The sequence below is a fragment of the Mya arenaria genome, chromosome 17, assembly GCF_026914265.1.
Source record: "Mya arenaria isolate MELC-2E11 chromosome 17, ASM2691426v1".
NCBI lineage: Eukaryota > Metazoa > Mollusca > Bivalvia > Myida > Myidae > Mya > Mya arenaria.
The window spans coordinates 15,378,217-15,450,305 of record NC_069138.1 but is presented as its reverse complement, the minus strand read 5'-3'; the positions used below and the strand labels follow the sequence as shown (position 1 = coordinate 15,450,305).

Genomic DNA, 72,089 nt, shown 5'->3' with positions numbered 1-72,089 from the left:
ATCCTTACTATACTCGGGTCTATAGAATGTGCTCACTTCTATTCTACGGGGACTTCCCACAAATCTACAGGTGTTCCATTGCGCCTTGTTACGCACAATCATCCCCTGTGAATGAGGTTCCTCACATTACATTGGTTTTTTTACCAAGACATGAAACAATGACAGTGTAAAGCGCGTACCCTGTGGGAAATGTGGATGCCGGCGGGATGGTCCGCAGCCACCTGTTCCACGAGACATGCCATGAAACTGACGTTCTCGAACATTGGTACGGCCACAGTAACAATGTCATGATGAAGCTGGAAATACGTGTGGCACTATTGTGCTCTTTAGTTCGGGCACAACTTTATGTGAATTTATCTTTTCACATCAGTTCGTTTGTGTCGACGTGGATACGTATTTATTATATGCTTTCCGGTAGATTGATAGAGATTTATCAGAAATGAAATTGATATTCGATTTGATAATCTTCAATGTTTTTGAAATTAAAGCCCGCTTTTGGTACCAAACCATGCGTCAGCAGTAGGCGCACAGGACTTGGACACAATTTCAACGACGTTGTTTCCGAAATGGCATTACCGGCGCATAAAATTTAAGAGTTCTTCTAAAATAAATGACTTAAAATGTAGGCATTTACAACCTTCGCGGCATTCACACAATTTGTGACATTCACAAGACTGGAGATATTCGCAACTTTCACGACATTTGCAATATTCAAAACATTCGTCCATGTCACTCTCCCCGCAGATACGTTTATAGCAGGTATCTTGCAATGTTCATGTACAAATAATTCAAAACATTAACAACTAATAATATGATTACTCTGGCTTCCTAACGCAGTTTTTTGTCAAGTTTCTGTTTCATACGGTAACAAATTCGTTCAATTTGATACGGTGTTATTATCGGTAGAAAAGAATAATGCGTTGATTCGCTCAGTTTAAACCTCTTTTTTCAACATATATATCAGTTTAAGAAAAAAAAACATTATTAAAAGCAAGATATGCATGCACGTGATAAATTGGAACGGATTAAAGCAAAAGAGCTCATAATATAACAAGATAAATTAAAAAAGATAGTCAAAATATAACTCTTTTACGGTACTGTAATTTCCGTTAGGAACAGCGTGAATGGTTTGGCACCTCCATTCACGAGCACGACGAACCGAGGAACTTCTCTGATAACGGGAGGCTGTTGTTGTTTTTTATATTTCTGTGTCCGCAGAAACTGAATCCGGAAAAGTCGTAACATCAGACCACAACTGCCCCCCTTGATGATCACATGATATTTTTGGGAACAAGGCTTACAGATACCCTAAAAAGTCAAAAGTAGGTTTAAACTTGCAGGTCTGAAGCTAGACAGGGACACATAAAGGCAGCTGCTGAGGTAAAAAAGCCCACAAAGCAAACTTAAATATTCGAATCTGACGATAATGGGCGACTTCAATTTGCATATTCACGATCAAAGCAGTGCTACTTTGAATTTCAATAGTTCCCTTTGTGTCATGGGTCTACAATAACACGTTGACTTCGTTACACACACTGGTGGAAACATCTTAGACTTTATCATCACAGACTTAACAAATGGCGTCGATGTTCTTAAATGTGAGAAAGGACCGTTTCTATCTGACCACTGTGTGGTTGAGGTCACTATAAATGTGAAAAAAGAAACCATCACGAGTAAAATTGTAACTTCGCGCAATTGGAAAGATGATTTTTCTAGTTACTGAGCTCAAATATCCATTGACTGTAATAATGTTGATACATTCGTTTATTATTTTTGAATCTGAAATGGGTAGAATTATCGATAAGCATGCACCGCAAAAAGAGAAAACTAAAATATGTAAAGCGCCAAAATGGTGGTTTAATGAAAACATTCTGCATCTTAAAAGGACTTTCAGAAAATCAGAAAGACTGTGGAAAACATATAAACAACCAGATCAGTTTCAAGCATTTAAAGAAGCACGAAACAAATATCATTATGAGATAGATTGTGAAAAGCGGTTAACGATAAGTGAAAAAGTCTCAAATGCCAAAGGTGATTCGAAAGCACTCTATCGTTTAGTTTCAGAATTGACAGGCAAAAAAGCTGAAAATCCAATGCCGGTTGGTACTAGTGGTTGTGATATTGCGGATAATTTTGCCGACCATTTTATGAATAAAATCTCGAAGATTCTACCGACACTCGAGATTTTTCCAAATTTTAAACTACAGCTAAAAAATGTCCCGTGTATCGAATAGTTTCAAGACCTAACTGAGTCGGAAGTTAAAGTGCTTATCAGTCAACTTAACACCAAATCGGGTGAATTGGACGTATTGCCTACCCACATATCAAAGTATTATTTAAACGAACTACTGCCCATCATCACGGAACTAGTAAACATGTCTTTACGGCAAGGAGTTTTTAACTCTAGATGGAAACAAGCTATTGTTAGGCCACTTTTAAAGAAAGTTGATCTTGAACTTGAATTTAATAATTATAGAACAATGAGTAACTTATCATTTCTCTCCAAGTTGAATGAAAAGGCTGTTTTAACCAGATTTAATAGTCATGTGGAAAATAATGATCTTCTTTCAAAGAACCAGTCGGCCTACAGACGCTTTCACTCCTGCGAGACGGCTTTACTTACACTTGTTAATGACCTGTTGGATGGCATGGAGAATCAAGAGGTAACAGCGCTTATTGCTATCGATCTTAGTGCAGCCTTCGATACCGTGGACCATGACATTCTACTTGATATACTTCACAGTCGGTACGGAGTCAACGATTTAGCTCTGAGATGGGTCGATTCATACCTACGACCTCGTAGCTGCCGCGTTGTCGGCACCGCCAACACCGCAACACTGTCAACTCCGTGTATATTGGAATGCAAAGTGCCACCAGGCATTTGTCTTGGTCCCTGGCTCTATCTCACATATGCTGGAACATTATTTGATGTTATCCCACCATTAATATCGGTCTATAGATTCGCAGATGACCACACTGAAAACAAAAGTTTCCGGCCAACTTCTGTTACCGATGAACTTAATGTTATCAAAGAACTTTAACAATGTGCAGTGACAATAAACAATAGGATGAATGGAAACAAACTAAAAATGAACACCACAAAAACTAAATTTATTATGTTTGGCAGTAGAGCACAGTTAAATCCGTATTGGGGAGTAACTGGACACTGTGATATATAACCTGGGATGGAGAGTAACCATACGCTTGGTTGGGGAATAACTGGAACCTGGATTGGTGAATAACTTCACCCTGTGGAAGGAAATAACTTGAAACTGTGTTGGTGAATAATTGGAACCTGGGTTGGGGAATAAATTTATTTTGTAATAGGGAATAATTTGAACCTGGGTTGGGGAGAAACTGGACGCTGGGTTGGGGAATATCTGGAACTTGGATTACGGAATTACTTGACCGTTTGATTGGGAATAACATTTAGCTGGTTCGGGGAATAACTTGAGCCTGTGATAGGGAATAACTGGATCCTTAGGTGGGGAATATCTTGACGCTTAAATATGGAATAATTCCAACCTTGGTTGGGGAATATCTGGACCCTGTGATCGCGGGAAAATCTGTAACCGTGGATACGGAATCACTGAGACATGAGTTTGGGAATAACTGGAACCTGCGAAAGGGAATAATTTAACCATGTGATAGGGAAAAACAATACGCACTTCGGCATGGGGCCGACTGTGAGCACATCTACGACCGCAACCATACACACTACGGCATGGGTTCCACTAAGAGCACATTCACGACCATAACCAAACTCATTACGGTATGGGTCCCATTTTGAGCACATGTACGACGGCATCAATTAACATGGGCCAAATTTGAGCATATACGATAAAAACTGATACCTGAGTTGGGAATTTCTGATCTTTGTGATAGAGAATAACAGGACGCTGTGATAGGGAATAACTTGAACCTTGGTAAGGGAATAAATGGAACCATAGTTTTTGGAATAACGGGACCCTGTGATAGGGAAACTTGAACATCGGTTGGGGACTAACTGGACCCTGTGATACGGAATAACTGGCACATGGGTAAGGGAATAACTTGAACCTGGGTTGGGAATTAACTGGAACCTGTCATCAGAAGTAACAGGACCCTGTGATAGGGAATAACTATAAAAGTTGGGGAATAACTGGAGCAAAGGATGGGTAATGACTGGATCCAGTGATGGGGAATAACTGGATCCCGTCAGAGGGAATAACAAAATATGGTTCTTGGGAATAACATGCACGAGTGATGGGGATTAACTGGATAACTTGATAACTGGATAGGTAATAACTTGATCCTGTGATGGGAAATAACTGGAACCTGTGAACGGGAATAACTTGAACCAATGTTGGGGAATAACTTGAACCTTGGTAAGGGAATAAATGGAACCATTGTTTTTGGAATAACGGGACCCAGTGATAGGGAAACTTGAACATCGGTTGGGGACTAACTGGACCATGTGATACGGAATAACTGGCACCTGGGTAAGGGAATAACTGGAACTTGAGATGGGGATTAACTGGAACCAGTGTTTTGGAATAACTGGACCTTTTAATAGAAAATTACTTGAACCTAAGTTTTAGGAGTAAGTGGACCCTGTGATAGGGAGTCGATGGGTTCTGTCATAGGGAATTAGTAGAACCTTACCTGTGGTAAAGTGTTACTGGACCACGAAAGGCAATAACTGGAACATGAGTTAAGGGATTACTGGACCCTGTGATAGGAAAAAACTGGAGCCTTGGTTGGGAAATAACTGGACCCTGTGATAAGGATTAACTGGATCCCGGATTGTTAAATAACTGGACCCTGTTATTTGGAATAACTGGAACCTTGGTTGGAGAAAAACTTAATGTTATTGCGAATGACATGAACCTAAGTTTGGAAATAACTTGACCCTTCGATAGGGACAAGTAAAAGGAACCTGGGTTAGGGAATAACTTGAACCTGTGATAGAGAATAACTGTACCCTTTGAGAATAACTGGACCCTGTGATAAAGAATAACTGGAACCTGGGTTTAGGATTAGTTAAACATGTGATAGGGAATAACTCGACCTTGATAGAGAAATAACTTTAACCTTGATTGGAGAATTACTGGACCCTGTTTTTTGCGAATAACTGGAACCTGGATTGGAGAATAACTGGGAACTGAGAAGGAATTCTGGTTGGAAAATAACTGAACCCTGTGATAGGGAATAACTGAAACATGGGTTTGGTAAATAACTTGAACCTTGATTGGGGAATTACTGGACACTGTTTAGTGCGAATAACTGGAACATGGGTTGGGTAGTAGCTGGACTCTTTGATAAGAAATGACTGGAACCAGTGTCGGGGAATAACTGCAATCTGTGATAGGGAATAACTGAAACTGAACTGGGGAATGACTGGAATTTTGGTTTGGAAATTACTGGACACTATGTCAGGGAATAACTGGAACGAATGACTTCAATTTAGTTGGTCCTTTGAGAGCGACTGACTGGAATCGGGGTTGAGGAGTAACTGGACTACTGGACTATGACAGGGAGTAACCGGTCCCTGTGATCGGTAATAACTGGACCCTTGGTTATGAAATATCTGGACCCCATGATAAGGTGTAACTGAACCCTGTGACTGGTAATAACTGGAACCTGTGACTGGGAATAAGTTGGCCCTGTATTTGGGAATAACTGGAACCCGGGTTGTGGAATAATAAATTGAACCTAGGTTGGGGATTAACTAAAACTTTTGAATAATAACCGGAACCTTGCTCGGGAATAACTAGAAAGTGGGTTGGGGAATAACTGGAACCTGTATTGGAGAATAACTGGGAACTGCGAAGGAATTCTGGTTGGAAAATAACTGAACCCTGTGATAGGGAATAACTGAAGCACAGGTTGGATAATAACTTGAACCTTGGTTGGTAATAACTGGACCCTTTGATAGGGAATAACTGGAACCCGCGTTAGGTAATATCTATACCCTGTGATAGGGAGTAACTAGATCCTGTGTTTGGGATTAACTCGACCCTGTGATAGGATGTAACTAAAACTGTGTTGGAAAATATCTAGACCATGTGACAGGGATTAAATGGAACCAGGGTTGTGAAATTAATCGACATTTTGAAAAGAAATAACTGGAAACAAGGTTGGAAAATGACTAAAACCTGGGCTGGTTTTAACTGGATCCTGTGATAGGGAGTCACTAAAACATTTGATGGGGAATAAAAGAACGCAATCATCGCGAATGACCAGAACCTAAAATGGGGAAAACTGAATCCTCTGAAAGGGAATATCTGTACCCTGTAGTGGGGAGCAACTGGAACCTGTAATCAGGAATAACTAAAACCTTGGTTGGGGAATAACTGGAACCTGTAATAGGGAATACTTGAACCCTCTGATAGGTAATAACTGGCAAAGGGGTTATTGAACATGGAGAAGAAATGAATCATGTGATAGGGATTGACTTGAATCCGTCATAGGGAATATCTGTAAAATGGTATTAAAAAACCTGAACACTGTGATGGGGAATATCTGGATCTTGGATTGGGAAATAACATGCCCCTGGGATGGGGAATATCGTGAACCTTAATAGAGAATAACTGGGATAGCGATTAACTGGAACCTGTGATGGTGATTAACTGTTACCTATGATGGTAAATAGCTGGACACTGTAGTCACCAATAACTGGACCCTGTGATAACTGTATACAACAGAACCCTTGGATGGTGAATAATTTGAACATGTGATAGCTAAAAACTGGTACCTTGGTCGGGGAAAACCTGGACTCTGTGGTAGGGAATAACTGGAACCTGAACCTGGAAATACCAGTAACCTGAACTAGGGAATAACTTGAACCTGGGTTAGGGACATACTGGACCCTGTGATATGGAATACTTGCAACCTGAGTGGAGCAATAACGCCTTAATATGAAGTAACTTGTACCTCGGTGGCAGAATAATTTGACCTTATGATATGGAATATTTGAACTTTGGTTTAAGAATACTTGGACCCTGTGATAGGTAAAAACTGGAAACTGTGATAGGGAATAACTGAAGCCTTGTCAGGAAATTAATGGGACCTGGGTTGGGAAAACAACTAGAGCCTGTGATAGGGAATAACTGGAAACTGTGATAGGGAATAACTTGAACCTGAGATGGGACATATTTGGAAAATGAGTTGGGGAATAACTGGAACCACGGTTTAGGAATTACTTAACACTGTGATATGGAATAACAGAAACCTAGGGTGAGGAATTATTTGACGTCTTGATATTGAATAACTTGTGGAAATAAGAGTGAGTTGTGCACACGAACTGGCTTTAACCCCTAGTCAATTTACATTTTACTGACCGTTCTAAGGCAATACCTAACAATCGTTGATAAAAAAACCTATATATATATATATATATATATATATAGTATGTATGCACTGTGCTGTTTACGGAGTTTTGTGCTGATCTTGCATGTTTCTTGCTTGTGATTTTTTTTGTGTGTTCTATGTCATTGCGTTTACCCAGTAACCATATACCGGGTTATTAAAGCTTAAACTTTTTGCCACTGAGCCTGTTTCTGTAGTTTTTCACATAAGTATTGTGGCAGAAATACTTGACACTCTGATGGGGAATATTTGGACCCTGTGAAAGGAAATAACGGGAACCTGCGTTGTGGAATAACTGGACCTAGTGATTGGAATTAACCGAAACCTGGGTTGTGGAATAACTAGAACGCCGCATTGGGGAATAACTGGAATCTGGGTTGGAGAATAACTGGAGCATGTGATAGGAAAAAAACCTAAAAACTGAGTCCTTTGATAGGGTATATCTGGAACTTGTGTTTGGGAATAGTTAGAACCTGTACGTGGGTATAACAGGAACATGGGCTGGTGACTTACCCGAACCTGTTCTGATGAAAACTGGAACCTGTGATAGAAAATAACTCAACCTGGGCTGGTGAATAACTGGAATATGGGTTGGGCAATAACTTGACCCTATAATGGGGAATTCCTGGAACCACTGATGGGGAATAGCTACCCTTTAATATGGAATTAATTGACCCCTGCTTTGGGAGTAACATAACCCTGTGATAGGGAATTACTGTACCCTTGGTTGGGGAATAAAAGCACCCAGTTATAGGAAATAACTGGAACATGGGTAGGGGAATAACTAGAGCCCCGGTTGGGAAATAGCCAGACCCTGTATAAGGGAATAACTGAAACAAGCGATAGTGAATAACTGGAAACTGGGTTTGGGAATAACTAGGGAATAACTGGAACCTGCGTTGGGGAATAAGTAGACCTTTTGATAGGGAATAACTAGCACCTGAGATTGGGGAATAACTGGAATATAGGATCGGAAATAACTTGAAGTCGGTAGGGGCATATCTAGAACCTGGGTTGGGAAATGACTTGAATCTGGGTTCGGGAATAACTGGACACTGTGATTGTGTATAACTTGAACCGGGGATGGGAAATTACTGGACCTTTGGTTGGGGATTAATTGGACAATGTGATGGGACATACGTTGAACCTGGGTTGGCGATAAATTGGCCTTTGTGATAGGAAATAACTAAACCTTGGTTGAGGAATAACTTTAACCTTGGTAGGAAGATATCCTGTATAAAGGAATAAATGGAACCTGCGATAGGATATAAAATGTACCTTGGTTTGGGAATAACTGGACCCTGTAATAGGGAATAACTGGAAACTGGGTTTGGAAATATTTGACCCTGAGATGGGGAATTACTGGAACCGGGCATGGGGATTAACTGGAAATTGGGTTGGGAAATGACTCGAACATGTGATTGGGCGTAAACTTTAAACTGTGGTTGGAAAAACTAGACTCTCGTATGGAGAATAACTGTACGCTAGGATTGGGAATTACAGGACTTTTTTATATTTTGGACCCAATTTTGCGGGACGTCCTTCCGGTAGTCATTGCGTTGAGGAGAAATCCAACCACTTAATTATAATAACTTAACACAGGGGTCGAAAACTGAATCCTGGATTTTGAAACAACTTCCCTGATATTGGGATGTGGCATAACTGAACCTTTAACTGATAAAACTGAACACTGGCGTGGGGATAAACTGAACTCTGTAATGGGGAATAACTGGAACCAAAATGGGAATAACTGGACATTTGGATTGGGAATAATTATATTATGGGATATGGAATAACTGAATACTGGGATTGGGAAGAACTGGAAACTTTGATGTGGAATAACTCTTCACTTGGGTGTGGAATAACTGGAACCTTGGATGGAGAATAACTGGAACCTTGGATGGGAAATAACTGGACCCTTGGATTGGAAATAACTGGAACCTGAGTTTGGGAATATGTATAAACTGTAATGGGGAATAACTGGAAACCGGGTTTGGGAGGAACTGGACCTTGTGATAGTAAAAATTTGGAACTTTGGGTAATGAATAAAAAACTGGGACTTGAGTTGGGGAATAACTGGACCTTGTGATAGTGAATAAGTGGACCCTAAGATAGTGAAAAACTGGAACGTGTGTTGGGAATTAACTGAAACATGGATGGGGGAATAACTGGAACCAGGGTTAAGGAATAACTGCAGGTTATATTAGGGAATAACTGGAACCTGGGTTGGGGAATAATTGGAGCCTTTGATAGAGTATATCTTGAACCTATATTAGGGAATAACTGGAACGTGTGTTTGGAAATAACTGGGATAGGGAATAACAGGAACCTTGGTTGGGGAATAACTGGAGCCTGGGTTTGGGAATTATCGGACCCTGTGGCAGAGAATATATGGAACCTTGGTTAGAGAATAACTGGCACCTATGTTAGGAAATATCTTGAAACTGGGAGGGAGAATAACTGGAACCTGGGTTGAGGAATAACTGAACCCTTAGATAGAGATTAACTGGGACATGTGTTGGGGGAATAATTTCAGCCTATATTAGGGAAGAAATCGACCCTGTGATCGGGAGTAACTGGCCATGTGATAGAGAATAACTAAAACCTGGGTTGTAGAATATCTGGAGCCTGTAATAAGATATCTGGATATTGGGCTGGGGTATAGCTAAAAGCTGGGTTTGGGAAAATCTGGACCCTATGATAAGGAATATCTCGAGGGGTGAAAGCGAAAAGGTTCTATCTGCACATTTTACAGGAGAATCAAAAAAGTCCTTTTGTATATGCTGTATTCAATTTAAGAATACTTTGTCAACTAAAGGAAAATCACCTGTTTTAAATGATACCTGTTTTTTTTAAATTTAATTTATGAAATGAAATAAAGATATTTTAGAAAAATGCACATATAACTTTTTCCTCGTTGACCTCTTTAAGTACTGACAAAGATTGCAACTATTCATAATCTTATTAAACGACTGCGGTCTGGCAAGTAAGCCAAATATTTTTTAAATTGTAATTGTGCTCACTGTTTCTTTTAGCACTTAAACTTATATATAAAACAATTTCAGTCCAATAACTGTTGCTTTATAACAATAATTGTCTGATTCAATTCACTATGAGAACTACGTATGAAGGTAAAAGTACAGTCACGTTTAATAAAACAACACTAATTTCTATTCAAGTATCTTTTATGATATATTTACAAAAATGGAAATAACAATTTTTAGATAAAGAATAACGTAACAAAGAAAGAATATCCATTGTATAAAACTCAGTAACACAGGTCATCATTTGACCAAAATGCATTTATAAATTGTTTAATTCGATAGCAATAATATTATAACTGGATAAATATCAACAAATCAAGATTATTTCGGGTAATTGACCAACCCAAAAAGTTAACTGATTTCATGGAAGCGGCTGTAGAAAAATTAATTTTGACCAACACAACAAATGTACACTTTGTCATATATAATTACATGTTAATAATTGTACATAAATACAGAACTGCATACATGTGATAATTAGCATTCAAATACAAAAGATACAAAATAATTATGAGTCAATGATAAGAATTAGTGGAATAGATAAAAGCGTAATTTGCTGTACAATTAAAGTGTGTGATTTATCTGTAAGTCAATAAAACTCATTTTCAAAATACATGTCTTCCAAACATACAAATTCATTTAATGCACTTGAAATACTTTAATTAAATTGACGTATTTAAAATAACTCCAACCTTAAGATATTCGTCCTTAAGTATTTCAAATTATTTTTGGCCATTTGTTGCCCTACCACTACCAGGACAGTTAACACTGGACCAAAGCTGTACTGTTTCCCGGCATTTCCCTACCCTACAAATAAATAATATCAAGTTACTTAAGAATAAAAGACTCGCTCATACAATCAAGAAAATCTATGAAAAGATAGATTGCTGTGGTGGTGAATGTAATAATTATTGATTAAAGAAACCCATTAAAAGCTTTTATGTGCAATTTTTGTAGAACCATTAAGCTTTTCATCAGCTTCATCAACTTCATCAGAAATACTGAAATTGGGATACTTAATGTCATATCCTGAAGCCTCAGCTGTACTGTTTCTATCCCTATCACTACAACTCAATTTCCTTATAGACCCATCATATTCTTAGACCCTGGTGGACCCATTCTTTTTTCATAATCACTTATTATTTTCCTCCTGGCTTCATTCCTGCCAGTACTGTCTCAATGACGGCAAACTAATTCTCTTCGTGTCTTGACCCTACCTGTCCCCTACTACTTCTATCTTTATAATCATCAACAATTTCCTTGCTTCCCATCCCTACTACTCCTATCACCATAATCATCAACTATATTGATGACTGTCAAATCCCTACTACTTCTGTCACCATACTCATCAATTTATTTGCTTGCTGTCCAATCCATACTACACCTATCACCATATTCATCAACTATTTGCCTTGATGTCCCATCTCTTTTACTCCCTTCACCGTATTCAACAATTATTTTCCTTGCTGTCTTATCCCTACTACACCTATCACCATATTCATCAACCATTTGCTTTGCTGTCCAATCCCTAATTCTCCTGTCACCATAATCATTAACTATGTTCATAGCTGTCCCATCCCTACTACTCCTACCACCATAATCATCATAATCATATCACCATAATCATCAACTGCTTTCCTTCCTTTCCCATCCATACTACTCATATCACCATAATCATCAACTATATTCCTTGATGTCCCATCCCTACTACTCCTACCACCATAATAATCAACAATGTTCCTTGCATTCCCATCCTTACTACTCATAATGCCATAATCTTCAACTTTTTCCTTGCTGTCATGTCTCTACTGCACTACCACAATAATCATCAACTTTTTTGATCACTGTTCAATCCCTACTACTTCTAACACCATAATCATTAACAATTTTCCATGCTGTCCCATCCCTGCTACTCATATCACCATAATCATTAACTATTTTCCTTGCTGTTCCATTCTTAATACACGTATCACCATAGTAATCATCTATTTTCCTTGCTGTCCAATCCCTACTACTCCTATGGCCATAGTCATGAACTTTTTTTCTTGCTGTCCCGCCCCATCTTCTTTCAACTATTTTCCTTTCTTTCCCATTTCTTCTTCTTCTATCATCATAATCGTCAACTATTTTCCTTGTTGTACCATTCTTTCTACTCCTATCACCATAATCATCAACTATTGTCCCTGCTGTCACATCCCTACAACTCCTACCACCATAATCATAAACTATTTTGATTACTGTCAAATCCCTACTTTTTCTAACACAATAATCATTAACGTTTTTCCTTGTTGTCGTATCCCTACTACACCTTTCACCATAGTCATCAACTATTTTCCTTGCTGTCCCGTCTCTTTTACTTCTAGCATCATACTCATCAACTAGTTTGCTTGCCATCCCATCCCCACTTCTCATATCAACATAATCATCAACTAAATTGTTTTTTAATCACTGCTCAATCTATACTACACCCATCACCATACTCATCAACTATTTTCCTAAATGCCCCATCCCTACTTCTCCTTTCACCAAAATTATCAACTATTTCTCTTGCTGTCCCATCCCTTTTACACATATCACCATAGTCATCAACTATTTTCCTTCCTGTGCCATCCCTACTACTCCTACCACCATAGTCATCAACTAATTTTCTTGCTGTCCCTCTCCTTCTACTCCTATCACCATAGTCATCATTTATTTTCCTTCCTGTCCAGTCTCTTCTCCTTCTGGCATCATAATTAATAACTATTTGGCTTGCTATCCCATCCACACTAACATATCACCATAATCATCAACTACACTGCATTTTAATAAATGTCACATCCTTAATACTCCTATCACCATACTCTTCACCATAGTCAACTATTTTCCTTGCTGTACCATCCCTTCTACTTCCGTCACCATTAGTCAACAACTCCTTGCTGTTCCATAGTACTAGTCATATCACCGTAATCATCATCTAATTTTCTTGCCCTCCAGTCCCTACTACTCCTATCACCATAATCATCAACATTTTCTTTGCTGTCCCATCACTACGACTCCTATAACCATAATCATCAAAAAAAATTCTTGCTGTCCAATCCCTTCTACACATATCACCATACTCATCAACTTCCTTGCTGTGCCATCCCTACTACTCCTACCACCATAATCATCAACTATTTTACTGACTGTTCCATCCCTACTACTTCTATCATCGTATTCATCGACTATTTTCCTTGCTGGAAAATCACTACTACTCCTACCACTATTTGATCACTGTCAAATACCTACTACTCCTAGCACCATAATCATCAACTTTTTTGCTGACTGTCTAATACCTACTACTCCTATCACCATAGTCATCAAACAGTTTCCTTGCTGTCCAATCCCTACTACTTCTACCGTCATAATCATCAACTATTTTCCTTGCTGCCCCATCCCTACTACTCCTATCACCATAATCACCAACTATGTTTTCTTGCTGTCCAATCCATACTACACCTATAACCATATTCATCAACTATTTGCCTTGATGTCCCATCTCTTTTACTCCCTTCACCGTAAATCAACAATTATTTTCCTTGTTGTCACATCCCTACTTCTTCTTTCATCATAATCACCAACAATTTTCCTTGCTGACAAATACCTACTATTCTTATCACCATAATTATCATCTTTTTTACTTGCTGTACTATCCATTCTACTTCCGTCACCATAATCATCAACTATTTTCCTTGCTGTCCCATCCCGACTGCTCCTGTCACAAAGTTATAAACAATTTATTTGCTGTCCCATCACTACTACTGCTAACGCTATAATCATCATATTTTTTGTTGTTCCTCCCCTACTACTCTTATCACCATAACCATCTACTATTGTCCATGCTGTCCCATCCCTACTACTCCTATCATCATAATCATCAACTATTTCCTTTGCTGTCATTTAAGGAATGAATTACGGGTTTGATGTCATTATCGGGGTATGAACCCAGTTGGGCTGGTCAATGTGTTTGGAGTCCGAAGGACTCCACGCATACTTTGACAAGCCCAATTGCGTTCATATCCCCGATAAAAACATCAACCCCGCAATTCATTACTTATATTTACACCAATAGTTTATTATTTTATTCAATAATTGTTTAAAAAAATATTTCTTTTCATTTAAGAAAACCTTTCAGTAAACCGTTATTACCCATTCTGTAAATAGAACGACCCGACTTTAACCGGAAGCATTCATTCAAATGACGTCACAATAACGCGGGAAAAGATCAACCACTTGGAATTACTTTTAAACGTAAAATTCAAACAATTTTGTCAACTATACATATACAATTTAAAAAATAACACTTTCTAAAATGCTCATTTGTATTTTACGGGACCTGCTGACACAATACAAACAATAGCAATATCATTAGTTTTCATGTATATTGTTATGCTTTGAATTGCGATCCAAAGATGTTGCATTTATCGATTGATAAACGCAATTGCCGAAATGCAGTTCATTTTAGGAATAGAAGTTGAGGTGTAAATATATCCATACTACTCCTACCACCATATTCATAAACTATTTTGATCACTTTCAAATCTCTACTACTCCTATCACTATAGTCATCAACTATTTTCTTTGCTCTACCATCCCTTTCACTCCTATCACTATAATCATCAACTATTTCTCTTACTGTCAAATCCCTACTACTTCAATCATAATAATAATTAAATATTTTCCTAGCTGTCCAATCCCTACTACTCCTATCACCGTTATCATCAACTATGTTCCTTGCTCTCCCGTCCCTACTACTCCTATCACCATAATCAGCAATAAATTACCTTGCTGTCCCATCCCTTCTACACATATTCCCTAGTCATCAACTAATTTCTTTGCTGTGCCATCCCTACTACTCCTATCACCATTATCATCAACTAATTTCCTGACTGCTCCATTCCTACTACTTCATTTATCATAATTATGAACTATTTTCCTGGCTGTCCCATCCCTACTACTGCTATCACCATAATCATCAACTATTTTCCTAGCTGTACAATCCCTTCTACTCCTATCACCATAATCATCAAATATTTTTCTTGCTGTCCCATCCCTACTACTCTCATCATTATAGTCATCAACTGTTCTCCTTTCTCTCTCATCCGTTCTACTTCTATCGTCATAATCAGCAGCTATTTTCTTTGCTGTCCGACGCCTACTCCTCCCATCACCATAGCCATTAACTATTTTCCTTTCTGTCCCATCCCTACTGCTTCTATGATTAAAATCATCATTCTTGCTACTCCTGTCACCATAATCATCAACTATTTTCCTTGCTGTCCCATACCTACTACTAATATCACCATAATCATCAACTATTGTCCTTGCTGTCCATTCACTACTACTTCTATGAACATAATCATCAACTGGTTGTCCGGTTAGCTCAAGATTTAACCCACTCGCTTCTCACCAAGGCGACCTAGGTTCGGTTCCCGGTCTGGGCGCATGTGAGTTTGGTACGTGGTCGACAAGCCGGACAAGTAAAATTAGATAAGTTTCTACTAATCATCAACTATTTTCTTAGCTGTTCCATGTCTACTTCTCTTATCACCAAAGACATCAACTCTTTTCCGTGCTGTCCCATCCCTACCTTCTTCTACTATCATAATCATCAACTATTTTCCTTCCTGTCCCATCCCTACAACTCCTATCACCATAATCATCAACTATTTTTGTTGCTGTCAAATCCCTACTACTTCAATCATCATAATTATGAACTATTTTCCTGGCTGTCCCATCCCTACTACTGCTATCACCATAATCATCAACTATTTTCCTAGCTGTCCAATCCCTTCTACACCTATCACCATAATCATCAAATATTTTCTTGCTGTCCCATCCCTACTACTCTCATCATTATAGTCATCAATTGTTCTCCTTTCTGCCCCATCCCTACTACTTCTATCATCATAATCATTAACTATTTTCATTGCTGTCCCATTTTTTCTACTACTATCACAATAATCATCAACTAAATTTCCTGCTGTCACACTCCTATCACCATAATCGATAACTATTTTCCTTGCTGTCCCATCCCTTCTACTCCTATCACCATAATCATCAACTATTCTCCTTCTCTATCCCATCCTTATTACTCCTTTCACCATTATCATTAACTTTTTCCTAGCTGCCCCGTCCCTACTACTATCACCATATTCATTAACTTTTTTCCTTGCTGTGCCATCCCTACTGCTCCGATCCCCACAGTCACCAACTGTTTTCCTTGCTGTCCCATCCATATTACTCCTATCATCATAATCATCAACTATTTTGCTTGCTGTCCCATCCCCACTACTCCTATCACCATTATCATCAACTATTATCCTTCTCTATCCCATCCCTACAACTCCTATCACCATAATTATTAACTATTTTCCTAGCTGTCTGATCCCTACTCTTCCTTTCACCATAATCATTAACTATTTTCTTACTGTCCCATCCCTTCTACTCCTATCACCATAATCATCAACTACACTGTATTTTAATCTCTGTCACTGGAACCGTCTTTGGGAATATCTGGACCTTGTGATTAGAAATAATGGCACTTTGGTTTAGAAAAAACAAGGATCCTGTGATAGGGAATAACTTGACTCTGTGATAGTGTAAAACTGGATGTTTGAATGGTGCTTAACTGGACGGAAAAAACTTGAAACTGGATTGTGGGATAACTGAAATTTTTGTTGGAGAATTACTGGAGCCTGTGATAGGGAAAAACTGGCTAGAACCTGGGTTTGGGGATAACTGGATCATGTGATAATGAATAACTGGACCTAGGTTGGGAAAAAATAGAACCTGTGAAAGGGAATAGCTGGAACCTGGATTGTGGAATTACCTAACCATTTGATAGGGAATAACTGAATCCAGGGTTGGTGTATCACTAGAACCGGGTCTTTGGGTGTGATGGGAAATAACTTTAAACTGGTTTCAGGAATACTTGTCCCCGTGATAGGAAATAACTGAAACCTGGGAAAGAGTAAAACTGAAACCTGGGTAGGGGAATAACTGAACATTGCTTATATGAAATAGCTGGAACCTGCGTTTGGGAATAACTGAAACCAAGGTTGGTTTATAACTGAACAATTTGATAGGGATTAACTGGAACACGGGAATAACTGGAACACGGGCTGGGGAATAACTGAAACCCGGGTTGGGTAATAACAGTACCCTGTGATAAAAAATAACTGGACCCTGTGATAAGAAATAACTGGACACTGTGATAGGGAAGAACTGAAACCTGGGTTGGGGAATAACTGAACCCTTTGATTAGGAATAACTGGACCCTTTGATAGGGAATAACTTGAACCTGGGATTGGGAATAACTTGAACATGTGATTGGGGGTAAAACTGGACACCTTAAAAGGAAATGAGTGGAGACTGTGATGGAACTGGAACCTGATTTGGTAAATATACCTGTCATAGGGATTACCTGGATCCTTAAATGAGGAAAAACTTGAGGCTTTAATAGGGAATAACTCGAACCTTGGTTGGGGAATAAATTGACCACTTTATCGGGAATAAACAGGACCCTGTGATGGACAATAACTGGAACCTGTACTAAGGAATAAAAAGACCGTTTGATAGGTAATAACTGGGTCTTGGGTTCGGCTTTATGTTTAAACATTTTACTACTGAGCTTGTTTCTGTAGCTTTTCGCATAAATATTGATATTTAAGCAGATTAATGAGTGCCTTGTACAAGCCGTTAAATGTTAATTTTGTTATAATTTCAAAAAATGATTTTTTCTTGAAGATAAATTTTCTTGATGAATTCTTTAGATAATTCAAACCTTTTAAAATCACCATCAACATCCGTCATCATAAAACGGCCCGAGTTTGGACGTCGTCACCGTTGATTTGCGTTGCAGTTTAAAGTCTCATCAACTACGCTGTCCTACGCCAACCGGAACGTCACATCCTCGTCACTGTAGTAGTCGGTCAAGATAAAAAAATGCAATCGTGTGAGAGTGCAGCTTTAAACGTTATAAAAAATTAAAGATTTGGCGTTTTTTGTCTATTCAGTAACATTATTTTAATTTCTTTAGATAATTCAATCCTTTTGAAAGCAACATCAATGTCCGTCAACATTAAACGGCCCGAGTTTATACGTCGTCCCCGTTGATTTGTGTTCAATTTCAAATGTCGTAAACTACGTCATCCTTCACCAACCGGAACGTCCCATCCTCATCACTGTAGTAGAGATTCATGTTCTACAAAAAATGTTTATATCGAAAGGTTCCACTATTGCACAAATCAAGAAAAGAAACATTCCTTCGTTCATTGTGTGAGAGTGCAGCTTTAAAGATTGTACAACAAGTATATATTTGGCGTTTCTTGTCTATTCAGTAACATTTATTTAGTTTCTTTAGATTATTCAAAACCTTATCAAAACAATTTTTCAGTCGGCAATCATTTCATCGCCAAGGAAAGATTTACATCAATATAATATAAATTGTTGACAATTTAATTACTGTCAATAAACATAGGTTCTTGGCAACTTACCTACGAACTCTTCGAAGCCATTCAGCGTCTGGGAAACAACATAAGAGACAATGTCCATCATCAGCGTTTGGTCATCGCACCTGTTTATTTGCGTTACTATTTGAAATCTCGTAAACTACGTTGTCCTGCGCCAACCGGAACGTCACATCATCGCGACTGTATTACTCGGTCATGCTAGAAAAGAAAGGAGTATATCGAAATGGCACATTTCAAGATAAATATTTTTTGCAATCGAGTGAGGGTGCAGCTTTAAACGTTCTAAAACAATTACAGATTTGGCATTTCTTGTCTATTCAGTAACATTTTTTTTTTAGTTTTTTTAGATAATTCAAACCTTTTGAAAGCACCATCAATATCCGTAATCATAAAACGGCCCGAGTTTGGACATCGTGCCCGTTGATTTGCGTTCCCATTTGAATTCTCGTTAACTACGTCGTCCTGCGACAACTGGAACATCACATCCTCGTCACTGTATTAGTCGGTTATGCTAGACAAGAAAGGAGTATATCGAAATGACACATTTCAAGATAAATATTTTTTGCAATTTTGTGAGAGTGCAGCTTTAAAGGATGTAAAAAAATACATATTTGGCATTTCTTCTCTATTCAGTAACATTTTTTTAGTTTCTTTAGATAATTCAAATCGTATGAAAGCACCATCGATGTCCGTCATCATTAAACGACCCGAGTTTGTAAACGTTTAAACGTTGTAAATTATTACGGATTTGGCATTTCTTTTCTATTCAGTGACATTTTTTTTTAGTTTCTTTAGATAATTCAAATCTTTTGAAAGCACCATCATCATTAAACGGCCCGAGTTTGAAAGCACCATCAATGTCCGTCATCATTAAACGGCCCGAGTTTGTACGTCGTCCCCGTTGATTTGTGTTCAATTTCAAATCTCATAAACTACGACATCCTGCGCCAAACGGAACGTCTTATCCTCATCACTGTAGTAGTGGTTCATGTTATACAAGAAATGATTATATGGAAAGGTTCCACAAATGGCACATATCAAGAAAAGAAAATATCCTTCGTTCACTGAGTGAGAGTGCAGCTTTAAATATTGTACAACAATTATATATTAGGCGTTTCTTGTCTATTCAGTAACATTAATTTAGTTTCTTTAGATTATTCAAAACAAATTTTCAGTCGGCAATCATTTCATCGCCAAGGAAAGATTTACATCAATATAATATAAATTGTGTGCTTTTCCTTTGACCATTTATTTACTGTCAATAAACGTAGGTTCTTGGCAGCTTATCTACGAACTCTTCGAAGCCATTCAGCGTCTGGGAAACAAAATAAAAGAGGATCCGCAATATCCGTCATCAGCGTTTGGTCATCGCACCCGTTGATTTGAGTTGCAATTTGAAATCTCTTAAAATACGTCGTCCTGCGCCAACCGGAACATCACATCCTCGTCACATTTCAAGATAAATATTTTTTGCAATCGTGTGAGAGTGCAGCTTTAAACGTTGTAAAAAATTACATATTTGGCATTTCTTGTCTATCCAGTAACATTTTTTTAGTTTCTTCAGATAATTCAAACCATTTGAAAGCACCATCAATATCCGTGATCATAAAACGGCCCGACTATTAGTCGGTTATGCTAGACAAGAAAGGAAGTATATCGAAATGACACATTTCAAGATAAATAATTTTTGCAATCGTGTGAGAGTGCAGCTTCAAAGGATGTAAAAAATACATATTTGGCATTTCTTGTCTATTCAGTAACATTTTTTTAGTTTCTTTAGATAGTTCAAACCCTTTGAAAGCACCATCAATGTCCGTCATCGTACACGTCGTCCCGGTTGATTTGTGTTCAATTTCAAATCTCGTAAACTACGACATCCTGCGCCAAACGGAACGTCATATCCTCATCACTGTAGTAGTGGTTCATGTTATACAAGAAATGTTTATATCGAAAGGCACATATCAAGGAAAGAAAAATTCCTTTGTTCACTGTGTGAGAGTGCAGCTTTAAAGATTGTACAACAATTATATATGTTGCGTTTCTTGTCTATTCAGTAACATATTTTTAGTTTCTTTAGATAATTCAAATCGTTTGAAAGCACCATCGATGTCCGTCATCATTAAACGACCCAAGTTTTTACGTCGTCCCCGTTGATTTGTGTTCAATTTAAATCTCGTAAACTACGACATCCTGCGCCAAACGGAATGTCATATCCTCATCTCTGTAGTAGTGGTTTTTCGTTAACAACGTCGTCCTACGCCAACCGGAACATCACATCCTCGTCACTGTAGTAGTCCGTCATGCTAGACAACAAAGGAGTATAATCGAAATGACACAATTCAAGATAAATATTTTTTGCAATCGTGTGAGAGTGCAGATTTAAGGATGTAAATTATTGCGGATTTGGCATTTCTTGTCTATTCAGTAACATTTTATTTTAGTTTCTTTAGATAATTCAAACCTTTTGAAAGCACCATCATCATTAAACGGCCCGAGTTTGTACCTCGTCCCCGTTGATTTGTGTTCAATTTCAAATCTCGTAAACTACGACATCCTGTGCCAAAGGAACGTCATATCCTCATCACTGTAGTAGTGGTTCATGTTATACAATAAATGTTTATATCGAAAGGTTCCACAAATGGCACATATCAAGAAAAGAAAAATTCCTTCGTTAACTGTGTGAGAGTGCAGCTTTAAAGATTGTACAACAATTTGTTTTAGTTTCTTTAGATAATTCAAACCGTTTGAAAGCACCATCCGTAATCATAAAACGGCCCGAATTTGGACGTCGTGCACGTTGATTTGCGTTCCCATTTGAATTCTCGTTAACTATGTTGTCCTGCGCCAACTGGAACATCACATCCTCGTCACTGTATTGGTCGGTTATGCTAGACAAGAAAGGAGTATATCGAAATGACACATTTCAAAATAAATATTTTTTGCAATCGTGTGAGAGTTCAGCTTTAAAGGATGTAAAAAATACCTATTTGGCATTTCTTGTCTATTCAGTAACATTCTTTTAGTTTCTTTAGATAGTTCAAACCTTTTGAAAGCACCATCAAAGTCCGTCATCATTAAACTGCCCGAGTTTGTACGTCGTCCCCGTTGATTTGTTTTCAATTTCAAATCTCGTAAACTACGACATCCTGCGCCAAACGGAACGTCATATCCTCATCACTGTAGTAGTGGTTTATGTTATACAAGAAATGTTTATATCGAAATGTTCAACAAATGGCACATATCAAGAAAAGAAAAATTCCTTCGTTCACTGTGTGAGAGTGCAGCTTTAAAGATTGTACAACAATAATATATTTGGCGTTTCTTGTCTATTCAGTAACATTTATTTAGTTTCTTTAGATTATTCAAAACAATTTTTCAGTCGGCAATCATTTCATCGCCAAGGAAAGATTTACATCAATATAATATAAATTGTGTGCTTTTCCTTTGACCATTAAATTACTGTCAATAAACGTAGGTTCTTGGCAGCTTATCTACGAACTCTTCGAAGCCATTCAGCGTCTGGGAAACAAATTAAAAAAGGATCCGCAATGTCCGTCATCAGCGTTTGGTTATCACACCCGTTGATTTGCGTTGCAATTTGAAATCTCTTAAAATACGTCGTCCTGCGCCAACCGGAAAGTCACTTCCTTGTCACTGTATTACTCGGTCATGCTAGACAAAAAAGGAATATATCGAAATGGCACATTTCAAGATAAATATTTTTTGCAATCGTGTGAGAGTGCAGCTTTAAACGTTGTTAAAAATTACTGATTTGGCAATTCTTGTCTATTCAGTAATATTTTTTTAGTTTTTATTGATAATTCAAACCGTTTGAAAGCACCATCAATATCCGTAATCATAAAACTGCCCGAGTTTGGACATCGTCCCCGTTGATTTGCGTTCCGATTTGAATTCTCGTTAACTACGTCGTCCTGCGCCAATTGGAACATCACATCCTCGTCACTATATTAGTCGGTCATGCTAGACAAGAAAGGAGTATATCGAAATGACACATTTCAAGATAAATAATTTTCGCAATCGTGTGAGGGTGCAGCTTTAAAGAATGTAAAAAATACATATTTGACATTTCTTGTCTATTCAGTAACATTTTTTTTAGTTTTTTAGATAATTCAAATCGTTTGAAAGCACCATCGATGTCCGTCATCATTAAACGACCCGAGTTTGTAAACGTTTAAACGTTGTAAATTATTACGGATTTGGCATTTCTTGTCTATTCAGTGACATTTTTTTTTAGTTTCTTTAGATAATTCAAATCTTTTGAAAGCACCATCATCATTAAACGGCCCGAGTTTGAAAGCACCATCAATGTCCGTCATCATTTAACGGCCCGAGTTTGTACGTCGTCCCCGTTGATTTGTGTTCAATTTCAATTCTCGTTAACTACGTCGTCCTGCGCCAACAGGAACATCAAATCCTCGTCACTTTAGTAGTCGGTCATGCTAGAAAAGAAAGGAGTATAATCGAAATGGTATATTTCAAGATAAATAATTTTTGCAATCGTGTGAGAGTGCAGCTTTAAACGTTGTAAATTATTACGGATTTGGCATTTCTTTTCTATTCAGTAACATTTTTTTAGTTTCTTTAGATAGTTCAAACATTTTCAAAGCACCATCATCATTAAACGGCCCGAGTGTGTACGTCGTCCCCGTTGATTTGTGTTCAATTTCAAATCTCGTAAACTACGACATCCTGCGCCAAAGGGTTCGTCATATCCTCATCACTGTAGTAGTGGTTCATGTTATACAAGAAATGTTTATATCGAAAGGCACATATCAAGATAAGAAAAATTCCTTTGTTAACTGTGTGAGAGTGCAGCTTTAAAGATTGTACAACAATTATATATTTGGCGTTTCTTGTCTATTCAGTAATATTTATTAAGTTTCTTTAGATTATTCAAAACCTTATCAAAACAATTTTTCAGTCGGCAAATTTTTCCATCGCCAAGGAAAGATTTACATCAATATAATATAAATTGTGTGCTTTTCCTTTGACCATTTAATTACTGTCAATAAACATAGGTTCTTGGCAGCTTACCTACGAACTCTTTGAAGCAATTCAGCGTCTGGGAAACAATATTTGAAACAATGTCCGTCATCAGCGTTTGGTCATCGCACCCGTTGATTTGCGTTGCTATTTGAAATCTCGTAAAATGCGTCGTCCTACGCCAACCGAAACATCACATCCTCGTCACTGTAGTAGTCGGTCATGCTATAGACAACAATGGAGTATAATCGAAATGGCACATTTCAAGATAAATAATTTTTGCAATCGTGTGAGAGTGCAGCTTTAAGGATGTAAATTATTACGGATTTGGCATTTCTTGTCTATTCAGTAACATTTTTTGTAGTTTCTTTAGATAGTTTAAACCTATTGAAAGCACCATCATCATTAAATGGCCCGAGTTTGTACGTCGTCCCCGTTGATTTGTGTTCAATTTCAAATCTCGTAAACTACGACATCCTGCGCCAAACGGAACGTCATATCCTCATCACTGTAGTAGTGGTTCATGTTATACAAGAAATGTTTATATCGAAAGGTTCCACAAATGGCACATATCAAGAAAAGAAAAATTCCTTCGTTCACTGTGTGAGAGTGTAGATTTAACGATTGTACAACAATTAGTTTTAGTTTCTTTAAACCTTTTGAAAGCACCATCAATATCCGTAATCATAAAACGGCCCGACTTTTGACGTCGTCCCCGTTGATTTGCGTTCCCATTTGAAATCTCGTTAACTACGTCGTCCTGCGCCAACTGGAACATCACATCCTCGTCATTGTAAAAGTCGGTTATGCTAGACAAGAAAGGAGTATTTCGAAATAACACATTTCAAGATAAAATATTTTTTGCAATCTTGTGAGAGTGCAGCTTTAAATGATGTTAAAAATACATATTTGGCATTTCTTGTCTATTCAGTAGCATTTTTTTAAGTTTCTTTAGATAATTCAAACCTTTTGAAAACACCATCAATGTCCGTCATCATTAAACGACCCGAGATTGTACTTCGTCCCCGTTGATTTGTGTTCAATTTCAAATCTCGTAATCTACGACATTCTGCGCCAAACGGAACGTCATATCCTCATCTCTGTAGTAGTGGTTTTTCGTTAACTACGTCGTCCTACGCCAACCGGAACATCACATCCTCGTCACTGTAGTAGTCGGTCATGCTAGACAACAAAGGAGTATAATCGAAATGACACATTTCAAGATAAATATATTATGCAATAGTGTGAGAGTGCAGCATTTAACGTTGTAAAATATTACAGATTTGGCATTTCTTGTAACATTTTTTTTTAGTTTCTTTAGATAATTCAAACCTTTTGAAAACACCATCAATATCCGTAATCATAAAACGGCCCAACTATGGACGTCGTCCCCGTTGAGTTGCGTTCCCATTTGAATTCTAGTTAACTACGTCGTCCTGCGCCAACTGGAACATTACATCCTCGTCACTGTAGTAGTCGGTTATGCTAGACAAGAAAGGAGTATATCGAAATGACACATTTCAAGATAAATATTATTTGCAATCGTGTGAGAGTGCAGCTTTAAAGGATGTAAATTATTACGGATTTGAAAATTCCTTCGTTCACTGTGTGAGAGTGAAGCTTTAAAATTTGTACAACAATTATATATTTGGCGTTTCTTGTCTATTCAGTAACATTTATTTAGTTTCTTTAGATTATTCAAAGCAAATTTTCAGTCGGCAATCATTTCATCGCCAAGGAAAGATTTACATCAATATAACAGAAATTGTGTGCTTTTCTTTTGATCATTTAATTACTGTCAATAAACATAGGTTCTTGGCAGCTTACCTACGAACTCATCGAAGCCACTCAGCGTCTGGGAAACAACATTAGCGACAATGTCCGTCATCAGCGTATGGTCATCGCACCCGTTGATTTGCGTTGCTATTTGAAATCTCGTAAAATACGTCGTCCTGCGCCAACCGGAAGATCACATCCTCGTCACTGTAGTAGTCGGCCTTGCTCGACAACAAAGGAGTATAATCAAAAAGGCACATTTCAAGATCAATAATTTTTGCAATCATGTGAGCGTGCAGCTTTAAACGTTTTAAATTGTTACGGATTTGGCATTTCTTGTCTATTCAGTAACATTTTTTTAGTTTCTTTAGATAGTTCAAACCTTTTGAAAGCACCATCATCATTAAACGGCCCGAGTTTGTACGTCGTCCCCGTTGATTTGTGTTCAATTTCAAATCTCGTAAACTACGACATCCTGCGCCAAACGGAACGTCATATCCTCATCACTGTAGTAGTGGTTCATGTTATACAAGAAATGTTTATAACGAAAGGTTCCACAAATGGCACATAATCAAGAAAAAAATTTCCTTCGTTCACTGTGTGAGAGTGCAGCTTTAAAGAATGTACAACAATTATATATTTGGCCTTTCTTGTCTATTCAGTAACATTTATTTAGTTTCTTTAGATTATTCAAAACCTTATCAAAACAATTTTTCAGTCGGCCATCATTTAATCGCCAAGAAAAGATTTACATCAATATAACATAAATTGTGTGCTTTTCCTTTGTCCATTTAATTACTGTCAATAAACGTAGGTTCTTGGCAGCTTACCTACGAACTCATCGAAGCCATTCAGCGTCTGGGAAACAATATTTGAGACAATGTCCGTCATCAGCGTTTGGTCATCGCACCCGCTGATTTGCGTTGCTATTTGAAATCTCGTAAAATGCGTCGTCCTACGCCAACCGAAACATCACATTCTCGTCACTGTAGTAGTCGGTCATGCTAGACAACAAAGGAGTATAATCGAAATGGCACATTTCAAGATAAATAATTTTTGCCATCGTGTGAGAGTGCAGCTTTAAACGTTGTAAAGTATTACGGATTTGGCATTTCTTTTCTATTCAGTAACATTTATTTAGTTTCTTTAGATAGTTTAATCCTTTTGAAAGCACCATCATCATTAAACGGCCCGAGTTTGTACGTCGTCCCCGTTGATTTGTGTTCAATTTCAAATCTCGTAAACTACGACATCCTGCGCCAAACGGAACGTCAAATCCTCATCACTGTAGTAGTGGTTCATGTTATACAAGAAATGTTTATATCGAAAGGCACATATCAAGGAAAGAAAAATTCCTATGTTCACTGTGTGAGAGTGCAGCTTTAAAGATTGTACAACAATTATATATGTGGCGTTTCTTGTCTATTCAGTAACAAATTTTTTAGTTTCTTTAGATAGTTCAAACCTTTTGAAAGCACCATCAATGTCCGTCATCATTAAACGGCCCGAGTTTGTACCTCGTCCCCGTTGATTTGTGTTCAATTTCAAATCTCGTAAACTACGACATCCTGTGCCAAAGGGAACGTCATATCCTCATCACTGTAGTAGTGGTTCATGTTATACAATAAATGTTTATATAGAAAGGTTCCACAAATGGCACATATCAAGAAAAGAAAAATTCCTTCGTTCACTGTGTGAGAGTGCAGCTTTAAAGATTGTACAACAATTATATATTTGGCGTTTCTTGTCTATTCAGTAACATTTATTTAGTTTCTTTAGTTTATTCAAAACAATTTTTCAGTCGGCAATCATTTCATCGCCAAGGAAAGATTTACATCAATATAATATAAATTGTGTGCTTTTCCTTTGACCATTAAATTACTGTCAATAAACGTAGGTTCTTGGCAGCTTATCTACGAACTCTTCGAAGCCATTCAGCGTCTGGGAAACAAAATAAAAAAGGATCCGCAATGTCCGTCATCAGCGTTTGGTTATCACACCCGTTGATTTGCGTTGCAATTTGAAATCTCTTAAAATACGTCGTCCTGCGCCAACCGGAAAGTCACATCCTTGTCACTTTATTACTCGGTCATGCTAGACAAGAAAGGAATATATCGAAATGGCACATTTCAAGATAAATATTTTTTGCAATCGTGTGAGAGTGCAGCTTTAAACGTTGTAAAAAATTACTGATTTGGCATTTCTTGTCTATTCAGTAATATTTTTTTAGTTTCTTCAGATAATTCAAACCGTTTGAAAGCACCATCAATATCCGTAATCATAAAACTGCCCGAGTTTGGACATCGTCCCCGTTGATTTGCGTTCCGATTTGAATTATCGTTAACTACGTCGTCCTGCGCCAATTGGAACATCACATCCTCGTCACTATATTAGTCGGACATGCTAGACAAGAAAGGAGTACATCGAAATGACACATTTCAAGATAAATAATTTTCGCAATCGTGTGAGGGTGCAGCTTTAAAAAATGTAAAAAATACATATTTGACATTTCTTGTCTATTCAGTAACATTTTTTTTAGGTTTTAAGATAATTCAAATCGTTTGAAAGCACCATCGATGTCCGTCATCATTAAACGACCCGAGTTTGTAAACGTTTAAACGTTGTAAATTATTACGGATTTGGCATTTCTTGTCTATTCAGTGACATTTTTTTTAGTTTCTTTAGATAATTCAAATCTTTTGAAAGCACCATCATCATTAAACGGCCCGAGTTTGAAAGCACCATCAATGTCCGTCATCATTAAACGGCCCGAGTTTGTACGTCGTCCCCGTTGATTTGTGTTCAATTTCAAATCTCATAAACTACGACATCCTGCGCCAAACGGAACGTCTTATCCGCATCACTGTAGTAGTGGTTCATGTTATACAAGAAATGTTTATATGGAAAGGTTCCACAAATGGCACATATCAAGAAAAGAAAATTTCCTTCGTTCACTGTGTGAGAGTGCAGCTTTAAAGAATGTACAACAATTATATATTTGGCCTTTCTTGTCTATTCAGTAACATTTATTTAGTTTCATTAGATTATTCAAAACCTTATCAAAACAATTTTTCAGTCGACAATCATTTAATCGCCAAGAAAAGATTAACATCAATATAATATAAATTGTGTGCTTTTCCTTTGTCCATTTAATTACTGTCAATAATCGTAGGTTCTTGGCAGCTTACCTACGAACTCTTCGAAGCCATTCAGCGTCTGGGAAATAAAATAAAAGAGGATCCGCAATGTCCGTCATCAGCGTTTGGTCATCGCACCCGTTGATTTGCGTTGCAATTTGAAATATCTTAAAATACGTCGTCCTGCGCCAACCAGAACGTCACATCTTCGTCACTGTATTACTCGGTCATGCTTTAGACAATAAAGGAATATATCGAAATGGCACATTTGAAGATAAATATTTTTTGCAATCGTGTGAGAGTGCAGCTTTAAACGTTGTAAAAAATTACTGATTTGGCATTTCTTGTCTATTCAGTAATATTTTTTTAGTTTCTTTAGATAATTCAAACCGTTTGAAAGCACCATCAATATCCGTAATCATAAAACTGCCCGAGTTTGGACATCGTCCCCGTTGATTTGCGTTCCCATTTGAATTCTCGTTAACTACGTCGTCCTGCGCCAATTGGAACATCACATCCTCGTCACTGTATTAGTCGGTCATGCTAGACAAGGAAGGAGTATATCGAAATGACACATTTCAATATAAATAATTTTTGCAATCGTCTGAGAGTGCAGCTTTAAAGGATGTAAAAAATACATATTTGACATTTCTTGTCTATTCAGTCACATTTTTTTTAGTTTCTTTAAATAATTCAAATCGTTTGAAAGCACCATCGATGTCCGTCATCATTAAACGGCCCGAGTTTGTACGTCGTCCCCGTAGATTTGTGTTCAATTTAAATCTCGTAAACTACGACATCCTGCGCCAAACGGAACATCATATCCTCTTCTCTGTAGTGGTGTTTTTCGTTAACTACGTCGTCCTACGCCAACAGGAACATCAAATCCTCGTCACTGTATTACTCGGTCATGCTAGAAAAGAAAGGAGTATAATCGAAATGGCACATTTCAAGATAAATAATTTTTGCAATCGTGTGAGAGTGCAGCTTTAAACGTTGTAAATTATTACGGATTTGGCATTTCTTGTCTATTCAGTAACATTTTTTTAGTTTCTTTAGATAGTTCAAACATTTTGAAAGCACCATCATCATTAAACGGCCCGAGTGTGTACGTCGTCCCCGTTGATTTGTGTTCAATTTCAAATCTCTTAAACTACGACATCCTGCGCCAAAGGGTTCGTCATATCCTCATCACTGTAGTAGTGGTTCATGTTATACAAGAAATGTTTATATCGAAAGGCACATATCAAGATAAGAAAAATTCCTTTGTTAACTGTGTGAGAGTGCAGGTTTATAGATTGTACAACAATTATATATTTGGCGTTTCTTGTCTATTCAGTAATATTTATTAAGTTTCTTTAGATTATTCAAAACCTTATCAAAACAATTTTTCCGTCGGCAAATTTTTCCATCGCCAAGGAAAGATTTACATCAATATAATATAAATTGTGTGCTTTTCCTTTGACCATTTAATGACTGTCAATAAACATAGGTTCTTGGCAGCTTACCTACGAACTCTTTGAAGCAATTCAGCGTCTGGGAAACAATATTTGAAACAATGTCCGTCATCAGCGTTTGGTCATCGCACCCGTTGATTTGCGTTGCTATTTGAAATCTCGTAAAATGCGTCGTCCTACGCCAACCGAAACATCACATCCTCGTCACTGTAGTAGACGGTCATGCTAGACAACAAAGGAGTATAATCGAAATGGCACATTTCAAGATAAATAATTTTTGCAATCGTGTGTGAGTGCAGCTTTAAACGTTGTAAAGTATTACGGATTTGGCATTTCTTTTCTATTCAGTAACATTTTTTTTAGTTTCTTTAGATAGTTTAAACCTATTGAAAGCACCATCATCATTAAACGGCCCGAGTGTGTACGTCGTCCCCGTTGATTTGTGTTCAATTTCAAATCTCGTAAACTACGACATCCTGCGCCAAACGGAACGTCATATCCTCATCACTGTAGTAGTGGTTCATGTTATACAAGAAATGTTTATATCGAAAGGTTTCACAAATGGCACATATCAAGAAAAGAAAAATTCCTTCGTTCACTGTGTGAGAGTGCAGATTTAAAGATTGTACAACAATTAGTTTTAGTTTCTTTAGATAATTCAAACCTTTTGAAAGCACCATCAATATCCGTAATCATAAAACGGCCCGACTTTTGACGTCGTCCCCGTTGATTTGCGTTCCCATTTGAATTCTCGTTAACTACGTCGTCCTGCGCCAACTGGAACATCACATCCTCGTCACTGTATAAGTCGGTTATGCCAGACAAGAAAGGAGTATTTCGAAATGACACATTTCAAGATAAACATTTTTTGCAATCTTGTGAGAGTGCAGCATTAAATGATGTTAAAAATACATATTTGGCATTTCTTGTCTATTCAGTAGCATTTTTTAAAGTTTCTTTAGATAACTCAAACCTTTTGAAAACACCATCAATATCCGTCATCATTAAACGGCCCGAGTTTGTACGTCGTCCCCGTTGATTTGTGTTCAATTTCGTAAACTACGACTTCTTGCGCCAAACGGAACGTCATATCCTCATCACTGTAGTAGTGGTTCATGTTATACAAGAAATGTTTATATGGAAAGGTTCCACAAATGGCACATATCAAGAAAAGAAAATTTCCTTCGTTCACTGTGTGAGAGTGAAGCTTTAAAGATTGTACAACAATTATATATTTGGCGTTTCTTGTCTATTCAGTAAGATTTATTTAGTTTCTTTAGATTATTTAAAGCAAATTTTCAGTCGGCAATCATTTCATCGCCAAGGAAAGATTTACATCAATATAATATAAATTGTGTGCTTTTCCTTTGACCATTTAATTAATGTCAATAAACGTAGGTTCTTGGCAGCTTACCTACGAACTCTTCGAAGCCATTCAGCGTCTGGGAAATAAAATAAAAGAGGATCCGCAATGTCCGTCATCAGCGTTTGGTCATCGCACCCGTTGATTTGCGTTGCAATTTGAAATATCTTAAAATACGTCGTCCTGCGCCAACCAGAACGTCACATCTTCGTCACTGTATTACTCGGTCATGCTTTAGACAATAAAGGAATATATCGAAATGGCACATTTGAAGATAAATATTTTTTGCAATCGTGTGAGAGTGCAGCTTTAAACGTTGTAAAAAATTACTGATTTGGCATTTCTTGTCTATTCAGTAATATTTTTTTAGTTTCTTTAGATAATTCAAACCGTTTGAAAGCACCATCAATATCCGTAATCATAAAACTGCCCGAGTTTGGACATCGTCCCCGTTGATTTGCGTTCCCATTTGAATTCTCGTTAACTACGTCGTCCTGCGCCAATTGGAACATCACATCCTCGTCACTGTATTAGTCGGTCATGCTAGACAAGGAAGGAGTATATCGAAATGACACATTTCAATATAAATAATTTTTGCAATCGTGTGAGAGTGCAGCTTTAAACGTTGTAAAGTATTACGGATTTGGCATTTCTTGTCTATTCAGTAACATTTTTTTAGTTTCTTTAGATAGTTCAAACATTTTGAAAGCACCATCATCATTAAACGGCCCGAGTGTGTACGTCGTCCCCGTTGATTTGTGTTCAATTTCAAATCTCGTAAACTACGACATCCTGCGCCAAAGGGTTCGTCATATCCTCATCACTGTAGTAGTGGTTCATGTTATACAAGAAATGTTTATATCGAAAGGTTTCACAAATGGCACATATCAAGAAAAGAAAAATTCCTTCGTTCACTGTGTGAGAGTGCAGATTTAAAGATTGTACAACAATTAGTTTTAGTTTCTTTAGATAATTCAAACCTTTTGAAAGCACCATCAATATCCGTAATCATAAAACGGCCCGACTTTTGACGTCGTCCCCGTTGATTTGCGTTCCCATCTGAATTCTCGTTAACAACGTCGTCCTGCGCCAACTGGAACATCACATCCTCGTCACTGTATAAGTCGGTTATGCCAGACAAGAAAGGAGTATTTCGAAATGACACATTTCAAGATAAACATTTTTTGCAATCTTGTGAGAGTGCAGCATTAAATGATGTTAAAATACATATTTGGCATTTCTTGTCTATTCAGTCGCATTTTTTAAAGTTTCTTTAGATAATTCAAACCTTTTGAAAACACCATCAATATCCGTCATCATTAAACGGCCCGAGTTTGTACGTCGTCCCCGTTGATTTGTGTTCAATTTCGTAAACTACGACTTCTTGCGCCAAACGGAACGTCATATCCTCATCACTGTAGTAGTGGTTCATGTTATACAAGAAATGTTTATATCGAAAGGTTCCACAAATGGCATATAATCAAGAAAATAAAAATTCCTTCGTTCACTGTAAGAAACTAAAACCAATTGTTGTACAATCTTTAAGATTGTTCAACAATTAGTTTTAGTTTCTTTAGATAATTCAAAACCTTTTTGAAAGCACCATCAATATCCGTAATCATAAAACGGCCCGACTTTGGACGTCGTCCGCGTTGATTTGCGTTCCCATTTGAATTCTGGTTAACTACGTCGTCCTGCGCCAACTGGAACATCACATCCTCTTCACTGTATTAGTCGGTTATGCTAGACAAGAAAGGAGTATATCGAAATGACCCATTTCAAGATAAATAATTTTTGCAATCGCGTGAGAGTGCAGCTTTAAAGGATGTAAAAAATACATATTTGGCAATTCTTGTCTATTCAGTAACATTTTTTTAGTTTCTTAAGATAGTTCAAACCTTTTGAAAGCACCATCAATGTCCGTGATCATTAAACGGCCCGTGTTTTTACGTCGTCCCCGTTGATTTGTGTTCAATTTCAAATCTCGTAAACTACGACATCCTGCGCCAAACGGAACGTCATATCCTCATCACTGTAGTAGTGGTTCATGTTATACAAGAAATTTTTATATCGAAAGGTTCCACAAATGGCACATATCAAGAAAAGAAAAATTCCTTCATTCACTGTTCGAGAGTGCAGCTTTAAAGATTGTACAACAATTATATATTTGGCGTTTCTTGTCTATTCAGTAACATTTATTTAGTTTCTTTAGATTATTCAAAACCTTATCAAAACAATTTTTCAGTCGGAAATCATTTCATCGCCAAGGAAAGATTTACATCAATATAATATAAATTGTGTGCCTTTCCTTTGACCATTTAATTACTGTCAATAAACATAGGTTCTTGGCAGCTTACCTACGAACTCTTCGAAGCCATTCAGCGTCTGGGAAACAACATTAGAGACAATGTCCGTCATCAGCGTTTGGTCTTCGCACCTGTTGATTTGCGTTCCAATTTGAAATCTCTTAAAATACGTCGTCCTGCGCCAACCGGAACATCACATCCTCGCCACTGTATTACTCGGTCATGCTAGAAAAGAAAGGAATATATCGAAATGACACATTTCAAGATAAATAATTTTTGCAATCGTGTGAGAGTGCAGCTTTGAAGGATGTAAAAAAAATTACATATTTTGCATTTCTTGTCTATTCAGTAACATTTTTATTTAGTTTCTTTAGATAATTCAAATCGTTTGAAAGCACCATCGATGTCCGTCATCATTAAACGGCCCGAGTTTGTACGTCGTCCCCGTAGATTTGTGTTCAATTTAAATCTCGTAAACTACGACATCCTGCGCCAACTGGAACATCACATCCTCGTCATTGTATAAAGTCGGTTATGCTAGACAAGAAAGGAGTATAATCGAAATGACACATTTCAAGATAAATATATTATGCAATAGTGTGAGAGTGCAGCATTTAAAGTTGTAAAATATTACAGATAAAATTATTTATATTGAAATGTGTCATTTCGATATACTCCTTCCTTGTCTAGCATGACCGACTAATACAGTGACGAGGATGTGATGTTCCAATTGGCGCAGGACGACGTAGTTAACGAGAATTCAAATGGCAATGCAAATCAACGGGGACGATGTCCAAACTCGGGCAGTTTTATGATTACGGATATTGATGGTGCTTTCAAACGGTTTGAATTATCTAAAGAAACTAAAACTAATTGTTGTACAATCTTTAAAGCTGCACACAGTGAACGAAGGAATTTTTATTTTCTTGATTATGTGCCATTTGTGGAACCTTTCGATATAAACCGAGTTTGTACGTCGTCCCCGTTGATTTGTGTTCAATTTCAAATCTCGTAAACTACGACATCCTGCGCCAAACGGAACGTCATATCCTCATCACTGTAGTAGTGGTTCATGTTATACAAGAAATGTTTATATCGAAAGGCACATATCAAGGAAAGAAAAATTCCTATGTTCACTGTGTGAGAGTGCAGCTTTAAAGATTGTACAACAATTATATATGTTGCGTTTCTTGTCTATTCAGTAACATATTTTTTAGTTTCTTTAGATAATTCAAATCGTTTGAAAGCACCATCGATGTCCGTCATCATTTAACGACCCAAGTTTTTACGTCGTCCCCGTTGATTTGTGTTCAATTTAAATCTCGTAAACTACGACATCCTGCGCCAAACGGAATGTCATATCCTCATCTCTGTAGTAGTGGTTTTTCGTTAGCAACGTCGTCCTACGCCAACCGGAACATCACATCCTCGTCACTGTAGTAGTCCGTCATGCTAGACAACAAAGGAGTATAATCGAAATGGCACATTTCAAGATAAATATTTTTTGCAATGGTGTGAGAGTGCAGTTTTAAACGTTGTAAAATGTTACAGATTTGGCATTTCTTGTCTATTCAGTAACATTTGTTTTTTTAGTTTCTTTAGATAATTCAAACCTATTGAAAGCTCCATCATCATAAAACGGCCCGAGTTTGTACGTCGTCCCCGTTGATTTGTGTTCAATTTCAAATCTCGTAAACTACAACTTCCTGCAACGGAACGTCATATCCTCATCACTGTAGTAGTGATTCATGTTATACAAGAAATGTTTATATCGAAAGGTTCCACAAATGGCACATAATCAGGAAAGAAATATTCCTTCGTTAATTGTGTGAGAGTGCAGCTTTAAAGATTGTACAACAATTATATATTTGGCGTTTCTTGTCTATTCAGTAACATTTATTTAGTTTCTTTAGATTATTCTCGACCTTTTTAAAAGAATAATTTTAGTCAGCAATCATTTAATCGCCAAGAAAAAGATTTACATCAATATAAAATGTGTGCTTTGCTTTGACCATCTAAATACTGTCAATAAACGTAGGTTCTTGGCAGCTTACCTACGAACTCATCGAAGCCATTAAGCGTCTGGGAAAGAAAATAAAAGAGGATCCGCAATGTCCGTCATCAGCGTTTGGTCATCGAACCCATTGATTTGCGTTCCCATTTGAATTCTCGTTTACTACGTCGTCCTGCGCCAACTGGAACATCAAATCCTCGTCACTGTAGTAGTCGGTTATGCTAGACAAGAAAGGAGTATATCGAAATGACACATTTCAAGATAAATAATTTTTGCAATCGTGTGAGAGTGCAGCTTTAAAGGATGTAACAAATACATATTTGGCATTTCTTGTCTATTCAGTAACATTCTTTTAGTTTCTTTAGATAGTTCAAACCTTTTGAAAGCACCATCATCATAAAACGGCCCGAGTTTGTACGTCGTCCCCGTTGATTTGTGTTCAATTTCAAATCTCGTAAACTACGACATCCTGCGCCAAACGGAACGTCATATCCTCATCACTGTAGTAGTGGTTCATGTTATACAAGAAACGTTTATAACGAAAGCTTCCACAAATGGCACATAATCAAGAAAAAAAATTCCTTCGTTCACTGTGTGAGAGTGCAGCTTTAAAGAATGTACAACAATTATATGTTTGGCGTTTCTTGTCTATTCAGTAACATTTATTTAGTTTCTTTACATTATTCAAAACAAATTTTCAGTCGGCAATCATTTCATCGCCAAGGAAAAATATACATCAATATAATATAAATTGTGTGCTTTTCCTTTGACCATTTAATTACTGTCAATAAACGTAGGTTCTTGGCAGCTTACCTACGAACTCTTCGAAGCCATTTAGCGTCTGGGAAACAAAATAAAAGAGGATCCGCAATGTCCATCATCAGCGTTTGGTCATCACAGCCGTTGATTTGCGTTGCAATTTGAAATCTCGTGAAATACGTCGTCCTGCGCCAAACGGAACATCACATCCTCGTCACTGTATTAGTGTATTCGTAAGAAAGGAGTATATCGAAATGACCATTTCAAGATAAATATTTTTTGCAATCGTGTGAGAGTGCAGCTTTAAAGGATGTAAAAAAAATACATATTTGGCATTTCTTCTCTATTCAGTAACATTTTTTTAGTTTCTTTAGATAATTCAAACCTTTTGAAAACACCATCAATGTCCGTCATCATTAAACGGCCCGAGTTTGTACGTCGTCCCCGTTGATTTGTGTTCAATATCAAATCTCATAAACTACGACATCCTGCGCCAAACGGAACGTCTTATCCTCATTACTGTTTTAGTTGTTCATGTTATACAAGATATGTTTATATGGAAAGGTTCCACAAATGGCACATATCAAGAAAAGAAAATTTCCTTCGTTCACTGTGTGAGAGTGTAGCTATAAAGATTGTACAACAATTATATATATGGCGTTTCTTGTCTATTCAGTAACATTTATTTAGTTTCGTTAGATTATTGAAAACCTTATCAAAACAATTTTTCTGTCGGCAATCATTTCATCGCCAAGGAAAGATTTACATCAATATAACAGAAATTGTGTGCTTTTCCTTTGATCATTTAATTACTGTCAATAAACATAGGTTCTTGGCAGCTTACCTACGAACTCATCGAAGCCACTCAACGTCTGGGAAACAACATTAGCGACAATCTCCGTCATCAGCGTTTGGTCATCGCACCCGTTGATTTGCGTTGCAATTTGAAATCTCTTAAAATACGTCGTCCTGCGCCAACCGGAACATCACATCCTCGTCACATTTCAAGACAAATATTTTTTGCAATCGTGTGAGAGTGCAGCTTTAAACGTTGTAAAAAATTACAGATTTGGCATTTCTTGTCTATTCAGTAACATTTTTTTTAGTTTCTTTACATGATTCAAACCTTTTGAAAGCACCATCAATATCCATGATCATAAAACGGCCCGAGTATTAGTCGGTTATGCTAGACAAGAAAGGAGTACATCGAAATGACACATTTCAAGATAAATAATTTTTGCAATCGGGTGAGAGTGCAGCTTTAAAGGATGTAAAAAATACATATTTGTCATTTCTTGTCTATTCAGTAACATTTTTTTAGTTTCTTTAGATAGTTCAAACCTTTTGAAAGCACCATCAATGTCCGTCATCGTACACGTCGTCCCCGATGATTTGTGTTCAATTTCAAATCTCGTAAACTACGACATCCTGCGCCAAACGGAACGTCATATCCTCATCACTGTAGTAGTGGTTCATGTTATACAAGAAATGTTTATATCGAAAGGTTCCACAAATGGCACATAATCAAGAAAAGAAAAATTCCTTCGTTCACTGTGTGAGAGTGTAGCTTTAAAGATTGTAAATCAATTATATATTTGGCCTTTCTTGTCTATTCAGTAAAATTTATTTAGTTTCTTTAGATTATTCAAAACCTTATCAAAACAATTTTTAAGGTCGGCAATCATTTCATCGCCAAGAAAAGATTTACATCAATATAACAAAAATTGTGTGCTTTTCCTTTGACCATTTAATGACTGTCAATAAACGTATGTTCTTGGCAGCTTACCTACGAACTCTTCGAAGCCATTTAGCGTCTGGGAAACAAAATAAAAGAGGATCCGCAATGTCGGTCATCAGCGTTTGGTCATCGCACCCGTTGATTTGCGTTGCAATTTGAAATCTCTTAAAATACGTCGTCCTGCGCCAACCGGAACGTCACATCCTTGTAACTCTATTACTCGGTCATGCTAGACAAGAAAGGAATATATCGAAATGACACATTTCAAGATAAATATTTTTTGCAATCGTGTGAGAGTGCAGCTTTAAACGTTGTTAAAAATTACTGATTTGGCAATTCTTGTCTATTCAGTAATATTTTTTTAGTTTGTTTTGATAATTCAAACCGTTTGAAAGCACCATCAATATCCGTAATCATAAAACTGCCCGAGTTTGGACATCATCCCCGTTGATTTGCGTTCCCATTTGAATTCTCGTTAACTACGTCGTCCTGCGCCAACTGGAACATCACATCCTCGTCACTGTATTACTCGGTCATGCTAGAAAAGAAAGGAGTATATCGAAATGGCACATTTCAAGATAATTTATTTTTGCAATCGTGTGAGAGTGCAGCTTTAAACGTTGTAAAAATTACAGATTTGGCATTTCTTTTCTATTCAGTAACATTTGTTTTTTAGTTTCTTTAGATAATTCAAACCTTTTGAAAGCTTCATCATCATTAAACGGCCCGAGTTCGTATGTCGTCCCCGTTGATTTGTGTTCAATTTCAAATCTCGTAAACTACGACATCCTGCGCCAAACGGAACGTCATATCCTCATCACTGTAGTAGTGGTTCATGTTATACAAGAAATGTTTATATCGAAAGGTTCCACAAATGGCACATAATCAAGAAAAGAAAAATTCCTTCGTTCACTGTGTGAGAGTGCAGCTTTAAAGACTGTACAACAATTATATATTTGGCGTTTCTTTAGGTTCTTGGCAGCTTACCTACGAACTCATCGAAGCCATTCAGCGTCTGGGAAACAAAATAAAAGAGGATCCGCAATGTCCGTCATCAGCGTTTGGTCATCGCACCCATTGATTTGCGTTCCCAATTGAATTCTCGTTAACTACGTCGTCCTGCGCCAATTGGAACATCACATCCTCGTCACTGTATTAGTCGGTTATGCTAGACAAGAAAGGAGTATATCGAAATGACACATTTCAAGATAAATATATTATGCAATAGTGTGAGAGTGCAGCATTTAACGTTGTAAAATATTACAGATTTGGCATTTCTTGTCTATTCAGTAACATTCTTTTAGTTTTTTTAGATAGTTCAAACCTTTTGAAAGCACCATCAATGTCCGTCATCATTAAACGGCATGACTTTGGACGTCGTCCGCGTTGATTTGCGTTCCCATTTGAATTCTGGTTAACTACGTCGTCCTGCGCCAACTGGAACATCACATCCTCTTCACTGTATTAGTCGGTTATGCTAGACAAGAAAGGAGTATATCGAAATGACACATTTCAAGATAAATAATTTTTGCAATCGTGTGAGAGTGCAGCTTTAAAGGATGTAAAAAATACATATTTGGCATTTCTTGTCTATTCAGTAACATTTTTTTTTAGTTTCTTTAGATAGTTCAAACCTTTTGAAAGCACCATCAATGTCCGTGATCATTAAACGGCCCGTGTTTGTACGTCGTCCCCGTTGATTTGTGTTCAATTTCAAATCTCGTAAACTACGACATCCTGCGCCAAACGGAACGTCATATCCTCATCACTGTAGTAGTGGTTCATGTTATACAAGAAATGTTTATATCGAAAGGCACATATCAAGGAAAGAAAAATTCCTATGTTCACTGTGTGAGAGTGCAGCTTTAAAGATTGTACAACAATTATATATGTTGCGTTTCTTGTCTATTCAGTAACATATTTTTTAGTTTCTTTAGATAATTCAAATCGTTTGAAAGCACCATCGATGTCCGTCATCATTTAACGACCCAAGTTTTTAAGTCGTCCCCGTTGATTTGTGTTCAATTTAAATCTCGTAAACTACGACATCCTGCGCCAAACGGAATGTCATATCCTCATCTCTGTAGTAGTGGTTTTTCGTTAACAACGTGGTCCTACGCCAACCGGAACATCACATCCTCATCACTGTAGTAGTCCGTCATGCTAGACAACAAAGGAGTATAATCGAAATGGCACATTTCAAGATAAATATTTTTTGCAATGGTGTGAGAGTGCAGTTTTAAACGTTGTAAAATGTTACAGATTTGGCATTTCTTTTCTATTCAGTAACATTTGTTTTTTTAGTTTCTTTAGATAATTCAAACCTATTGAAAGCTCCATCATCATAAAACGGCCCGAGTTTGTACGTCGTCCCCGTTGATTTGTGTTCAATTTCAAATCTCGTAAACTACAACTTCCTGCAACGGAACGTCATATCCTCATCACTGTAGTAGTGATTCATGTTATACAAGAAATGTTTATATCGAAAGGTTCCACAAATGGCACATAATCAGGAAAGAAATATTCCTTCGTTAACTGTGTGAGAGTGCAGCTTTAAAGATTGTACAACAATTATATATTTGGCGTTTCTTGTCTATTCAGTAACATTTATTTAGTTTCTTTAGATTATTCTCGACCTTTTTAAAAGAATAATTTTAGTCAGCAATCATTTAATCGCCAAGAAAAAGATTTACATCAATATAAAATGTGTGCTTTGCTTTGACCATCTAAATACTGTCAATAAACGTAGGTTCTTGGCAGCTTACCTACGAACTCATCGAAGCCATTAAGCGTCTGGGAAAGAAAATAAAAGAGGATCCGCAATGTCCGTCATCAGCGTTTGGTCATCGAACCCATTGATTTGCGTTCCCATTTGAATTCTTGTTTACTACTTCGTCCTGCGCCAACTGGAACATCACATCCTCGTCACTGTAGTAGTCGGTTATGCTAGACAAGAAAGGAGTATATCGAAATGACACATTTCAAGATAAATATTTTTTGCAATCGTGTGAGAGTGCAGCTTTAAAGGATGTAACAAATACATATTTGGCATTTCTTGTCTATTCAGTAACATTCTTTTAGTTTCTTTAGATAGTTCAAACCTTTTGAAAGCACCATTAATGTCCGTCATCATTAAACTGCCCGAGTTTGTACGTCGTCCCTGTTGATTTGTGTTTAATTTCAAATCTCGTAAACTACGACATCCTGCGCCAAACGGAACGTCATATCCTCATCACTGTAGTAGTGGTTCATGTTATAGAAGAAAGGTTTCACAAATGGCACATACTCAAGAAAAGAAAAATTCCTTCGTTCACTGTGTGAGAGTGCAGCTTTAAAGACTGTACAACAATTATATATTTGGCGTTTCTTTAGGTTCTTGGCAGCTTACCTACGAACTCATCGAAGCCATTCAGCGTCTGGGAAACAAAATAAAAGAGGATCCGCAATGTCTGTCATCAGCGTTTGGTCATCGCACCCATTGATTTGCGTTCCAAATTGAATTCTCGTTAACTACTTCGTCCTGCGCCAACTGGAACATCACATCCTCGTCACTGTATTAGTCGGTTATGCTAGACAAGAAAGGAGTATATCGAAATGACACATTTCAAGATGAATAATTTTTGCAATCGTGTGAGAGTGCAGCTTTAAAGGATGTAAAAAATACATATTTGGCATTTCTTGTCTATTCAGTAACATTCTTTTAATTTTTTTAGATAGTTCAAACCTTTTGAAAGCACCATCAATGTCCGTCATCATTAAACTGCCCGAGTTTGTACGTCGTCCCCGTTGATTTGTGTTCAATTTCAAATCTCGTAATCTACGACATTCTGCGCCAAACGGAACGTCATATCCTCATCTCTGTAGTAGTGTTTTTTCGTTAACTACGTCGTCCTACGCCAACCGGAACATCACATCCTCGTCACTGTAGTAGTCGGTCATGCTAGACAACAAAGGAGCATAATCGAAATGACACATATTCAAAACCTTATCAAAACAATTTTTCTGTCGGCAATCATTTCATCGCCAAGGAAAGATTTACATCAATATAACAGAAATTGTGTGCTTTTCTTTTGATAATTTAATTACTGTCAATAAACATAGGTTCTTGGCAGCTTACCTACGAACTCATCGAAGCCACTCAGCGTCTGGGAAACAACATTAGCGACAATGTCCTTCATCAGCGTTTGGTCATCGCACCCGTTGATTTGCGTTGCTATTTGAAATCTCGTAAAATACGTCGTCCTGCGCCAACCGGAACATCACATCCTCGTCACTGTAGTAGTCGGTCATGCTAGACAACAAAGGAGTATAATCAAAAAGGCACATTTCAAGATCAATAATTTTTGCAATCATGTGAGCGTGCAGCTTTAAACGTTGTAAATTGTTACGGATTTGGCATTTCTTGTCTATTCAGTAACATTCTTTTAGTTTCTTTAGATAGTTCAAACCTTTTGAAAGCACCATCATCATAAAACGGCCCGAGTTTGTACGTCGTCCCCGTTGATTTGTGTTCAATTTCAAATCTCGTAAACTACGACATCCTGCGCCAAACGGAACGTCATATCCTCATCACTGTAGTAGTGGTTCATGTTATACAAGAAACGTTTATAACGAAAGCTTCGACAACAATCGTAACAACTCGGCCATCTCCGGCAAGCTTCGAGATAGACCTCGTAAATAGTAGTAAGGATATACGAAAGTGCGATGCGGCTGCCGGCGATTAACACCGTTTTCAATCCGCGTAAAGAAGGCCCATTGTAACAACAAGAAAATGGATTGTGTTAAATTAAATGTGCTTGTTTAAGAGAAAATATTTATTGTAACCTCAAAGAATGTTCGTTTTATGAATATTTAGATGTTTCCTTATAGTTGAAGCACTCTATTTCCTCTAGAAAAATCGTGAGCACACAGAAAATGTACTTGACAGTCATTGAAATGATCATACGGTTCATGGCATGCATGAATCATTACATCGGATTAAATGCATGCATGGACTAAATGTCAACATTTTCTCAACAGTTATAGGAATACCCTATGAAATGTAAGTTTTAAGTCATACTTTGCCGTGTTATTTTTCACACCATGCCTTGCCATTAAAACAGCATTACTATTCTGTAAAATCATTGATTGCCTTGTGCAGAGTTTTGTGGGTTGTGGTAGGATGGGTGTGAGCTTGGCACCCAGTCAGCTTTACCAGCTGAAATCTATGCATGCCTTTACTTCAGCATTGTTGGGTTTGGGCTGCAGATTTTTTTTGTGTAAACAGTTCTGTGGGGTTGGGGTGGGGCGGTGACTATCCACGCAGTAAGCTCAATTGTTAGAGTACCAGTACAACGTTCATGAGGATATGCACCAGACAATTGTAACCACGCCCCCCCCCCCCCGGTCTGGGGAATAGTGGGGACTTTGACTTTCAATACAGCCAACCCCGGCTAAAATCCCCACCCTGCGCGGACGATCCAATGGCAAAATCCCTGCCAAATGCCCCCACACCCAGGGACTATAGGTAAGGTCCATTCCCCTCTATATTTTAAGCGAAGATAAAACCACCGCATTCATCCAGCACTGCAGGGCCACCAGATAGGTAAAAACACGGCCCATTTCGCCGGGTTAACCCCAGTATTCCCCCGGACCTGGGGTGGGGGGGGGGGGGGTTACAATTGACTGGTGCACTACGTTGACAGAACTTGTCTTAAAATTGTATTTGTTCAAGGCAGATCATGCTTCACTTTACCTCCTAGGCTGTGGATAAACCCATTCATTAGAAGTTTCCTTACACATTATATTTGTCTTAATCTATAATTATTAGTCTCAATATCTTTGAGTAAATTGTCATTTTTTATTAAAAACAACAACACCAAAAGAGTAACTGATAAGATACTCAACTGATTTATTTTTTTCTAAATAAAAGCCTTAAACAAATATTTAGCCAGGTTACTAAGCTTTTCAGCAATGTATACCAGACTTTTTTCAATAATACTTAATCTATTTTGAATAATTAGCCTTTAGATCACTCTTCACCAAATGACTCTTTTATGTCCAACTCCATGCAAATGCAAACAAGAATAATTACAGTTTGGATCAACATGTCTCTTAATTTTATTTTTGATATTAGTCAAGTAATAACAGAGCCATCTGTATGCAATCCAATGAAAAATTAATGATAAATTAGGTTTTGCTCCCATTTTTACTTTCATTTCTGTGCCAAGCCCTTTTAAGTGCATTGAGTTTGGAGACTTCACAATATTTCTGGCGTTTAATCCACATATATGGCTTTAAGTTGCCATACAAATTTAAGTCTTCGTTATAAAAAATACTGTATGTCTCCACTTTAACCATAAACACACAATGAGAGGACTATTTAAAGCATTACCATGTGTCAGAATTATAGATCTTTCTTTGCATTTTATTTGTCTAAATGTATTACCAGTCTCTTTAGCAATATCCTTGTGCCTCTTTGAGTACTTGGCTTGACAGCTTGGTTTTAATTACATTGTTTTGAATGTTTTATTTGTACACAACAATGATGATGATGATGATGATGACACTATGCTATGCCAAAACCTCAACACATTTTCTTCAAACAAAAAAGGACAGTCATTCAGAATAACTTTTATTACATCATTTGAGAAAATAAACTCATACAATCAACGAAATAAACATGCATCTGTAAAATCACAAGTCATGTTACGTGTTCGTTAAATTTAACTTAATAAAGAAAATAAATTGTGGTTGCAGTAAGCAATGCGCATCACTTCTAATAAACATTCCAACAGACTGAAAAAATAAATCAACACAAATGGAAAAACTGTTTGCAAGTCAGCTAGTATCTTATTTTATGCCTTATCCGATTGCTATGGAAGCTTACAAGATCACTCTTAAGTCTGTTGCCTAAGTAGAAACAAGTATGGACATCCTTTTCCTGAGGTCAAGAGAAAGTATCTTGGAGGTCTTGAACTCACAACCTTGAATTTGAGGCTTATCCTCTAGACCACTTTCACCTTTTCACAAGAGCCCAGTTTACAATATGGCATTTGCAAGGATGTGCCCTATTAACGGAATTTCTGAAGACTTAAAAATTGAACTGAACAAAATAGTTTATTTGGTCTGCCGATGCCATCTGTTTCTGTTTTTGTAGTTATCTTCCCTCGGAAAACCACTTTAAGCGTAGATATATCCTTTACCATATTACCCTTTTAAGATATATGTTCGGATTTATTTAATAATCACGGACCAACAGATGTCTTTTATCTTCAACTTCACATCAGTATGTAAGTCATCAAATATTCGAGATGACAAGATGTTCCACTGAATGCTTTGTTTCCATCTTGCACTCATTTTTCAAGGTAGGCGTTGCAGTTGTGTTAGATGATTTCCATGCATTGCAGGTCAATCCTCATACAATGGCATTTTTGATTACATTCGGATTCCAGTGCCTGAAATAGAAAACAGAAAATACAACAATAATAGGAATTATATTTTCAGATCAATTATTTTAAAAGCCGGTACAACAACAGAAAAGTATTCACAAAACATTAAGTGCAACACCAATTTAAAGCTGCATCCTCACAGTTTTACTGTTCTGACACCTTTTTTATGTTTACCTTTAAACGAGCCAATTGGCAATTATTGTGCAAATGTATGGAAACCAGTGATATTAGACTGCTGACATAATATCAGATCACATTCTTTCATATACAAGTTTGAAAATTTGGTAAAAATTCCTCCAACTAGTCATATAAGGTCACACATAATTGAACAGATTTCAATTGTTTGGAAAATATTTTTTTGCTATTGCTTTAAGCCATATATGAATTATATGTGTAAATTTAATTTAATTACTCCTTTGGGCTTTTGAAGAATGACCAAGAAGAACTGTCAATCTGTGAGAGAGCAGCTTTTAGCTCTGGACTACTGGTAAATTAAAAAATATGAAATGAAATTGTTATCATGTTTTAATTTATCTACAAATTGTAGATAAATTGTAACAATGTTGATATTTTAATACTGTCAATCCTTGTTGGTTAATTGTACAAACATGCAGGTACTTTTGGGCTTAAACCAATAGGATACTTGACTGTTAAATTATTGTCCGAATTTCGAAAATAGCACAACCATTACCTCATCTGCCTTTTTTCATTAGAAGAAGCCGGGAATCAGAGTCAGCTGTACCCCTGGTACCATACTCTTCTCTGAAAATGACAATAAGATTAAAATTTAAATGTCTGCATTTCATTGGCACAGTAAAAATGTCAGCATTTTTCAATGTTTCTGCATCACTACCACTGGTGGATATCATAGAATTTAGTCTTGAAAGAAATGTGTGCTGGTTTATGCATTCAAACTCATTTTGTTAAACCAATGGAATGAAGATCTAATTTATTTAGAGAACTATATTAGTGAGCAGGCCGAGGCATTCAATTGTGCCATTACATTAAGTTGTTCGATACCAACACTCATGGACATTTAAACCATACATCCTTGGTTAAAAGAATGTAAACTTTAATTATAATAATTAAAATTAATGATATGAAATGTATGAGATAAATACACTGAGAAAGAAAGTCGAACCAATTATCGATCTAAGTAAAGTCAGATTCAGACTTATTTGTTATTAAAACAAAATCAAATAGAGTATTTGTTTTCTTATTTTTTGCCACTGATCACTGGAGCTTCAAAATTGTTATTTACTATATTAGAATCTGTCAAATGAAAGAAGACTTTACCCCACCCACTAAGAATTAATGACATTTCCAATTAGTTTCTCATTAGGGCTCTTTTAAAAACTATTTTTATATTCTATTAAAATACAATAAGTATAAAAAATAACACTTACACACAAATAAGTGGTAAAAGTTCGCTCCTCATTCTGTCTTTGGACTAACATATCTCTTGGTTGTTTGAACATCTTCTTGGTCGGCCATGATGGACTATTTTCTTACGACCCGTATTATATCCGAGGCCATATCTTGATACTAGCCGAGGAGTTCCGATTGCTTCGACAAATGGCACATAATCAAGAAAAAAAAATCCTTCGTTCACTGTGTGAGAGTGCAGCTTTAAAGAATGTACAACAATTATATATTTGGCGTTTCTTGTCTATTCAGTAACATTTATTTAGTTTCTTTACATTATTCAAACAAATTTTCAGTCGGCAATCATTTCATCGCCAAGGAAAAATATACATCAATATAACAGAAATTGTGTGCTTTTCCTTTGATCATTTAATTACTGTCAATAAACGTAGGTTCTTGGCAGCTTACCTACGAACTCATCGAAGCCACTCAACGTCTGGGAAACAACATTAGCGACAATCTCCGTCATCAGCGTTTGGTCATCGCACCCGTTGATTTGCGTTGCAATTTGAAATCTCTTAAAATACGTCGTCCTGCGCCAACCAGAACATCACATCCTCGTCACATTTCAAGATAATATTTTTTGCAATCGTGTGAGAGTGCAGCTTTAAACGTTGTAAAAAATTACAGATTTGGCATTTCTTGTCTATTCAGTAACATTTTTTTTAGTTTCTTTAGATGATTCAAACCTTTTGAAAGCACCATCAATATCCGTGATCATAAAACGGCCCGAGTATTAGTCGGTTATGCTAGACAAGAAAGGAGTATATCGAAATGACACATTTCAAGATAAATAATTTTTGCAATCGTGTGAGAGTGCAGCTTTAAAGGATGTAAAAAATACATATTTGTCATTTCTTGTCTATTCAGTAACATTTTTTTAGTTTCTTTAGATAGTTCAAACCTTTTGAAAGCACCATCAATGTCCGTCATCGTACACGTCGTCCCCGTTGATTTGTGTTCAATTTCAAATCTCGTAAACTACGACATCCTGCGCCAAAGGGAACGTCATATCCTCATCACTGTAGTAGTGGTTCATGTTATACAAGAATGTTTATATCGAAATGTTCCACAAATAGCACATATCAAGAAAAAAAAATTCCTTCGTTTACTGTTCGAGAATGCAGCTTTAAAGATTGTACAACAATTATATATTTGGCGTTTCTTGTCTATTCAGTAACATTTATTTAGTTTCTTTAGATTATTCTCGACCATTTTAAAACAATAATTTTAGTCAGTAATCATTTCATCGCCAAGAAAAAAGAAAATGACACATTTCAAGATAAATATTTTTTGCAATCGCGTGAGAGTGCAGCTTTAAAGGATGTAAAAAATACATATTTGGCATTTCTTGTCTATTCAGTAGCATTTTTTTTAGTTTCTTTAGATAATTCAAACCTTTTGAAAGCACAATCAATGTCCGTCATCATTAAACGGCCCGAGTTTGTACCTCGTCCCCGTTGATTTGTGTTCAATTTCAAATCTCGTAAACTACGACATCCTGCGCCAAACGGAACGTCATATCCTCATCACTGTAGTAGTGGTTCATGTTATACAAGAAATGTTTATATCGAAAGGTTCCACAAATGGCACATAATGAAGAAAAGAAAAATTCCTTCGTTCACTGTGTGAGAGTGCAGCTTTAAATACTGTACAACAATTATATATTTGGCGTTTCTTTAGGTTCTTGGCAGCTTACCTACGAACTCATCGAAGCCATTCAGCGTCTGGGAAACAAAATAAAAGAGGATCCGCAATGTCCGTCATCAGCGTTTGGTCATCGCACCCATTGATTTGCGTTCCCAATTGAATTCTCGTTAACTACGTCGTCCTGCGCCAATTGGAACATCACATCCTCGTCACTGTATTAGTCGGTTATGCTAGACAAGAAAGGAGTATATCGAAATGACACATTTCAAGATAAATATATTATGCAATAGTGTGAGAGTGCAGCATTTAACGTTGTAAAATATTACAGATTTGGCATTTCTTGTCTATTCAGTAACATTCTTTTAGTTTTTTAGATAGTTCAAACCTTTTGAAAGCACCATCAATGTCCGTCATCATTAAACGGCATGACTTTGGACGTCGTCCGCGTTGATTTGCGTTCCCATTTGAATTCTGGTTAACTACGTCGTCCTGCGCCAACTGGAACATCACATCCTCTTCACTGTATTAGTCGGTTATGCTAGACAAGAAAGGAGTATATCGAAATGACACATTTCAAGATAAATAATTTTTGCAATCGTGTGAGAGTGCAGCTTTAAAGGATGTAAAAAAATACATATTTGGCATTTCTTGTCTATTCAGTAACATTTTTTTTTAGTTTCTTTAGATAGTTCAAACCTTTTGAAAGCACCATCAATGTCCGTGATCATTAAACGGCCCGTGTTTGTACGTCGTCCCCGTTGATTTGTGTTCAATTTCAAATCTCGTAAACTACGACATCCTGCGCCAAACGGAACGTCATATCCTCATCACTGTAGTAGTGGTTCATGTTATACAAGAAATGTTTATATCGAAAGGCACATATCAAGGAAAGAAAAATTCCTATGTTCACTGTGTGAGAGTGCAGCTTTAAAGATTGTACAACAATTATATATGTTGCGTTTCTTGTCTATTCAGTAACATATTTTTTAGTTTCTTTAGATAATTCAAATCGTTTGAAAGCACCATCGATGTCCGTCATCATTTAACGACCCAAGTTTTTAAGTCGTCCCCGTTGATTTGTGTTCAATTTAAATCTCGTAAACTACGACATCCTGCGCCAAACGGAATGTCATATCCTCATCTCTGTAGTAGTGGTTTTTCGTTAACAACGTGGTCCTACGCCAACCGGAACATCACATCCTCATCACTGTAGTAGTCCGTCATGCTAGACAACAAAGGAGTATAATCGAAATGGCACATTTCAAGATAAATATTTTTTGCAATGGTGTGAGAGTGCAGTTTTAAAACGTTGTAAAATGTTACAGATTTGGCATTTCTTGTCTATTCAGTAACATTTGTTTTTTTAGTTTCTTTAGATAATTCAAACCTATTGAAAGCTCCATCATCATAAAACGGCCCGAGTTTGTACGTCGTCCCCGTTGATTTGTGTTCAATTTCAAATCTCGTAAACTACAACTTCCTGCAACGGAACGTCATATCCTCATCACTGTAGTAGTGATTCATGTTATACAAGAAATGTTTATATCGAAAGGTTCCACAAATGGCACATAATCAGGAAAGAAATATTCCTTCGTTAACTGTGTGAGAGTGCAGCTTTAAAGATTGTACAACAATTATATATTTGGCGTTTCTTGTCTATTCAGTAACATTTATTTAGTTTCTTTAGATTATTCTCGACCTTTTTAAAAGAATAATTTTAGTCAGCAATCATTTAATCGCCAAGAAAAAGATTTACATCAATATAAAATGTGTGCTTTGCTTTGACCATCTAAATACTGTCAATAAACGTAGGTTCTTGGCAGCTTACCTACGAACTCATCGTCTGGGAAAGAAAATAAAAGAGGATCCGCAATGTCCGTCATCAGCGTTTGGTCATCGAACCCATTGATTTGCGTTCCCATTTGAATTCTCGTTTACTACGTCGTCCTGCGCCAACTGGAACATCACATCCTCGTCACTGTAGTAGTCGGTTATGCTAGACAAGAAAGGAGTATATCGAAATGACACATTTCAAGATAAATAATTTTTGCAATCGTGTGAGAGTGCAGCTTTAAAGGATGTAACAAATACATATTTGGCATTTCTTGTCTATTCAGTAACATTCTTTTAGTTTCTTTAGATAGTTCAAACCTTTTGAAAGCACCATCAATGTCCGTCATCATTAAACTGCCCGAGTTTGTACGTCGTCCCTGTTGATTTGTGTTTAATTTCAAATCTCGTAAACTACGACATCCTACGCCAAACGGAAACGTCATATCCTCATCACTGTAGTAGTGGTTCATGTTATAGAAGAAAGGTTTCACAAATGGCACATACTCAAGAAAAGAAAAATTCCTTCGTTCACTGTGTGAGAGTGCAGCTTTAAAGACTGTACAACAATTATATATTTGGCGTTTCTTTAGGTTCTTGGCAGCTTACCTACGAACTCATCGAAGCCATTCAGCGTCTGGGAAACAAAATAAAAGAGGATCCGCAATGTCTGTCATCAGCGTTTGGTCATCGCACCCATTGATTTGCGTTCCAAATTGAATTCTCGTTAACTACTTCGTCCTGCGCCAACTGGAACATCACATCCTCGTCACTGTATTAGTCGGTTATGCTAGACAAGAAAGGAGTATATCGAAATGACACATTTCAAGATAAATATATTATGCAATAGTGTGAGAGTGCAGCATTTAACGTTGTAAAATATTACAGATTTGGCATTTCTTGTCTATTCAGTAACATTCTTTTAGTTTTTTTAGATAGTTCAAACCTTTTGAAAGCACCATCAATGTCCGTCATCATTAAACGGCATGACTTTGGACGTCGTCCGCGTTGATTTGCGTTCCCATTTGAATTCTGGTTAACTACGTCGTCCTGCGCCAACTGGAACATCACATCCTCTTCACTGTATTAGTCGGTTATGCTAGACAAGAAAGGAGTATATCGAAATGACACATTTCAAGATAAATAATTTTTGCAATCGTGTGAGAGTGCAGCTTTAAAGGATGTAAAAAAATACATATTTGGCATTTCTTGTCTATTCAGTAACATTTTTTTTTAGTTTCTTTAGATAGTTCAAACCTTTTGAAAGCACCATCAATGTCCGTGATCATTAAACGGCCCGTGTTTGTACGTCGTCCCCGTTGATTTGTGTTCAATTTCAAATCTCGTAAACTACGACATCCTGTGCCAAAACGGAACGTCATATCCTCATCACTGTAGTAGTGGTTCATGTTATACAAGAAATGTTTATATCGAAGGCACATATCAAGGAAAGAAAAATTCCTATGTTCACTGTGTGAGAGTGCAGCTTTAAAGATTGTACAACAATTATATATGTTGCGTTTCTTGTCTATTCAGTAACATATTTTTTAGTTTCTTTAGATAATTCAAATCGTTTGAAAGCACCATCGATGTCCGTCATCATTTAACGACCCAAGTTTTTAAGTCGTCCCCGTTGATTTGTGTTCAATTTAAATCTCGTAAACTACGACATCCTGCGCCAAACGGAATGTCATATCCTCATCTCTGTAGTAGTGGTTTTTCGTTAACAACGTGGTCCTACGCCAACCGGAACATCACATCCTCATCACTGTATAGTCCGTCATGCTAGACAACAAAGGAGTATAATCGAAATGGCACATTTCAAGATAATATTTTTTGCAATGGTGTGAGAGTGCAGTTTTAAACGTTGTAAAATGTTACAGATTTGGCATTTCTTGTCTATTCAGTAACATTTGTTTTTTTAGTTTCTTTAGATAATTCAAACCTATTGAAAGCTCCATCATCATAAAACGGCCCGAGTTTGTACGTCGTCCCCGTTGATTTGTGTTCAATTTCAAATCTCGTAAACTACAACTTCCTGCAACGGAACGTCATATCCTCATCACTGTAGTAGTGATTCATGTTATACAAGAAATGTTTATATCGAAAGGTTCCACAAATGGCACATAATCAGGAAAGAAATATTCCTTCGTTAACTGTGTGAGAGTGCAGCTTTAAAGATTGTACAACAATTATATATTTGGCGTTTCTTGTCTATTCAGTAACATTTATTTAGTTTCTTTAGATTATTCTCGACCTTTTTAAAAGAATAATTTTAGTCAGCAATCATTTAATCGCCAAGAAAAAGATTTACATCAATATAAAATGTGTGCTTTGCTTTGACCATCTAAATACTGTCAATAAACGTAGGTTCTTGGCAGCTTACCTACGAACTCATCGAAGCCATTAAGCGTCTGGGAAAGAAAATAAAAGAGGATCCGCAATGTCCGTCATCAGCGTTTGGTCATCGAACCCATTGATTTGCGTTCCCATTTGAATTCTCGTTTACTACGTCGTCCTGCGCCAACTGGAACATCACATCCTCGTCACTGTAGTAGTCGGTTATGCTAGACAAGAAAGGAGTATATCGAAATGACACATTTCAAGATAAATAATTTTTGCAATCGTGTGAGAGTGCAGCTTTAAAGGATGTAACAAATACATATTAGGCATTTCTTGTCTATTCAGTAACATTCTTTTAGTTTCTTTAGATAGTTCAAACCTTTTGAAAGCACCATCAATGTCCGTCATCATTAAACTGCCCGAGTTTGTACGTCGTCCCTGTTGATTTGTGTTTAATTTCAAATCTCGTAAACTACGACATCCTGCGCCAAACGGAACGTCATATCCTCATCACTGTAGTAGTGGTTCATGTTATAGAAGAAAGGTTTCACAAATGGCACATACTCAAGAAAAGAAAAATTCCTTCGTTCACTGTGTGAGAGTGCAGCTTTAAAGACTGTACAACAATTATATATTTGGCGTTTCTTTAGGTTCTTGGCAGCTTACCTACGAACTCATCGAAGCCATTCAGCGTCTGGGAAACAAAATAAAAGAGGATCCGCAATGTCTGTCATCAGCGTTTGGTCATCGCACCCATTGATTTGCGTTCCAAATTGAATTCTCGTTAACTACTTCGTCCTGCGCCAACTGGAACATCACATACTCGTCATTGTATTAGTCGGTTATGCTAGACAAGAAAGGAGTATATCGAAATGACACATTTCAAGATGAATAATTTTTGCAATCGTGTGAGAGTGCAGCTTTAAAGGATGTAAAAATACATATTTGGCATTTCTTGTCTATTCAGTAACATTCTTTTAGTTTTTTTTAGATAGTTCAAACCTTTTGAAAGCACCATCAATGTCCGTCATCATTAAACTGCCCGAGTTTGTACGTCGTCCCCGTTGATTTGTGTTCAATTTCAAATCTCGTAATCTACGACATTCTCTGCGCCAAACGGAACGTCATATCCTCATCTCTGTAGTAGTGTTTTTTCGTTAACTACGTCGTCCTACGCCAACCGGAACATCACATCCTCGTCACTGTAGTAGTCGGTCATGCTAGACAACAAAGAGCATAATCGAAATGACACATATTCAAAACCTAATCAAACAATTTTTCTGTCGGCAATCATTTCATCGCCAAGGAAAGATTTACATCAATATAACAGAAATTGTGTGCTTTTCTTTTGATAATTTAATTACTGTCAATAAACATAGGTTCTTGGCAGCTTACCTACGAACTCATCGAAGCCACTCAGCGTCTGGGAAACAACATTAGCGACAATGTCCGTCATCAGCGTTTGGTCATCGCACCCGTTGATTTGCGTTGCTATTTGAAATCTCGTAAAATACGTCGTCCTGCGCCAACCGGAACATCACATCCTCGTCACTGTAGTAGTCGTCATGCTAGACAACAAAGGAGTATAATCAAAAAGGCACATTTCAAGATCAATAATTTTTGCAATCATGTGAGCGTGCAGCTTTAAACGTTGTAAATTGTTACGGATTTGGCATTTCTTGTCTATTAAGTAACATTCTTTTAGTTTCTTTAGATAGTTCAAACCTTTTGAAAGCACCATCATCATAAAACGGCCCGAGTTTTACGTCGTCCCCGTTGATTTGTGTTCAATTTCAAATCTCGTAAACTACGACATCCTGCGCCAAACGGAACGTCATATCCTCATCACTGTAGTAGTGGTTCATGTTATACAAGAAACGTTTATAACGAAAGCTTCCACAAATGGCACATAATCAAGAAAATAAATTCCTTCGTTCACTGTGTGAGAGTGCAGCTTTAAAGAATGTACAACAATTATATATTTGGCGTTTCTTGTCTATTCAGTAACATTTATTTAGTTTCTTTACATTATTCAAAACAAATTTTCAGTCGGCAATCATTTCATCGCCAAGGAAAAATATACATCAATATAATATAATTGTGTGCTTTTTCCTTTGACCATTTAATTACTGTCAATAACGTAGGTTCTTGGCACTTACCTACGAACTCTTCGAAGCCATTTAGCGTCTGGAAACAATATAAAAGAGGATCCGCAATGTCCATCATCAGCGTTTGGTCATCACAGCCGTTGATTTGCGTTGCAATTTGAAATCTCGTGAAATACGTCGTCCTGCGCCAACCGGAACATCACATCCTCGTCACTGTATTAGTGTATTCGTAAGAAAGGAGTATATCGAAATGACCATTTCAAGATAAATATTTTTTGCAATCGTGTGAGAGTGCAGCTTTAAAGGATGTAAAAAAATACATATTTGGCATTTCTTCTCTATTCAGTAACATTTTTTTTAGTTTCTTTAGATAATTCAAACCTTTTGAAACACCATCAACGGCCCGAGTTTGTACGTCGTCCCCGTTGATTTGTGTTCAATATCAATCTCATAAACTACGACATCCTGCGCCAAACGGAACGTCTTATCCTCATTACTGTTTTAGTGGTTCATGTTATACAAGATATGTTTATATGGAAAGGTTCCACAAATGGCACATATCAAGAAAAGAAAATTTCCTTCGTTCACTGTGTGAGAGTGTAGCTATAAAGATTGTACAAAAATTATATATATGGCGTTTCTTGTCTATTCAGTAACATTTATTTAGTTTCGTTAGATTATTGAAAACCTTATCAAAACAATTTTCTGTCGGCAATCATTTTCATCGCCAAGGAAAGATTTACATCAATATAACAGAAATTGTGTGCTTTTCCTTTGATCATTTAATTACTGTCAATAAACATAGGTTCTTGGCAGCTTACCTACGAACTCATCGAAGCCACTCAACGTCTGGGAAACAACATTAGCGACAATCTCCGTCATCAGCGTTTGGTCATCGCACCCGTTGATTTGCGTTGCAATTTGAAATCTCTTAAATACGTCGTCCTGCGCCAACCGGAACATCACATCCTCGTCACATTTCAAGATAAATATTTTTTGCAATCGTGTGAGAGTGCAGCTTTAAACGTTGTAAAAAATTACAGATTTGGCATTTTCTTGTCTATTCCGTAACAATTTTTTTAGTTTCTTTAGATGATTCAAACCTTTTGAAAGCACCATCAATATCCGTGATCATAAAACGGCCCGAGTATTAGTCGGTTATGCTAGACAAGAAAGGAGTATATCGAAATGACACATTTCAGATAAATAATTTTTGCAATCGTGTGAGAGTGCAGCTTTAAAGGATGTAAAAAATACATATTTGTCATTTCTTGTCTATTCAGTAACATTTTTTTAGTTTCTTTAGATAGTTCAAACCTTTTGAAAGCACCATCAATGTCCGTCATCGTACACGTCGTCCCCGTTGATTTGTGTTCAATTTCAAATCTCGTAAACTACGACATCCTGCGCCAAACGGAACGTCATATCCTCATCACTGTAGTGGTTCATGTTATAGAAGAAAGGTTTCACAAATGGCACATACTCAAGAAAAGAAAAATTCCTTCGTTCACTGTGTGAGAGTGCAGCTTTAAAGACTGTACAACAATTATATATTTGGCGTTTCTTTAGGTTCTTGGCAGCTTACCTACGAACTCATCGAAGCCATTCAGCGTCTGGGAAACAACATTAGCGACAATCTCCGTCATCAGCGTTTGGTCATCGCACCCGTTGATTTGCGTTGCAATTTGAAATCTCTTAAAATACGTCGTCCTGCGCCAACCGGAATATCACATCCTCGTCACATTTCAAGATAAATATTTTTTGCAATCGTGTGAGAGTGCAGCTTTAAACGTTGTAAAAAATTACAGATTTGGCATTTCTTGTCTATTCAGTAACATTCTTTTAGTTTCTTTAGATAGTTCAAACCTTTTGAAAGCACCATCAATGTCCGTCATCATTAAACTGCCCGAGTTTGTACGTCGTCCCTGTTGATTTGTGTTTAATTTCAAATCTCGTAAACTACGACATCCTGCGCCAAACGGAACGTCATATCCTCATCACTGTAGTAGTGGTTCATGTTATAGAAGAAAGGTTTCACAAATGGCACATACTCAAGAAAAGAAAAATTCCTTCGTTCACTGTGTGAGAGTGCAGCTTTAAAGACTGTACAACAATTATATATTTGGCGTTTCTTTAGGTTCTTGGCAGCTTACCTACGAACTCATCGAAGCCATTCAGCGTCTGGGAAACAAAATAAAAGAGGATCCGCAATGTCTGTCATCAGCGTTTTCATCGCACCCATTGATTTGCGTTCCAAATTGAATTCTCGTTAACTACTTCGTCCTGCGCCAACTGGAACATCACATCCTCGTCATGTATTAGTCGGTTATGCTAGACAAGAAAGGAGTATATCGAAATGACACATTTCAAGATGAATAATTTTTGCAATCGTGTGAGAGTGCAGCTTTAAAGGATGTAAAAAATACATATTTGGCATTTCTTGTCTATTCAGTAACATTCTTTTAGTTTTTTTAGATAGTTCAAACCTTTTGAAAGCACCATCAATGTCCGTCATCATTAAACTGCCCGAGTTTGTACGTCGTCCCCGTTGATTTGTGTTCAATTTCAAATCTCGTAATCTACGACATTCTGCGCCAACGGAACGTCATATCCTCATCTCTGTAGTAGTGTTTTTTCGTTAACTACGTCGTCCTACGCCAACCGGAACATCACATCCTCGTCACTGTAGTAGTCGGTCATGCTAGACAACAAAGGAGCATAATCGAAATGACACATATTCAAAACCTTATCAAAACAATTTTTCTGTCGGCAATCATTTCATCGCCAAGGAAAGATTTACATCAATATAACAGAAATTGTGTGCTTTTCTTTTGATAATTTAATTACTGTCAATAAACATAGTTCTTGGCAGCTTACCTACGAACTCATCGAAGCCACTCAGCGTCTGGGAAACAACATTAGCGACAATGTCCGTCATCAGCGTTTGGTCATCGCACCCGTTGATTTGCGTTGCTATTTGAAATCTCGTAAAATACGTCGTCCTGCGCCAACCGGAACATCACATCCTCGTCACTGTAGTAGTCGGTCATGCTAGACAACAAAGGAGTATAATCAAAAAGGCACATTTCAAGATCAATAATTTTTGCAATCATGTGAGCGTGCAGCTTTAAACGTTGTAAATTGTTACGGATTTGGCATTTCTTGTCTATTCAGTAACATTCTTTTAGTTTCTTTAGATAGTTCAAACCTTTTGAAAGCACCATCATCATAAAACGGCCGAGTTTGTACGTCGTCCCCGTTGATTTGTGTTCATTTCAAATCTCGTAAACTACGACATCCTGCGCCAAACGGAACGTCATATCCTCATCACTGTAGTATGGTTCATGTTATACAAGAACGTTTATAACGAAAGCTTCCACAATGGCACATAATCAAGAAAAAAAAATTCCTTCGTTCACTGTGTGAGAGTGCAGCTTTAAAGAATGTACAACAATTATATATTTGGCGTTTCTTGTCTATTCAGTAACATTTATTTAGTTTTTACATTATTCAAAACAAATTTTCAGTCGGCAATCATTTCATCGCCAGGAAAAATATACATCAATATAATATAAATTGTGTGCTTTTCCTTTGACCATTTAATTACTGTCAATAAACGTAGGTTCTTGGCAGCTTACCTACGAACTCTTCGAAGCCATTTAGCGTCTGGGAAACAAATATAAAAGAGGATCCGCAATGTCCATCATCAGCGTTTGGTCATCACAGCCGTTGATTTGCGTTGCAATTTGAAATCTCGTGAAATACGTCGTCCTGCGCCAACCGGAACATCACATCCTCGTCACTGTATTAGTGTATTCGTAAGAAGGAGTATATCGAAATGACCATTTCAAGATAAATATTTTGCAATCGTGTGAGAGTGCAGCTTTAAAGGATGTAAAAAAAATACATATTTGGCATTTCTTCTCTATTCAGTAACATTTTTTAGTTTCTTTAGATAATTCAAACCTTTTGAAAACACCATCAATGTCCGTCATCATTAAACGGCCCGAGTTTGTACGTCGTCCCCGTTGATTTGTGTTCAATATCAAATCTCATAAACTACGACATCCTGCGCCAAACGAACGTCTTATCCTCATTACTGTTTTAGTGGTTCATGTTATACAAGATATGTTTATATGGAAAGGTTCCACAAATGGCACATATCAAGAAAGAAATTTCCTTCGTTCACTGTGTGAGAGTGTAGCTATAAGATTGTACAAAAATTATATATATGGCGTTTCTTGTCTATTCAGTAACATTTATTTAGTTTCGTTAGATTATTGAAAACCTTATCAAAACAATTTTTCTGTCGGCAATCATTTCATCGCCAAGGAAAGATTTACATCAATATAACAGAAATTGTGTGCTTTTTCCTTTGATCATTTAATTACTGTCAATAAACATAGGTTCTTGGCAGCTTACCTACGAACTCATCGAAGCCACTCAACGTCTGGGAAACAACATTAGCGACAATCTCCGTCATCAGCGTTTGGTCATCGCACCCGTTGATTTGCGTTGCAATTTGAAATCTCTTAAAATACGTCGTCCTGCGCCAACCGGAACATCACATCCTCGTCACATTTCAAGATAAATATTTTTTGCAATCGTGTGAGAGTGCAGCTTTAAACGTTTGTAAAAAATTACAGATTTGGCATTTCTTGTCTATTCAGTAACATTTTTTTTAGTTTCTTTAGATGATTCAAACCTTTTGAAAGCACCATCAATATCCGTGATCATAAAACGGCCCGAGTATTAGTCGTTATGCTAGACAAGAAGGAGTATATCGAAATGACACATTTCAAGATAAATAATTTTTGCAATCGTGTGAGAGTGCAGCTTTAAAGGATGTAAAAATACATATTTGTCATTTCTTGTCTATTCAGTAACATTTTTTAGTTTTCTTTAGATAGTTCAAACCTTTTGAAAGCACCATCAATGTCCGTCATCGTACACGTCGTCCCCGTTGATTTGTGTTCAATTTCAAATCTCGTAAACTACGACATCCTGCGCCAAACGGAACGTCATATCCTCATCACTGTAGTAGTGGTTCATGTTATAGAAGAAAGGTTTCACAAATGGCACATACTCAAGAAAAGAAAAATTCCTTCGTTCACTGTGTGAGAGTGCAGCTTTAAAGACTGTACAACAATTTATATTTGGCGTTTCTTTAGGTTCTTGGCAGCTTACCTACGAACTCATCGAAGCCATTCAGCGTCTGGGAAACAACATTAGCGACAATCTCCGTCATCAGCGTTGGTCATCGCACCCGTTGATTTGCGTTGCAATTTGAAATCTCTTAAATACGTCGTCCTGCGCCAACCGGAATATCACATCCCTCGTCACATTTCAAGATAAATATTTTTTGCAATCGTGTGAGAGTGCAGCTTTAAACGTTGTAAAAAATTACAGATTTGGCATTTATTGTCTATTCAGTAACATTCTTTTAGTTTCTTTAGATAGTTCAAACCTTTGAAAGCACCATCAATGTCCGTCATCATTAAACTGCCCGAGTTTGTACGTCGTCCCTGTTGATTTGTGTTTAATTTCAAATCTCGTAAACTACGACATCCTGCGCCAACGGAACGTCATATCCTCATCACTGTAGTAGTGGTTCATGTTATAGAAGAAAGGTTTCACAAATGGCACATACTCAAGAAAAGAAAATTCCTTCGTTCACTGTGTGAGAGTGCAGCTTTAAAGACTGTACAACAATTATATATTTGGCGTTTCTTTAGGTTTGGCAGCTTACCTACGAACTCATCGAAGCCATTCAGCGTCTGGGAAACAAAATAAAAGAGGATCCGCAATGTCTGTCATCAGCGTTTGGTCATCGCACCCATTGATTTGCGTTCCAAATTGAATTCTCGTTAACTACTTCGTCCTGCGCCAACTGGAACATCACATCCTCGTCACTGTATTAGTCGGTTATGCTAGACAAGAAAGGAGTATATCGAAATGACACATTTCAAGATGAATAATTTTTGCAATCGTGTGAGAGTGCAGCTTTAAAGGATGTAAAAAATACATATTTGGCATTTCTTGTCTATTCAGTAACATTCTTTTAGTTTTTTTAGATAGTTCAAACCTTTTGAAAGCACCATCAATGTCCGTCATCATTAAACTGCCCGAGTTTGTACGTCGTCCCCGTTGATTTGTGTTCAATTTCAATCTCGTAATCTACGACATTCTGCGCCAAACGGAACGTCATATCCTCATCTCTGTAGTGTTTTTTCGTTAACTACGTCGTCCTACGCCAACCGGAACATCACATCCTCGTCACTGTAGTAGTCGGTCATGCTAGACAACAAAGGAGCATAATCGAAATGACACATATTCAAAACCTTATCAAAACAATTTTTCTGTCGGCAATCATTTCATCGCCAAGGAAAGATTTACATCAATATAACAGAAATTGTGTGCTTTTCTTTTGATAATTTAATTACTGTCAATAAACATAGGTTCTTGGCAGCTTACCTACGAACTCATCGAAGCCACTCAGCGTCTGGGAAACAACATTAGCGACAATGTCCGTCATCAGCGTTTGGTCATCGCACCCGTTGATTTGCGTTGCTATTTGAAATCTCGTAAAATACGTCGTCCTGCGCCAACCGGAACATCACATCCTCGTCACTGTAGTAGTCGGTCATGCTAGACAACAAAGGAGTATAATCAAAAAGGCACATTTCAAGATCAATAATTTTTGCAATCATGTGAGCGTGCAGCTTTAAACGTTGTAAATTGTTACGGATTTGGCATTTCTTGTCTATTCAGTAACATTCTTTTAGTTTCTTTAGATAGTTCAAACCTTTGAAAGCACCATCATCATAAAACGGCCCGAGTTTGTACGTCGTCCCCGTTGATTTGTGTTCATTTTCAAATCTCGTAAACTACGACATCCTGCGCCAAACGGAACGTCATATCCTCATCACTGTAGTAGTGGTTCATGTTATACAAGAAACGTTTATAACGAAAGCTTCCACAAATGGCACATAATCAAGAAAAAAATTCCTTCGTTCACTGTGTGAGAGTGCAGCTTTAAAGAATGTACAACAATTATATATTGGCGTTTCTTGTCTATTCAGTAACATTTATTTAGTTTCTTTACATTATTCAAAACAAATTTTCAGTCGGCAATCATTTCATCGCCAAGGAAAAATATACATCAATATAATATAAATTGTGTGCTTTTCCTTTGACCATTTAATTACTGTCAATAAACGTAGGTTCTTGGCAGCTTACCTACGAACTCTTCGAAGCCATTTAGCGTCTGGGAAACAAAATAAAAGAGGATCCGCAATGTCCATCATCAGCGTTTGGTCATCACAGCCGTTGATTTGCGTTGCAATTTGAAATCTCGTGAATACGTCGTCCTGCGCCAACCGGAACATCACATCCTCGTCACTGTATTAGTGTATTCGTAAGAAAGGAGTATATCGAAATGACCATTTCAAGATAAATATTTTTTGCAATCGTGTGAGAGTGCAGCTTTAAAGGATGTAAAAAAAATACATATTTGGCATTTCTTCTCTATTCAGTAACATTTTTTTAGTTTCTTTAGATAATTCAAACCTTTTGAAAACACCATCAATGTCCGTCATCATTAAACGGCCCGAGTTTGTACGTCGTCCCCGTTGATTTGTGTTCAATATCAAATCTCATAAACTACGACATCCTGCGCCAAACGGAACGTCTTATCCTCATTACTGTTTTAGTGGTTCATGTTATACAAGATATGTTTATATGGAAAGGTTCCACAAATGGCACATATCAAGAAAAGAAAATTTCCTTCGTTCACTGTGTGAGAGTGTAGCTATAAAGATTGTACAACAATTATATATATGGCGTTTCTTGTCTATTCAGTAACATTTATTTAGTTTCGTTAGATTATTGAAAACCTTATCAAAACAATTTTTCTGTCGGCAATCATTTCATCGCCAAGGAAAGATTTACATCATATAACAGAAATTGTGTGCTTTTCCTTTGATCATTTAATTACTGTCAATAAACATAGGTTCTTGGCAGCTTACCTACGAACTCATCGAAGCCACTCAACGTCTGGGAAACAACATTAGCGACAATCTCCGTCATCAGCGTTTGGTCATCGCACCCGTTGATTTGCGTTGCAATTTGAAATCTCTTAAAATACGTCGTCCTGCGCCAACCGGAACATCACATCCTCGTCACATTTCAAGATAAATATTTTTGCAATCGTGTGAGAGTGCAGCTTTAAACGTTGTAAAAAATTACAGATTTGGCATTTCTTGTCTATTCAGTAACATTTTTTTTTAGTTTCTTTAGATGATTCAAACCTTTTGAAAGCACCATCAATATCCGTGATCATAAAACGGCCCGAGTTAATACTAATGTCGGTTATGCTAGACAAGAAAGGAGTATATCGAAATGACACATTTCAAGATAAATAATTTTGCAATCGTGTGAGAGTGCAGCTTTAAAGGATGTAAAAAATACATTTTGTCATTTCTTGTCTATTCAGTAACATTTTTTTAGTTTCTTTAGATAGTTCAAACCTTTTGAAAGCACCATCAATGTCCGTCATCGTACACGTCGTCCCCGTTGATTTGTGTTCAATTTCAAATCTCGTAAACTACGACATCCTGCGCCAAACGGAACGTCATATCCTCATCACTGTAGTAGTGGTTCATGTTATACAAGAAATGTTTATATCGAAAGGTTCCACAAATGGCACATAATCAAGAAAAGAAAAATTCCTTCGTTCACTGTGTGAGAGTGCAGCTTTAAAGACTGTACAACAATTATATATTTGGCGTTTCTTTAGGTTCTTGGCAGCTTACCTACGAACTCATCGAAGCCATTCAGCGTCTGGGAAACAAAATAAAAGAGGATCCGCAATGTCCGTCATCAGCGTTTGGTCATCGCACCCATTGATTTGCGTTCCCAATTGAATTCTCGTTAACTACGTCGTCCTGCGCCAATTGGAACATCACATCCTCGTCACTGTATTAGTCGGTTATGCTAGACAAGAAAGGAGTATATCGAAATGACACATTTCAAGATAAATATATTATGCAATAGTGTGAGAGTGCAGCATTTAACGTTGTAAAATATTACAGATTTGGCATTTCTTGTCTATTCAGTAACATTTATTTAGTTTCTTTAGATTATTCAAAACCTTATCAAAACAATTTTTCAGTCGGCAATCATTTCATCGCCAAGGAAAGATTTACATCAATATAATACAAATTGTGTGCCTTTCCTTTGACCATTTAATGACTGTCAATAAACATAGGTTCTTGGCAGCTTACCTACGAACTCTTCGAAGCCATTCAGCGTCTGGGAAACAACATAAGAGACAATGTCCGTCATCAGCGTTTAGTCATGGCACCTGTTGATTTGCGTTGCAATTTGAAATCTCTTAAAATACGTCGTCCTGCGCCAACTGGAACATCACATCCTCTTCACTGTATTAGTCGGTCATGCTAGACAAGAAAGGAGTATATCGAAATGACACATTTCAAGATAAATAATTTTTGCAATCGTGTGAGAGTGCAGCTTTAAAGGATGTAAAAATACATATTTGGCATTTCTTGTCTATTCAGTAACATTTGTTTTTTAGTTTCTTTAGATAATTCAAACCTTTTGAAAGCTTCATCATCATTAAACGGCCCGAGTTCGTATGTCGTCCCCGTTGATTTGTGTTCAATTTCAAATCTCGTAAACTACGACATCCTGCGCCAAACGGAACGTCATATCCTCATCACTGTAGTAGTGTTCATGTTATACAAGAAATGTTTATATCGAAAGGTTCCACAAATGGCACATATCAAGAAAAGAAAAATTCCTTCGTTCACTGTTCGAGAGTGCAGCTTTAAAGATTGTACAACAATTATATATTTGGCGTTTCTTGTCTATTCAGAAACATTTATTTAGTTTCTTTAGATTATTCAAAACCTTATCAAAACAATTTTTCAGTCGGAAATCATTTCATCGCCAAGGAAAGATTTACATCAATATAATATAAATTGTGTGCCTTTCCTTTGACCATTTAATTACTGTCAATAAACATAGGTTCTTGGCAGCTTACCTACGAACTCTTCGAAGCCATTCAGCGTCTGGGAAACAACATTAGAGACAATGTCCGTCATCAGCGTTTGGTCTTCGCACCTGTTGATTTGCGTTGCCATTTGAAATCTCTTAAAATACGTCGTCCTGCGCCAACCGGAACATCACATCCTCGCCACTGTATTACTCGGTCATGCTAGAAAAGAAAGGAATATATCGAAATGACACATTTCAAGACAAATAATTTGTGCAATCGTGTGAGAGTGCAGCTTTAAAGGATGTAAAAATACATATTTGGCATTTCTTGTCTATTCAGTAACATTTTTATTTAGTTTCTTTAGATAGTTCAAAACTTTTGAAAGCACCATCAATGTCCGTCATCATTAAACGGCCCGAGTTTGTACGTCGCTCCCGTTGATTTGTGTTCAATTTCAAATCTCGTAAACTACGACATCCTGCGCCAAAGGGAACGTCATATCCTCATCACTGTAGTAGTGGTTCATGTTATACAAGAAATGTTTATATCGAAATGTTCCACAAATAGCACATATCAAGAAAAAAAAATCCTTCGTTTACTGTTCGAGAATGCAGCTTTAAAGATTGTACAACAATTATATATTTGGCGTTTCTTGTCTATTCAGTAACATTTATTTAGTTTCTTTAGATTATTCTCGACCATTTTAAAACAATAATTTTAGTCAGTAATCATTTCATCGCCAAGAAAAAGAAAATGACACATTTCAAGATAAATATTTTTTGCAATCGTGTGAGAGTGCAGCTTTAAAGGATGTAAAAATACATATTTGGCATTTCTTGTCTATTCAGTAGCATTTTTTTAGTTTCTTTAGATAATTCAAACCTTTTGAAAGCACAATCAATGTCCGTCATCATTAAACGGCCCGAGTTTGTACCTCGTCCCCGTTGATTTGTGTTCAATTTCAAATCTCGTAAACTACGACATCCTGTGCCAAAGGGAACGTCATATCCTGATCACTGTAGTAGTGGTTCATGTTATACAATAAATATTTATATCGAAAGGTTTACACAAATGGCACATATCAAGAAAAGAAAAATTCCTTCGTTCACTGTGTGAGAGTGCAGCTTTAAAGAATGTACAACAATTTATATTTGGCCTTTCTTGTCTATTCAGTAACATTTATTTAGTTTCTTGAGATTATTCAAAACCTTATCAAAACAATTTTTCTGTCGGCAATCATTTCATCGCCAAGGAAAGATTTACATCAATATAACAGAAATTGTGTGCTTTTCTTTTGATAATTTAATTACTGTCAATAAACATAGGTTCTTGGCAGCTTACCTACGAACTCATCGAAGCCACTCAGCGTCTGGGAAACAACATTAGCGACAATGTCCGTCATCAGCGTTTGGTCATCGCACCCGTTGATTTGCGTTGCTATTTGAAATCTCGTAAAATACGTCGTCCTGCGCCAACCGGAACATCACATCCTCGTCACTGTAGTAGTCGGTCATGCTAGACAACAAAGGAGTATAATCAAAAAGGCACATTTCAAGATCAATAATTTTTGCAATCATGTGAGCGTGCAGCTTTAAACGTTGTAAATTGTTACGGATTTGGCATTTCTTGTCTATTCAGTAACATTCTTTTAGTTTCTTTAGATAGTTCAAACCTTTTGAAAGCACCATCATCATAAAACGGCCCGAGTTTGTACGTCGTCCCCGTTGATTTGTGTTCAATTTCAAATCTCGTAAACTACGACATCCTGGGCCAAACGGAACGTCATATCCTCATCACTGTAGTAGTGGTTCATGTTATACAAGAAACGTTTATAACGAAAGCTTCCACAAATGGCACATAATCAAGAAAAAAAATTCCTTCGTTCACTGTGTGAGAGTGCAGCTTTAAAGAATGTACAACAATTATATATTTGGCGTTTCTTGTCTATTCAGTAACATTTATTTAGTTTCTTTACATTATTCAAAACAAATTTTCAGTCGGCAATCATTTCATCGCCAAGGAAAAATATACATCAATATAATATAAATTGTGTGCTTTTCCTTTGACCATTTAATTACTGTCAATAAACGTAGGTTCTTGGCAGCTTACCTACGATTTCTTCGAAGCCATTTAGCGTCTGGGAAACAAAATAAAAGAGGATCCGCAATGTCCATCATCAGCGTTTGGTCATCACAGCCGTTGATTTGCGTTGCAATTTGAAATCTCGTGAAATACGTCGTCCTGCGCCAACCGGAACATCACATCCTCGTCACTGTATTAGTGTATTCGTAAGAAAGGAGTATATCGAAATGACCATTTCAAGATAAATATTTTGCAATCGTGTGAGAGTGCAGCTTTAAAGGATGTAAAAAAAATACATATTTGGCATTTCTTCTCTATTCAGTAACATTTTTTTAGTTTCTTTAGATAATTCAAACCTTTTGAAAACACCATCAATGTCCGTCATCATTAAACGGCCCGAGTTTGTACGTCGTCCCGTTGATTTGTGTTCAATATCAAATCTCATAAACTACGACATCCTGCGCCAAACGGAACGTCTTATCCTCATTACTGTTTTAGTGGTTCATGTTATACAAGATATGTTTAATGGAAAGGTTCCACAAATGGCACATATCAAGAAAAGAAAATTTCCTTCGTTCACTGTGTGAGAGTGTAGCTATAAAGATTGTACAACAATTATTATATGGCGTTTCTTGTCTATTCAGTAACATTTATTTAGTTTCGTTAGATTATTGAAAACCTTATCAAAACAATTTTTCTGTCGGCAATCATTTCATCGCCAAGGAAAGATTTACATCAATATAACAGAAATTGTGTGCTTTTCCTTTGATCATTTAATTACTGTCAATAAACATAGGTTCTTGGCAGCTTACCTACGAACTCATCGAAGCCACTCAACGTCTGGGAAACAACATTAGCGACAATCTCCGTCATCAGCGTTTGGTCATCGCACCCGTTGATTTGCGTTGCAATTTGAAATCTCTTAAAATACGTCGTCCTGCGCCAACCGGAACATCACATCCTCGTCACATTTCAAGATAAATATTTTTTGCAATCGTGTGAGAGTGCAGCTTTAAACGTTGTAAAAAATTACAGATTTGGCATTTCTTGTCTATTCAGTAACATTTTTTTTAGTTTCTTTAGATGATTCAAACCTTTTGAAAGCACCATCAATATCCGTGATCATAAAACGGCCCGAGTTAATACTAATGTCGGTTATGCTAGACAAGAAAGGAGTATATCGAAATGACACATTTCAAGATAAATAATTTTTGCAATCGTGTGAGAGTGCAGCTTTAAAGGATGTAAAAAATACATATTTGTCATTTCTTGTCTATTCAGTAACATTTTTTTAGTTTCTTTAGATAGTTCAAACCTTTTGAAAGCACCATCAATGTCCGTCATCGTACACGTCGTCCCCGTTGATTTGTGTTCAATTTCAAATCTCGTAAACTACGACATCCTGCGCCAAACGGAACGTCATATCCTCATCAGTGGTTCATGTTATACAAGAAATGTTTATATCGAAAGGTTCCACAAATGGCACATAATCAAGAAAAGAAAAATTCCTTCGTTCACTGTGTGAGAGTGCAGCTTTAAAGACTGTACAACAATTATATATTTGGCGTTTCTTTAGGTTCTTGGCAGCTTACCTACGAACTCATCGAAGCCATTCAGCGTCTGGGAAACAAAATAAAAGAGGATCCGCAATGTCCGTCATCAGCGTTTGGTCATCGCACCCATTGATTTGCGTTCCCAATTGAATTCTCGTTAACTACGTCGTCCTGCGCCAATTGGAACATCACATCCTCGTCACTGTATTAGTCGGTTATGCTAGACAAGAAAGGAGTATATCGAAATGACACATTTCAAGACAAATATATTATGCAATAGTGTGAGAGTGCAGCATTTAACGTTGTAAAATATTACAGATTTGGCATTTCTTGTCTATTCAGTAACATTTATTTAGTTTCTTTAGATTATTCAAAACCTTATCAAAACAATTTTTCAGTCGGCAATCATTTCATCGCCAAGGAAAGATTTACATCAATATAATACAAAATTGTGTGCCTTTCCTTTGACCATTTAATGACTGTCAATAAACATAGGTTCTTGGCAGCTTACCTACGAACTCTTCGAAGCCATTCAGCGTCTGGGAAACAACATAAGAGACAATGTCCGTCATCAGCGTTTAGTCATGGCACCTGTTGATTTGCGTTGCAATTTGAAATCTCTTAAAATACGTCGTCCTGCGCCAACTGGAACATCACATCCTCTTCACTGTATTAGTCGGTCATGCTAGACAAGAAAGGAGTATATCGAAATGACACATTTCAAGATAAATAATTTTTGCAATCGTGTGAGAGTGCAGCTTTAAAGGATGTAAAAAATACATATTTGGCATTTCTTGTCTATTCAGTAACATTTGTTTTTTAGTTTCTTTAGATAATTCAAACCTTTTGAAAGCTTCATCATCATTAAACGGCCCGAGTTCGTATGTCGTCCCCGTTGATTTGTGTTCAATTTCAAATCTCGTAAACTACGACATCCTGCGCCAAACGGAACGTCATATCCTCATCACTGTAGTAGTGGTTCATGTTATACAAGAAATGTTTATATCGAAAGGTTCCACAAATGGCACATATCAAGAAAAGAAAATTCCTTCGTTCACTGTTCGAGAGTGCAGCTTTAAAGATTGTACAACAATTATATATTTGGCGTTTCTTGTCTATTCAGAAACATTTATTTAGTTTCTTTAGATTATTCAAAACCTTATCAAAACAATTTTTCAGTCGGAAATCATTTCATCGCCAAGGAAAGATTTACATCAATATAATATAAATTGTGTGCCTTTCCTTTGACCATTTAATTACTGTCAATAAACATAGGTTCTTGGCAGCTTACCTACGAACTCTTCGAAGCCATTCAGCGTCTGGGAAACAACATTAGAGACAATGTCCGTCATCAGCGTTTGGTCTTCGCACCTGTTGATTTGCGTTGCCATTTGAAATCTCTTAAAATACGTCGTCCTGCGCCAACCGGAACATCACATCCTCGCCACTGTATTACTCGGTCATGCTAGAAAAGAAAGGAATATATCGAAATGACACATTTCAAGACAAATAATTTGTGCAATCGTGTGAGAGTGCAGCTTTAAAGGATGTAAAAATACATATTTGGCATTTCTTGTCTATTCAGTAACATTTTTATTTAGTTTCTTTAGATAGTTCAAAACTTTTGAAAGCACCATCAATGTCCGTCATCATTAAACGGCCCGAGTTTGTACGTCGCTCCCGTTGATTTGTGTTCAATTTCAAATCTCGTAAACTACGACATCCTGCGCCAAAGGGAACGTCATATCCTCATCACTGTAGTAGTGGTTCATGTTATACAAGAAATGTTTATATCGAAATGTTCCACAAATAGCACATATCAAGAAAAAAAAAATCCTTCGTTTACTGTTCGAGAATGCAGCTTTAAAGATTGTACAACAATTATATATTTGGCGTTTCTTGTCTATTCAGTAACATTTATTTAGTTTCTTTAGATTATTCTCGACCATTTTAAAACAATAATTTTAGTCAGTAATCATTTCATCGCCAAGAAAAAGAAAATGACACATTTCAAGATAAATATTTTTTGCAATCGTGTGAGAGTGCAGCTTTAAAGGATGTAAAAAATACATATTTGGCATTTCTTGTCTATTCAGTAGCATTTTTTTAGTTTCTTTAGATAATTCAAACCTTTTGAAAGCACAATCAATGTCCGTCATCATTAAACGGCCCGAGTTTGTACCTCGTCCCCGTTGATTTGTGTTCAATTTCAAATCTCGTAAACTACGACATCCTGTGCCAAAGGGAACGTCATATCCTGATCACTGTAGTAGTGGTTCATGTTATACAATAAATATTTATATCGAAAGGTTTACACAAATGGCACATATCAAGAAAAGAAAAATTCCTTCGTTCACTGTGTGAGAGTGCAGCTTTAAAGAATGTACAACAATTATATATTTGGCCTTTCTTGTCTATTCAGTAACATTTATTTAGTTTCTTTAGATTATTCAAAACCTTATCAAAACAATTTTTCAGTCGGCAATCATTTCATCGCCAAGGAAAGATTTACATCAATATAATACAAAATTGTGTGCCTTTCCTTTGACCATTTAATGACTGTCAATAAACATAGGTTCTTGGCAGCTTACCTACGAACTCATCGAAGCCACTCAACGTCTGGGAAACAACATAAGAGACAATGTCCGTCATCAGCGTTTGATCATGTCACCTGTTGATTTGCGTTGCAATTTGAAATCTCTTAAAATACGTCGTCCTGCGCCAACCGGAACGTCACATCCTCGTCACTGTATTACTCGGTCATGCTAGAAAAGAAAGGAGTATATCGAAATGGCACATTTCAAGATAATTTATTTTTGCAATCGTGTGAGAGTGCAGCTTTAAACGTTGTAAAAATTACAGATTTGGCATTTCTTTTCTATTCAGTAACATTTGTTTTTTAGTTTCTTTAGATAATTCAAACCTTTTGAAAGCTTCATCATCATTAAACGGCCCGAGTTCGTATGTCGTCCCCGTTGATTTGTGTTCAATTTCAAATCTCGTAAACTACGACATCCTGCGCCAAACGGAACGTCATATCCTCATCACTGTAGTAGTGGTTCATGTTATACAAGAAATGTTTATATCGAAAGGTTCCACAAATGGCACATAATCAAGAAAAGAAAAATTCCTTCGTTCACTGTGTGAGAGTGCAGCTTTAAAGATTGTACAACAATTATATATTTGGCGTTTCTTGTCTATTCAGTA

The 72,089-nt window shown here is 37.0% G+C and overlaps 1 long non-coding RNA gene across 1 annotated transcript; it reads right to left on the bottom strand.

Annotated features, from left to right (window-relative positions):
* Window positions 1-45,693: 45,693 nt before the first annotated feature.
* LOC128222909 (uncharacterized) lies at window positions 45,694-47,388 on the bottom strand. Its single transcript, XR_008259251.1, has 3 exons — window positions 47,280-47,388; window positions 46,565-46,635; window positions 45,694-45,879 (listed from the first exon to the last, which is right to left on the bottom strand). It is a non-coding gene; the product is annotated as an uncharacterized LOC128222909 (long non-coding RNA).
* Window positions 47,389-72,089: the final 24,701 nt, after the last annotated feature.